The sequence below is a fragment of the Phyllobates terribilis genome, unplaced genomic scaffold (assembly GCF_046119375.1).
Source record: "Phyllobates terribilis strain yellow unplaced genomic scaffold, ASM4611937v1 Scaffold_686__1_contigs__length_820107, whole genome shotgun sequence".
NCBI lineage: Eukaryota > Metazoa > Chordata > Amphibia > Anura > Dendrobatidae > Phyllobates > Phyllobates terribilis.
Window position 1 is genome coordinate 393,126 of NW_027363446.1, and position 72,089 is coordinate 465,214.

At 45.6% G+C, this 72,089-nt stretch overlaps 1 long non-coding RNA gene across 1 annotated transcript; it reads right to left on the minus strand.

The window, feature by feature from the left end:
* Nucleotides 1-7,175: 7,175 nt before the first annotated feature.
* Nucleotides 7,176-17,895, minus strand: LOC141235830 (uncharacterized). The gene is made up of 3 exons (XR_012301562.1): nucleotides 17,811-17,895; nucleotides 10,841-10,947; nucleotides 7,176-7,358 (listed from the first exon to the last, which is right to left on the minus strand). It is a non-coding gene; the product is annotated as an uncharacterized lncRNA (long non-coding RNA).
* Nucleotides 17,896-72,089: the final 54,194 nt, after the last annotated feature.

Genomic DNA, 72,089 nt, shown 5'->3' on the forward strand with positions numbered 1-72,089 from the left:
CCCCCCTGGAAACTCCTATAAGCTGCGTCTCTGGGTATGACAGTCTATTAGCAGGAGAACTCATGAAGTCTGTCTATGAATGTATATATATGTATTTCTCCCAGAAAATTATTACAATTACACGTTTTGTTGTTCACATGTTTATTTCATTTGTGTATATTGGAACAACACAAAAAGAAGATATTAGTCAACAATTTTGGTTCTCAAGTCCTCAGACAGTTCTCTTCTCCTCTTTCTGTTCTCCCTGCTTAGTGTGGCACGTAACAACGCAAAGACTGAGTCAACTTTTCCCCTTTGTATCAGGTTTCAGGTGTGATTTTCATATTGCCCGCACCTTTTACTTGCCACAGGTGACTTTGAACGAGCATCACATGCTTGAAACAAAATTGTTTACCCACAATTTTGGAAAGATGCCAACAATTTTGTCCGACCCATTTATGGGGTTTTGTGTGAAATTATATCCAATTTGCCTTTTTTTGTGTTGTTCCAATACATACAAAGGAAATAAACATGTGTATAACAGAAAATACACATGCAATTTTTTATGGAAAAATACTTCATTTTCTGGAACAACTTCAAGGGTGCCAACACTTCCGGCCATGACTGTTTATAGTGAAGCAACCTTGATCAGTAAAGGAGCTTATGCCGTACCTCCGGGCCACTGCCGATAGCTTCATGCACTTCACTTGTCCAGAACATGAGACACACAGAGCACGACCTGTCCCGGCCATTCCCTCACCCAGTCTTTTCTTGCAGTCGCAGGGTATGCCTTTTAAAAAACAAAGTTAAATTACGTTGACAGAAGCATTTAAGAGAGGGACAACCTTACTAGTATTATCTAGCAAATTCATTTCTACCGATTGCAGGTAGAAGATCTGCTACCTGGCTCTATTGCAAGAGATACATCATCCACAAATCATTCACTGCCGCCAAATAATCTTATACAAATATAAAAGAACTAGATGGTGGCCCGATTCTAATGCATCGGGTATTCTAGAATAGGTATGCGGCCGACCGGGTGCAATCAGCAGAGCTGTGTTTAAATTTGGCGCCAAAATCGCTGATTGGTCGCGTTCGGCAACCGCGACCAATCAGCAAAGCGGTGTTTAAATTTGGCGGCTATATCGATGATTGGTCGCGGGCGGCGGCCGCGACCAATCAGCGAACCGTGTTAGTGAGGACTGGAGAGCGTGTTTAAATTTGGCACCAAAATCGCTGATTAGTCGCGACCAATCAGCCGAACGGTGTTTAAATTTGGCGCCAATACTGCTGACTGGTCATGGCCGCCGACCGCGACCAATCAGCAGAGCGATGCAGAGCGGGGTTTAAATTCGGCGCCAAAATCACAGATTGGTCGCCGGCCGCGACCAAACAGCAGAGCATTCTTTAAATTTGGCGCCAAAATCGCTGATTGGTCGAGGCCGGCGACAGCGAACAATCAGCAGAGCGTTGTTTAAATTTGGCGCCAATCTCGCTGATTGGTCGCGGATGGCGGCCGCGACCAATCAGCAGAGCGGCGTTTAAATTTGGCGCCAATCTCGCTGATTGGTCGCGGCTGGCGGCCGCGACTAATCAGCAGTGCGGTGTTTAAATTTGGCACCAAAATCGCTGATGAGTCTTTGCCGGCGACCGCGACCAATCAGCACAGCGGGGTTTACATTTGGCCCCAATGCTGCTGATTGGTCTCGGCCGGCGACCGTGACCAATCAGCAGAGCGTTGTTTAAATTTGGCACCAAAAACGCAGATTGGTCGCGGCCGGTGGTTGCGACCAATCAGCAGAGTGAGGTTTAAATTTGGCGCCAATACTGCTGACTGGTCATGGCCGATAACCGCGACCAATCAGCAGAGCGTTGTTTAAATTTTGCGCCAATACTGCTGATTGATCTCGGCCAGCGACCGCGATCAATCAGCAGAGCGTTGCTTAAATTTGGCGCCAATCTCGTTGATTGGACGCGTCCGGCGTCCGCGTCCAATCAGCACAGCAGTGTTTAAATGTGGCGGCAAGATCGGTGAATGGTCGCGGCCGCTATTTAAATGTGGCGCCCAAATCGGTGATTGGTTGCGGGCAGCGGACGCGACCAATCAGCAGAGCGGTGTTTAACTTTAGCGCCAAGATCACTGATTGGTCGGGTGTGGAGAGCGCGACCAATCAGCGAATCGTATTGGTGAGGAGCGGGGAGCGGAATCGTATTAGAGAGGACAGGGGAGCGCCCCTGCCTGTGCGGCTACTTCCGCTGCGAGAACCCGGGACATGAGCGGGCGCTCGGAGCAGAAGTATCCTGACCCGCAGCGCCGCTCCCCGGTCCTCCCTTCACACCCTAGCCGCTGATGTCCCCACAGTATCCGCAGGGTGTTACAAAGGTCCGGACATTTGTGTTCAAAATCGCTGATTGGTCGCTGGCGCTGCCCGCGACCAATCACCGATTTGGGCGCCAATTTTAAATATCGGCCGCGACCAATCACCGATCTTGGCTCCACATTTAAACACCGCTGTGCTGATTGGTCGCCGACGCTGGGCGCAACCAATCACCGATTTTGGCGCCACATTTAAATTTAAATAGCGGCCGCGACCAATTGGATGTCAGCGCCGCTCCCCGGTCCTCCCTTCACACCCTAGCCGCATGGATGTCAGCGCCGCTGCCTGTGCGGATAGTTCCGCTGCAAGAACCCGGGACATGAGCGGGCGCTCGCAGCAGAAGTATCCGGACTCGCAGCGCCGCTCCCCGGTCCTCCCTTCACACCCTAGCCACTGATGTCCCCACAGTATCCGCATGGTGTTACAAAGGTCAGGACATCTGTGTTAAAAATCGCTGATTGGTCGCTGGCGCTGGCCGCGACCAATCACCGATCTTGGCGGCAAATTCAAACACCGCTGTGCTGATTGGTCGCCGACGCTGTGCGCGACCAATCACCAATTTTGGAGGCACATTTAAATAGCGTCCGCGACCAATCAGTACAGCGGTGTTTAAATGTTGAGCCAAGATCGGTGATTGGTCGCGGCCGATATTTAAATTTGGCGCCTAAATCGGTGATTGGTCGGCGGCAGCGTCAGCGACCAATCAGCGATTTTTAACACAAATGTCCGGACCTTTGTAACACCATGCGGATACTGTGGGGACATCAGCGGCTAGGGTGTGAAGGGAGGACCGGGGAGCGGCGCTGCGGGTCGGGATACTTCTGCTGCGAGCGCCCGCTCATGTCCCGGGTTCTCGGAGCGGAAGTATCCGCACAGGCAGCGGCGCTGACATCCATGCGGCTAGGGCGTGAAGGGAGCACCGGGGAGCGGCGCTGACATCCAATTGGTCGCAGCCGCTATTTAAATGTGCCGCACAAATCGGTGATTGGTCGCCGACTTGGCCCGCAACCAATCACTGATCTTGCGGCCAAAGTTAAACACTACGGTGCTAATTGGTCGCGGACGCTGACAGCGACCAATCACCGATTTGGGCGCCACATTCAAATATCGGCCGCGACCAATCACCGATCTTGGCTCCACATTTAAACACCGCTGTGCTGATTGGTCGCCGACGCTGGGCGCGACCAATCACCGATTTTGGTGCCACATTTAAATAGCGTCCGCGACCAATCCGCACAGCGGTGTTTAAATGTGGAGCCAAGATCGGTGATTGGTCGCGGCCGATATTTGAATGTGGCGCCCAAATCGGTGATTGGTCGCTGTCAGCGGCCGCGACCAATCAGCACCGTAGTGTTTAACTTTTGCGGCAAGATCCGTGATTGGTTGTGGGCCAAGACCGCGACCAATCACCGATTTGTGCGGCACTTTTAAATAGCGTCCGCGACCAATTGGATGTCAGCGCCGCTCCCCGTTCCTCCCTTCACACCCTAGCCGCATGGATGTCAGCGGCGCTGCCTGTGCGGATACTTCCGCTCCGAGAACCCGGGACATGAGCGGGCGCTCGGAGCAGAAGTATCCCGACCCGCAGCGCCGCTCCCCGGTCCTCCCTTCACACCCTAGCCGCTGATGTCCCCACAGTATCCGCATGGTGTTACAAAGGTCCGGACATTTGTGTTAAAAATCGCTGATTGGTCGCTGGCGCTGCCCGCGACCAATGACCGATTTGGGCGCCAAATTTAAATATCGGCCGCGACCAATCACCGATCTTGGCTCCACATTTAAACACCGCTGTGCTGATTGGTCGCGGCTGATATTTAAATTTGGCGCCCAAATCGGTGATTGGTCGCGGGCAGCGCCCGCGACCAATCAGCGATTTTTAACACAAATGTCCGGACCTTTGTAAGACCATGCGGATACTGTGGGGACATCAGCGGCTAGGGTGTGAAGGGAGGACCGGGGAGCGGCGCTGCGAGTCCAGATACTTCTGCTGCGAGCGCCCGCTCATGTCCCGGGTTTTCGGAGCGGAAGTATCCGCACAGGCAGCGCCGCTGACATCCATGCGGTTAGGGTGTGAAGGGAGGACCGGGGAGCGGCGCTGACATCCATGCGGCTAGGGTGTGAAGGGAGGACCGAGGAGTGGCGCTGACATCCAATTGGTCACGGACGCTATTTAAAAGTGCCGCACAAATCGGTGATTGGTCGCTGTCTTGGCCCGCGACCAATGACTGATCTTGGCGCCAAAGTTAAACACTATTGTGCTGATTGGTCGCGGACGCTGACCGCGACCAATCACCGATTTGGGCGCCAAATTGAAATATCGGCCGCGACCAATCACCGATTTTGGCGCCAAATTTAAATATCGGCCGCGACCAATCACCACAGCGGTGTTTAAATGTGGAGCCAAGATCGGTGATTGGTCGCGGGCAGCGTCGGCGACCAATCAGCACAGCGGTGTTTAAGTTTTGCGCTAAGATCAGTGATTGGTCGGGTCCGAAGACCGCGATCAATCATCGAATCGTCTTGGTGAGGACCGGGGAGCGGCGCTGCCTGTGCGGCTACTTCCGCTGCGAGAACCCGGGACATAGCGGGCGCTCACAGCAGAAGTATCCCGACCCGCAGCGCCGCTCCCCGGTCCTCCCTTCCGCATGGAGGTCAGCGACGCCGGCGGTCCTTCCGCTGCTACCGGCTGCATCTCCATCCCGCAGATGGGTCCGTCGGTCGGGTTCCTTCTGCTGTTGCCGGCCGGGAGATGAGCGCCTTGCGCCGGTCATCTCCCGGCTGCATCGCCGCTCAGCTCCGTCCCGCAGATGAGCCGCTAACGGCCGCCATCTTTTTTTAGAAATCCCCCGGCGCTGATTGGCCGCTGCCGGACCAATGAGCGACGCGGGATTTCCTGGACAGACAGACACACAGACAGACAGACAGACGGGATAAGACGATTATATATATAGACTAGATTAGTTCCAATTAATGCTTTTGGTCTGTAGGTAGATCCGTACCATTCGTAACCGAGCAATAACATCATGCACGCTCCTTAACATGACATCTTCCCCTTGGATGAGCCACTTCTCCACGGCCCCCCGAGCCTCGGAGGTGGAGATGGTCTGGATGAGCTCTACGCGTTCCCCCTCGGTGCTGTACATGGCTTTGATGTCCAGGTTAGGAAGGAACTCCAGCTTTGCGATGCCTTCAAAGCCCTTCTTTAGATGTGGTTGGACCCGCAGAGGGTCTTTAGTCTCAGAGAGAATTTCTAGCATTTCATCGTTGGACAGGAAGAAAAAGCTAAAGCGAAAATGCACAATATGATAAAGATGTCATTAAAGTATTGGGTCAGGCGCCATTTGTATTAGTGTCTATGTGAGAAAATAGAAAAGCAAAGCTTTAAAGTAAAGATTCAGTCCCCATACACATTGGATTAAAATAGTTTAAACCTGACGATTGCAGCAGGACCGGCCTACCCACTGATGTGTATGGGGGTCTCCTGACTCTCCCCCGATAGAGGATGTCAGGGCCAGAAGGATAGGGCAGATGGGATTTCAATACCCGGTCTTTTGGTTCTCAGGGGAGATAACCCGCTGCCGGAGGTGTCCAGTACCGACTTTCTCCTCTCTCCCCATTAAATCAGCAGAATAGGTGGGAGTCAGGAGAAATAGCCAAATAACCATTCAGACCACGGGTATCTCATATGTCATGCGTATGGTTAGCTTAAAGGGGCTATCCAGCTTTGGGAACTTTTTTTTATTTAACTGAAATGTGTATTCCCATCTCCAGGATTCTACCCCAATATGTAGTATGCGTAATAATAATAATATTAGCAAATACCTCCAATTAGAAGTTTAGTATAGTTCTTCTGATTTGTTTTGTCGCTTACCCCATGTGCAGGGCATTGCAGTAGCTTAGGTTACGACCACTAGCAAATAACTGTCACTATATGAGTGGTCGTAACCATGGATACCGAAGCTACTGCAATGCCTTGCACATGGGGAAAGCGACATAGTGAATCAGAAGAACTATACTACACTTCTAATTGGAGGTATTTGCTAATATTATTATTATTACTACGCCTACTACATATTGGGATAGGATCTTGGAGATGGGAATACCCATTTAATTGCGAGTATTTGCGACAATTCAGTTTCATTAAAAATGTTGCACCGTTAGGCTTTTTGTTTCCTGCACATTCAGCTTTGATGTGATCTGTGGTCATAAATCGGCTAAGAGGAGCTGAAAAAAGACAGATTAAAAATAAGTCCAATAGCCAGCGCAACACAGAGCCAATAGAAGGCAAACAGTGCAAAATTATTAATGAAATCCAATTACAAAAATGATTTCAATGCGTTTAAATAAGAAAAAAAAATATTTAAGGAATATATACAATCATTGCAACAAGTGAAAGGACTATACGGTGGGAAAAAAGCCTCTTCTTCTCCAGATAGGCATTCAGCCCTTTCATGATTTTATCCAGAAGCACATTGCTGTCCTGAAGTTTCTCCAGAAGTCCGGTCAGAGAAGTGGCGCTTAAGACCTAAAACAAAGTAGATAGCCCATAAGTAAGATTCCATTATATAGTTATAGAGACTGAAAAAAGGTCACATTCATTGACTATTGTGCCAATAGTTTATATTAAAAGAAAAATTAGAACCTATTTGGATAGAAAATAGAAGATGCGGGAGGCTGGAGTCCAGGCAGTGCGGAGCCCCATAACCCGGGATCCTTGTGATGGAAGCATCAGGACACGGACTCTTGGAAAACATCAATCCTGGATGCAAGATGACCGTGCTTTCTTGTATCAGTCCACCATGAAGCATCCATTTACCTTCGGGTCTTTAACGCAATGTTTCATGATCTCTCTCCAGTTTCTGTCCACAGTCTGGAATAAGCGTCCTTCTTCAGGCATTTGCTGCATGATGTCCTCAGAAGAGAAGATTAAAGCCACTGGGTCGGCACCTTCAGCCATTCATCAATGGTTTCCTGGATCCTTATCAGTCGTTCCTCCCATTGCTTAAAGGAGGAGAGCAAAAAGTTAATTACACATAAAATGAAAAGGATAGAAAAAAAATGCTATCATTTTAGAAGATAAATTATCAATGGATATGAATTCTGAATTGTTGGACATTTGTAGGGAAAGTTTGGCGAGACTCCTTGATACCATCCCCTTTACATGTAAGCTGGAGCCGCATGTAACTTTAGCCTCGGAGATCCTAATGAAACCTTAGCTTCTGCTAATAAGCAAGTGAAGATTTTAAGCTGAGTGACAACATTTACTGTGGGTGGGAACTCCTTAATCCCTTCAGGACCGGATAATTTTTTGTTTTGCATTTTTTCCTTCCCTTCTTCAAAAAGCCATACATTTTTTAATTTTTCCATTGATATAGCTGCAAGAGGCTATGTAATGTGCTGTAGCTTAACCCCTTCCCAACATATGACATACTGTTAAGCCATATGCCATGTTCCTGCAGATGTGCAAAATTTGGACCTGGGCCCCCACCAGCATGTTGGTCAGATGTATGGGCCCTTGTAGCATTCTAGATCCGATAATGATGCGCGTGTTCGTCCCTGCCTTGGATGTTTCCCATTGTAGCCCCATCCTATAATAATGTCTCTCATTCTAGGCCCCTTCCTGGTATAATGTTCCCCATCCTGCGCCCCTTCCTGTTATAATATCCCCGATCCTGGGCCTCTTCCTGTTATAATATCCACCTTCTGTGTATAATACCCCCCATCCTGAGCCCCTTTCAGCAATAACGTCCCAATCCTGGGCTCCTTCCTGGTATAATGTCCTTGGTCCTGGGCCTCTTACTGTAATAATGTCCCCCATCCTGGCCCCTTCCTGTAACAATGTCCCCAATCCTGGTACAATGTCCCCCATCCTATAACAATGTCCTCCATCCTGGTATCCTGTCCCCCATCCTAGGCCCCATTCTGGTATAATGACCTCCATCCTTGTGCCCTTCCTGGTGTAATGTCCTTCATCCTGGCCCATGTCATGGTATAATGACCCCCATTCTGGTATAATGCTCCCTATCCTGGGCCCTTTCCTTGTATAATGTTCCCCATCCTGGGCCCCTTCTTTATATAATGCTCCCCATCCTGGGCCCCTTCCTTGTCTAATTCTCCCCACCCTGAGCCCCTTCCTTGTCTAATGCTCCCCATCCTTGGCCCTTTCCTGGTATAATGTTCTGTCGTTCTTTTCTAATACATTAAATAAACAAAAATAAATGATTCTTCTTACCTTCCTGCGCTCCCACGACATGCGGCGTCTTCTTCTGTAGCTGATTTCAGTGTGCCGGCAAGGGCAGCGCATGACGTCACTTCCATGCGTCGCTCGTGACTGGCACGCCGACATCAGCTACTGGCCTTTGATTGGCTGGCGGCATGCATTGCAGCTCAGGGACCCGGCATGTCCCTGCGCAGCAATATACTTCAGCCGAATGTGCGTCCTCAGACTGTGGAAGTGCCATAAATATATGAGATGGGAATACCACTCTGCCACTGTGCGCTCCTTTATGCACTTTACCCTCCTTTTTGGCACTCTTTGTGGTAAGAGACTACCTTAAAAAATGTTTTATGTGACATGTATCTGATTATTTGTGGGCAGGAGCATTATTTAGATGGATACCTGATGCATATGGCAAGTGTAAATCCAATGACTATGGAATACTTCTGGATTACTTTTTGATATATTATTACACTCATTGGATTGTCTTGATATACTAACCTTATGCTATATTATCTATATTGCTCATGTCCCACTGTGACCATATGCGTGACCATATATGTATACTTTGTAACATATCTTGCTACATTGGTAATCTAATTAGTGTCTTTATACTATCCGTATTATGTCATTTCTCTTTTTACTATGTACGTTTTTTAACTTGATGGAATAAAAATTTATATTTTTTACGCCAATTAACTCTTTCTTCTCCTATGTACCCATGTGTTTCATGAGTTGGCTCAGTTTGGCAAATCTGGGATATATTTCCCCCCGGATATGCCAACTTTACCCCTATAGGGTCTATTTAGTTGTATCACTCTGAGTCTATGTCTGATCCAGAGATACAATAATGAACATGAATCCTTATATATCACGGATCTTGCAGCCGCCTTTACCTGCTTGGACATAAGTGTTACATAGTTACATAGTTTAAAAGGCCGAAAAAAGACAAGCGTCCATCCAGTTCAGCCTATTTCTTGTGCACTGCAGCTATTCCGCAGCGTTGATCCAGGGGAAGGCAAAAAAAAACCATGCGGTATAGGCCAATTTACATCATTGAGGAAAAATTCACTTCCCGACTCCAATCTGGCAGTCAGATTAAATCCCTGGATTAATTAACTATCACTAAGCATAAGATGTAATTTTATTGTTCTCAAGAAAGGCGTCCAGTCCTCTCTTGAACTCATTAAGTGAGTTGGACATCACCACTTCCTCTCCCAGAGAATTCCAGAGTCTCACAGCTCTGACCGTAAAGAATCCCCTTCTATGCTGGTGCAGGAACCTCCTTTCCTCCAGACGCATAGTGTGCCCCCTCGTCTTTGTCACCATCCTTGGTATAAACAGGTCATGGGAGAGATCTCTGTACAGCCCCCTGATGTATTTATACATGTTTATGAGGTCTCCCCTAAGCCTTCTCTTTTCCAACGTAAATAGGCCTAATTTGGACAACCTCTCTGGGTATTCTAGTCCCTCCATTCCCTTTATTACCTTAGTCGCCCTCCTTTGTACCCTCTCTAGCTCCAATATGTCTTTCCTGAGTACCGGAGCCCAGAACTGTGCACAATATTCTAAGTGCGGCCTTACCAGCGCTTTATACAGAGGAAGAACAATGTTCTCATCATATGCCCCTATTCCTCTTCTGATGCATGCCATGACTCTATTTGCCTTCGCAGCTGCTGCCTGACACTGGGCACTCCAATTTAATTTGCTGTTAACCAAGACGCCCAGGTCCTTCTCCATGTCAGATTTCCCCAACGGTTTCCCATTTAATATGTATGGGTGACTGCTGTTTTTCTTTCCCATGTGCATGACCTTACATTTATCGGCATTGAACCCCATTTGCCATTTTTTGGCCCAACTCCCCAATTTATCTAAATCCTCCTGTAGCTGTGCCCTATCCTCATCTGTATTAACTACGTTACAAAGTTTAGTATCATCTGCAAATATTGCTATTTTACTATGCAACCCTTCCACTAGATCATTAATAAGTATATTAAATAATATAGGGCCCAAGACAGACCCTTGAGGCACCCCGCTAGTCGAGACGCAGTTATAAAAGGAATCCAATTTGTCCGCATTAATCAACTGCAGGGCATCTTGATTGGCAAATAGATTGATCACGTTGGGGTACCAAGTGTTCAGCAACTTTTCTTCTGTCTTGGCACAAGCCAAGGATACGCTGTTCCTCAGGGATTCACATTCTACAGGACCCCTGGACCCGACAAAGAATAAAGCACTTTATCATATTAAACCTGACAGGGCACACCTGTGAAGTGAAGACCATTTCCGGTGACTACCTCTAGAAGCTCATCAAGAGAATGCCAAGAGTGTGCAAAGCAGTCATCAAAGCAAAAGGTGGCTACTCTGAAGAACCTAGAATATAAGACATATTTTCAGTTGTTTCACACTTATTTGTTAAGTATATAATTCCACATGTGTTAATTCATAGTTTTGATGCCTTCAGTGTGAATGTACAATTTTCATAGTCATGAAAATACAGAAAAATCTTTAAATGAGAAGGTGTGTCCAAACTTTTGGTCTGTACTGTATATATCCACCCATATACAGTATACATATACACACATATACAGTATACATATATACACACCCATATACAGTATACATATATATACACACATATACAGTATACATATACACACCCATATACAGTATACATATATATACACACATATACAGTATACATATATACACACCCATATACAGTATACATATATACACACCCATATACAGTATACATATATATACACACATATACAGTATACATATATACACACCCATATACAGTATACATATATACACACCCATATACAGTATACATATATATACACACATATACAGTATACATATATACACACATATACAGTATGCATATATACACCCATATACAGTATACATATATACACACATATACCAGTATACATATATATACACCCATATACAGTATACATATATATACACACTTATACAGTATACATATATACACACCCAGTATACAGTATATATATATATATACACACCCATATACTGTATATATATATATATATATATACACACCCATATACAGTATACATATATACACACATATACAGTATACATATATATACACACATATACAGTATACATATATACACATATATACACACATATACACACACATACCAGTATACATATATATATACACACGCCCATATACAGTATACAGTGCTGGCCAAAAGTATTGGCACCCCTGCAATTCTGTCAGATAATGCTCAGTTTCTTCCTGAAAATGATTGCAATCATAAATTCTTTGGTATTATTCTCTTCATTTAATTTGTCTTCAATGAAAAAAACACAAAAAGAATTGTCCTAAAGCCAGATTGGATATAATTCCACACCAAATCTAAAAAAGGGGGTGGACAAAAGTATTGGCACCCTTTGAAAAATCATGTGATGCTTCTCTAATTCGTGTAATTAACAGCACATGTAACTTACCTGTGGCACCTAACAGGTGTTGGCAATAACTAAATCACACTTGCAGCCAGTTAACATGGATTAAAGTTGACTCAGCCTCTGTCCTGTATCCTTGTGTGTACCACATTGAGCATGGAGAAAAGAAAGAAGACCAAAGAACTGTCTGAGGACTTGAGAAACCAAATTGTGAGGAAGCATGAGCAATCTCAAGGCTACAAGTCCATCTCCAAAGACCTGAATGTTCCTGTGTCTTCCGTGCGCAGTGTCATCAAGAAGTGTAAAGCCCATGGCACTGTGGCTAACCTCCCTAGATGTGGACGGAAAAAAAAATTGACGAGAGATTTCAACGCAAGATTGTGCGGATGGTGGATAAAGAACCTCGACTAACATCCAAACAAGTTCAAGCTGCCCTGCAGTCCGAGGGTACAGCAGTGTCAACCCATACTATCCGTTGGCGTCTGAATGAAAAGGGACTGTATGGTAGGATACCCAGGAAGACCCCACTTCTTACCCCGAGACATAAAAAAGCCAGGCTGGAGTTTGCCAAAACTTACCTGAGAAAGCCTAAAACGTTTTGGAAGAATGTTCTCTGGTCAGATGAGACAAAAGTAGAGCTTTTTGGGAAAAAGCATCAACATAGAGTGTACAGGAAAAAAAAAGAGGCATTCAAAGAAAAGAACACGGTCCCTACAGTCAAACATGGCGGAGGTTCCCTGATGTTTTGGGGTTGCTTTGCTGCCTCTGGCACTGGACTGCTTGACCGTGTGCATGGCATTATGAAGTCTGAAGACTACCAACAAATTTTGCAGCATAATGTAGGGCCCAGTGTGAGGAAGCTGGGTTTCCCTCAGAGGTCATGGGTCTTCCAGCAGGACAATGACCCAAAACACACTTCCAAAAGCACTATAAAATGGTTTTAGAGAAAGCACTGGAGACTTCTAAGGTGGCCAGCAATGAGTCCAGACCTGAATCCCATAGAACACCTGTGGAGAGATCGCAAAATGGCAGTTTGGAGAAGGCTCCCTTCAAATATCAGGGACCTGGAGCAGTTTGAAGTGACCGCGGGCAAGGCCGCGCATTGGTATCTATGATCTGGCCCAGCAAGATCCCCACACACAGACTCTATCTTGACAACCGTATCTTTACTCGCATACATTTTTAACACAGCAAAGAAAAAAAAACAATAAATGACAACCGTAAATATGCACAGTAATAACGTGTACTGATAAGCTGACCCTCACTGTCCCTACTCACACGTTACCAGTCCTTTACTCCAGAAGGATGTGTCCCCCGTCGCAGGCCTGTCTGTCTTTGCAGGAAGGCGTCCCAGCCGGAGAAAAAACAGGAACAGCAGAATTCGCGGAAACAAAGGAAGGGATACTTCGGCCTCTCGCCAGAGGTCCCGCTTACAGTCTCTCTGATCCGGATAGAAGCTCTGGTGGGTCCCCTTATGTAGTCCACACTCCAGTAGCAGGGAGTGTAACAGCTGAATCCTTCAGCAGTGCAGGAGCTGGGGAAGGCTCCGAGGATATGGTGTCAGATAGAAGAAATCACGTTGAGAGTCTCTCCTGCGCCACACACGAGGGCCTGCACACCGTCCTGGCTCTTTTCACAGACCACAGCAGACTCTGCGCGCGCTTTTTCCTGCTTCCCACTTTGGTCACGTGACTCTCTAGGGCGGGACACAGGAGGCTCAGTCTTTTTCTCTGTCATCACACCCTGCGCAGGTGCAACCTCTGGCCACAAGGTGGCAACATCATCCTGTGTAATCACTTCTGTAACAGGCTCTATATCAATTATCACAGAACAGCCAGAGACGGCCAGCTCACTACAAGTTTGCCAAAGAAGAATGGTCTACAATTCCAGCAGAGCATTGTAAGAAACTCATTGATGGTTACCGGAAGCGGTTGTTCGCAGTTATTTTGGCTAAAGGTTGTGCAACCAAGTATTAGGCTGAGGGTGCCAATACTTTTGTCCGGCCCATTTTTGGAGTTTTGTGTGAAATGATCAATGATTTTATTTTTGCTTCATTCTCTTTTGTGTTTTTCCTTGCAAGCAAATTAAATGAAGATAATAAGACCAAAGAATTTGTGATTGCAATCATTTTCAGGAAGAAACTGAGTATTATCTGACAGAATTGCAGGGGTGCCAATACTTTTGGCCACCACTGTACATATATATATACACACACATACAGCATACATATATACACCCATATACAGTATACATATACACACATCTACAGTATACATATATATACACCTATATACAGTATACATATATACACACCCATATACAGTATACATATATACACAGTATAGATATACACACACATATACAGTATACATATATATACACACACATACAGTATACATATATACACACCCATATACAGTATACATATACACACCCATATACAGTATACATATATACACACCCATATACAGTATACATATATATATACATACAGTATGCATATACACATATACAGTATACATATATATATATATACATACATATAGAGTATCTATAGTATAACGCTACAAGCGTCCTTCTGTCTGAAGCCTTTATAGTCTGCGCTAGTGCGACACGCCTGCACAGTCTGGCTCCAGACTGAAGAACGCATGGAGCCGTTACAGGTAAGAGGAGTGTATGGTGCTGGAGATCGAGGTATGCGTATACACTGAACACATACCGCGATCTCTGGCGCCATACTTACATACTTACCTGACCGGGATGAGCGCTACCGCGGCGCCTCTGTTCGGTCCAGAGTCCGGGGGAAGAGGGAGGCATTGAAATCGGCACATGCGCATAGCGCTATCCGGCGCCATTTTACTGAAGACACATTTGCAATGTGTCTTCAGCAAAATGGAGCCGGACAGCGTGGTATGAGCACACGCGTACTTCGGCGCCGCACTCCTCCCCCGGCCTCCAGCAGAACGGGAAACAGCGCTGGAGCACAGGGAAGAAAGGTGAGTATAAGTGTTTATTTTCTTGTATGTGTGTGTAGCATGATAGGGATGAGGGGTGCCATACATACCAGGATTGGGGGGTGAGGGGTGCCATACATACCAGGATTGGGGGGTGAGGGGTGCCATACATACCAGGATTGGGGGGTGAGAGGACCATACATACCAGGATTGGCGGGTGAGGGGACTATCCATACCAGGATTGGGGGGTGAGGGGTGCCATGCATACCAGGATTGGGGGGTAAGGGGACCATGCATAACAGGATTGGGGGTGAGGGGACCATGCATAACAGGATTGGGGGTGAGGGGTGCCATGCATAACAGGATTGGGGGTGAGGGGTGCCATGCATATCAGGATAGGGATGAGGGGTACCATGCATACCAGGATTGGGGATGTGAGGGGGTACCATAGATACCAGAATAGGGATGAGGGGGTACCATGCATACCAGGATTGGGGGTGAGGGGTACCATGTATACCAGAATTGGGGGGTGAGGGGACCATGCATACCAGGATTGGGGCTGAGGGGTGCCATGTATACCAGAATTGGGGGGGGGACCATGCATACCAGGATTGGGGATGAGGGGTGCCATGCATACCAGGATTGGGGAATGAGGGGTGCCATGCATACCAGGATTGGGGAATGAGGGGTGCCATGCATACCAGGATTGGGGGTGAGGGGTGCCATGCATACCAGGATTGGGGAATGAGGGGTGCCAAGTATACCAGGATTGGGGGTGAGGGGTGTCATGCATACCAGGATTGGGGGGTGAGGGGTGCCATGTATACCAGGATTGGGAGGTGAGGTGACCATGCATACCAGGATTGGGGAATGAGGGATGCCATGTATACCAGAATTGGGGGGTGAGGGGACCATACATACCAGGATTGGGGGGTGAGGGGACCATGCATACCAGAATTAGGGGGTGAGGGGTGCCATGTATACCAGGATTGGGGAATGAGGGATGCCATGTATACCAGAATTGAGGGGTGAGGGGACCATGTATACCAGGATTGGGGGATGAGGGGTGCCATGTATACCAGGATTGGGGGTGAGGGGTGCCATGCATACCAGGATTGGAGAATGAGGGGTGCCATGTATACCAGGATTGGGGGGTGAGGGGACCATGCATACCAGGATTGGGGGGTGATGGGTGCCATGTATACCAGGATTGGGGAATGAGGGGTGCCATGCATAACAGGATTGGGGGTGAGGGGTGCCATGCATATCAGGATAGGGATGAGGGGTACCATGCATACCAGGATTGGGGATGTGAGGGGGTACCATAGATACCAGAATAGGGATGAGGGGGTACCATGCATACCAGGATTGGGGGTGAGGGGTACCATGTATACCAGAATTGGGGGGTGAGGGGACCATGCATACCAGGATTGGGGCTGAGGGGTGCCATGTATACCAGAATTGGGGGGGGGACCATGCATACCAGGATTGGGGATGAGGGGTGCCATGCATACCAGGATTGGGGAATGAGGGGTGCCATGCATACCAGGATTGGGGAATGAGGGGTGCCATGCATACCAGGATTGGGGGTGAGGGGTGCCATGCATACCAGGATTGGGGAATGAGGGGTGCCAAGTATACCAGGATTGGGGGTGAGGGGTGCCATGCATACCAGGATTGGGGGGTGAGGGGTGCCATGTATACCAGGATTGGGAGGTGAGGTGACCATGCATACCAGGATTGGGGAATGAGGGATGCCATGTATACCAGAATTGGGGGGTGAGGGGACCATACATACCAGGATTGGGGGGTGAGGGGACCATGCATACCAGAATTAGGGGGTGAGGGGTGCCATGTATACCAGGATTGGGGAATGAGGGATGCCATGTATACCAGAATTGAGGGGTGAGGGGACCATGTATACCAGGATTGGGGGATGAGGGGTGCCATGTATACCAGGATTGGGGGTGAGGGGTGCCATGCATACCAGGATTGGAGAATGAGGGGTGCCATGTATACCAGGATTGGGGGGTGAGGGGACCATGCATACCAGGATTGGGGGGTGATGGGTGCCATGTATACCAGGATTGGGGAATGAGGGGTGCCATGCATACCAGGATTGGGGAATGAGGGGTGCCATGCATACCAGGATTGGGGAATGAGGGGTGCCATGCATACCAGGATTGGGGGTGAGGGGTGCCATGCATACCAGGATTGGGGGGTGAGGGGTGCCATGTATACCAGGATTGGGAGGTGAGGGGACCATGCATACCAGGACTGGGGAATGAGGTGTGCCATGCATACTAGGATTGGGGGGTGAGGGGACCATACATACCATGATTGGGGGGTGAGGTGTGTCATGCATACCAGGGTTGGGGGGTGAGGGGACCATACATACCATGATTGGGGAATGAGGTGTGCCATGTATACCAGGATTGGGGGGTGGAGGGACCATGCATACCACAATAGGATGGGGGCAGCACAAATACCAGGATGGGAGACCATATACCAATAAAAATGCTCGCCACCCGGGCGTAGAACGGGTTCAATAGCTAGTACATATATACACGCATATATACAGTAATACAGCATATACATACACATATATATACTGTATATCCCCACACACACACATATATACAGTAATACAGCATATACATACACATATATACTGTATATACACACACACATATATATATATATCTGGCGACAGGGCCCCGCTGCGTCCTCTGTGTCTCTGTACAGATATAAATAACACGTACTGGATCCAGCACAGGTGACAGTCTGCCATAGAGCTGACGTGCAGTACATACACTGTGTTATGGGGGCGCTCACCTGTGCGGACCCCGCGCTCCGGCCGCTACTTCTCTGCTCATATAAGGTCTCTCTTTCTGCCATTAAATAATTCGGTTGTCATGGCAGCGGAGGCGGGGCGTTGGTAGGGGGCGTGTCTGATATAGGACAGATTGGGGCGGGGCTGTCATGCAGTGTTTGTCTCATCGCTGTAATTTCCTGCTGTTGCCACCTGGTGGACAGCATTGGTCAGTACGCGCTGAGAATGCTCACATGGTGGGGGAGGGGCAGCTTATATATGTATATACACAGTCACAATCCAGTTAGGGTTATGTTCACACAGTGTTTATTTAAACGATTTTTTCCACATTATAAAACTCAGTGTTGTCAGGAAAAGCATTGCATGTATTTTTGATGTATGCCTCATACAAAATACATTTTTGAAGATTTTTTTTAATCTTCCATCCTATACTCGGGCACTGGCTGTATATTGTTGTGGCCCCGGGACTTGCTTAGATCCGCTGGGTGGCATTGCCAGCTACATTGCAGTAAATGGGTGACCTGAAATCCCACATTCATCCTGTGACCAGTTAGGGACTGTTTTTTCTTAAAGAAGGGGCTCGAGTTATTAATCCCAGACAATCCATTAATGGAGTTTCCAGTAGTATAATAATGATGATTTATCCTGGGGATGGGTTATCAATATCAGATCGGTGGGGCTCCGACACGCGGCACCGGCTCTACCCATCAGCTGATTGCAGCGCTCAAGTGTAAATAGTGTGAAGATTGAACATCACCGCTCCATTCACTGTACTGTGGGTCCTGCAGATCAGCTAATATTCATGTAATAGGAGCTGATCTGCAGCACCAGGGAGCGGCCACTACACAGTGACCAGAGCTGTGATGTTCAGCTCCTCAACAATGTTTACATCTGATCTCGACCGAAGCTGCAAACAGCTGATTAGTGGAGGTGACACGTGCCGGACCCCCACAAATCTGATATTAATGAGATAACCAGGGGATAGGCCATCAATATGTTTGTCCTGGAAATTCCCTTTAAGGCCCACCTGCACATACTATGTATATATATATATATATATATATATATATATATATATATATATATATATATGGCAAAGAGTGGGAAGGGGTTAATCAAAGGCTCATAAAACGGACAAACAACACAAATATTGGTTTCTATCTTTTACACATTTGGGGTAGCCCTTAAGAGGGCCGGAGAGAGAGAGAGAGAGAAAGAGAGAGAGAGAGAGAGAGAGAAGAGAGAGAGAAGAGAGAAGAGAGAGAGAAGAGAGAGAGAAGAGAGAAGAGAGAGAGAAGAGAGAGAGAAAGAGAGAGAGAGAGAGAGAAGAGAGAGAGAAGAGAGAGAGAGAAGAGAGAGAGAGAAGAGAGAGAGAGGAGAGAGAGAGGAGAGAGAGAAGAGAGAGAGAGAGAGAGAGAGAAGAGAGAGAGAAGAGAGAGAGAGAAGAGAGAGAGAAGAGAGAGAGAAGAGAGAGAGAGAGAGAGAGACCAAGAGAGAGGAAAAAAAAGAGAGACCCAACCAGTGCAAGGCTAAGCCGGGCAGGTGGTAGCGGCTATTTATACCCACTGCTGATCTCTGATTGGTGGAAGATCTGGGTGTGGCTGCTCTCTGATTGGTGGAAAATCTGGGTGTGGCTGCTCTGTGATTGGTCAGCATTATGACCTCACAGTGGCGATGACTCATACCTCCTGGGTGGTTCTTCTGGGCGGTTCTGTTTTCTGACTGGTGGAAATTCTAATCAGCATTATGACCTCACAGTGGCCGTGACTCATGTTTCATGGACTGTTCTATCTGGGTGACCTGAAACATGCTGATCTCTGATTGGTGGAAATTCAAGTCATCTTCATGACATCACAATCAGCATGTTATTACTGCTGAGATGTTCAGTTTTTTCCTAAATTTCCTACGTTTTGTCCTAATTTATTAGCACATATATACCACTCATTCCTACAATCAAAGGATCAGGAAACCACTCTGAAATCAATATCCTACAATTTACCCCAACAGCAAAAAAACAACTATACACAAAATACCAAAATATATATCAGATTATTAATGAGCAAATAAAAGACACTATTACATAAAAATAATCTTTAGAAAGGTGTAGAAAAAATGCTGTAAAGTAAGAACGCTTCAAAAATAGAAATGTTAATGATCTATTTAATCAACAAAATACAAAGTGAATGAACAAACGAAAAATCTAGATCCAATCAATATTTGGTGTGACCAACTTTTCACTTTAAAACAGCATCAATTATTCCAGGTACACCTGCGCAAAGTCAGGGATTTTGTAATAATACAGTCAGGTGTCTGGTCATACACCATGGCAAGACTGAGCAAGAATACACAAGGAAGTTATACTACATCAGCAAGGTCTCTAAGGCACAAATTTCAAAGCAGATTGAGGGTTCAAGATTAGAGATGAGCGTTGTTCTACTCGAACTATTCGCCAATCTCAAATTCGAGCTGTTTTGGGCGGTGTTCGAGCCGGTCGGCGAACACGAACAATTTGAGAAAAATTCGGCTGTTCGAGGTTATGTTCGATAACTGTTCGTGCACCAAAATCATAACTGGATTTTTTCTCAGTAATGATGAAAATTAATGTTAATATGCAGTTTGAGTGTACAGCGGGGCGGGGGGAGGGGCAGGGGATGGATCTCTGCAGGAACAATGAAGATCTCCATTTTTTTTTCTCTTTCCCGCATTTGCAGTGGGGAGGTGCAATCTGTCAGCCTATCAGCAGCGCACACACGGAGCGAAGTGCTTTTTTTCACACAAGCAAGGGCATGTGTGATTGGCAGTGTATGTCACATGTCCTTGCCCTATAAGACCAAGCCATTTTCCCCGTCGCCACCATTTTCTCACTGCTGCAGCTGCGTGTTAGACGGCACCGCTGTTGCTGTGTGCGCTATACCTTGTTAATTTCAAGCCAATTTTCGCACAAATATACAGATAGCTTGGGAGTAGGGAATAGTTGTGATTGCAGTCCTTTTAAGGACTAGGTTACAGCATTTCCTACGACTTTTATCAGGCAGGTCTGTGCTCTTAAATAGATAGATTGTGGGAGTAAAGACTAATTGTAATTGGAGTCCTTTTCAGGACTAGGTTACATCAGTTCCTATCAGTTTTTGCCAGGCAGGTCTGTGCCAGTGCTGTGCAAGTTTTTTTCACAGCATTTGGCTGAATCTAGCAAAGCTAATCCTTTTTGGCCTATTGCAGAGTGTGTTAGTCAGTGGAGTAGCCTATCTGTGTTGCAAGATATACCACCTGTGTATAGAATACCAATTTTTTTACTGCACCTAGTGAAGTAAAATCTTTTGGGCATAGCATCATTCTATTAGTCCATCTATACTGACCTCCATCAGGTTGCAAACTGAATATAATTTTTTTCTGCATCTAGCTCTGAAAAAATATTTGGGCTTCTAGCAGTGTGTGGGACTTGGTCTATTAGTCCATCTATACTGACCTCCATCAGGTTGCAAATTAAAAATAATTTTTTTCTTCATTTAGCTCTGAAAAAATATTTGGGCTTCTAGCAGCGTGTGGGACTTGTTCTATTAGTCCATCTATACTGACCTCCAACAGGTTGCAAATTAAAAATAATTTTTTTCTGCATCTAGCTCTGAAAAAATATTTGGGCTTCTAGCAGTGTGTGGGACTTGGTCTATTAGTCCATCTATACTGACCTCCATCAGGTTGCAAATTAAAAATAATTTTTTTCTGCATCTAGCTCTGAAAAAATATTTGGGCTTCTAGCAGTGTGTGGGACTTGGTCTATTAGTCCATCTATACTGACCTCCATCAGGTTGCAAATTGAATAAAAAAAAATTCTGCATCTAGCTCTGAAAAAATATTTGGGCTTCTAGCGGTGTGTGGGACTTGGTCTATTAGTCCATCTATACTGACCTCCAACAGGTTGCAAATTAAAAATAATTTTTTTCTTCATTTAGCTCTGAAAAAATATTTGGGCTTCTAGCAGTGTGTGGGACTTGTTCTATTAGTCCTTCTATACTGACCTCCAGCAGGGTGCAAATTGAATATAATTTTTTTCTGCATCTAGCTCTGAAAAAATATTTGGGCTTCTAGCGGTGTGTGGGACTTGGTCTATTAGTCCATCTATACTGACCTCCATCAGGTTGCAAATTGAATAAAAAAATTTTCTGCATCTAGCTCTGAAAAAATATTTGGGCTTCTAGCAGTGTGTGGGACTTGGTCTATTAGTCCATCTATACTGACCTCCATCAGGTTGCAAATTGAATAAAAAAATTTTCTGCATCTAGCTCTGAAAAAATATTTGGGCTTCTAGCGGTGTGTGGGACTTGGTCTATTAGTCCATCTATACTGACCTACATCAGGTTGCAAATTGAATAAAAAAATTTTCTGCATCTAGCTCTGAAAAAATATTTGGGCTTCTAGCAGTGTGTGGGACTTGGTCTATTAGTCCATCTATACTGACCTCCATCAGGTTGCAAATTGAATAAAAAAATTTTCTGCATCTAGCTCTGAAAAAATATTTGGGCTTCTAGCGGTGTGTGGGACTTGGTCTATTAGTCCATCTATACTGACCTACATCAGGTTGCAAATTAAAAATAATTTTTTTCTGCATCTAACCCAGCCAATAGTTTTGGCCTAATACCACAGTTTGGCCACTCAGCTCTGCTCGGTTACCATCCATTGTTTTTTTGTGCAAACAACTCCAGAGTTGTGAATTAGTTAACCACCAAAATGAGTGGAAAAAGGCCTGCTGCTGGTGGAAAGGGGAATAGGCGTGTTGGGAAGGGGAAAAAAGGTTGTGTCCGTGGGGTAGGTGCAGAAGAAAGACCATCTTCCAGCCAAACTAAAATGTCTACTTCTTTTAGCGGACAATGTGATAAGATCCCTTTCTTACGGCCACGCCAATCGCTACAAATTCCAGATGAGGCACAAAAACAGCAGGTGCTTCAACGGATATCAAGTGCTCCTTTAAGTGGGCTCTCCTCCACATCAACTTCAACATCACAAATACTCCAGTCCTCAAAGGTGTCACCCAAATCGCACTTGCTTCCTCACAGCTCCCAAATCTCCAGCTGCCCGTCTGAGTATGAGGTAGAACAGATGGTTGAGTCTGCAGAGCTGTTTACTCATACTATAGCCTGGGAATCAGAGGTCGACTCCAGCGCTTCTGTGAATCCAGACGAGGAAATGATCTGCACTGATGCCCAGAATCTTTATGAGTCGGATCCAGGACCAGACGCAGAAGGTTCTGACCATAATGTAGACCCTCATTCCCAAACTGTAACTCCTGTTGGTGGAGACAATGAGGAAGACGATGATAAGACTCAAATACCTGATTGGAGCGACAACTTTAGTTTTTTGTCAGGGCAGGAACAGGTTGGCTCTGAGGACGACGGGTGTGATAACGCACAGGGTGATGATGATGAGGTCGGAGATCCCACTTACTGTCAACCCACAGTCAGCCAAGAGATGAGGTCAGCAGAGGAGGTGGAGGAAGATGCTAGTGACGACGAGGTCAGGTTGCGCCTTCCTGGACAGAGACGTAGTACTGGAAGCACGTCAACAACTGCATCCTCAAACACAACTCTGCCTCTCACCACAAGTCGTGGTGGCTCTTCAGGTCGCATGGGTGCTAAGCCTTGCATAGCCTGGGCATTTTTTCAGATCGATAAAGATGACCCAACTCGTGTTATCTGTAACATTTGTCAGCAAAAGCTAAGTAGAGGCCAAAAAATACATAGTTTGAGTACTTCATGCATGAACCGGCACATGGACATGAAGCATAAGTTGCAGTGGGAAGCTCAGTGTGCTACAATGCGGTCTAGCCGGCCGGGCCAACCACCGTCTGCCATATCTTGTGCATCCGCGGCCTCTTCATCCTCTGTGACTGGGGGGACAGCAGTCACACCTGTTTTGGGGCGCAGACCTGCCACCTCTTTACCCGCAACAGCCAGCGTGATTGGCAGGTCATCATTTTCTTTGGAGGTGGTAACACCAGCTGGTCTTGAGCGCTGTCCGACATCGATAGCACCACCTTTGGATCAAGGCAACCTAACATGTCCGCCTGCATCTTCCTCACAGACCGGCAGTTTGCCGGGGACACCCTTATCAACCCCGTCTAAGCACAATAGCCAGCCCTCGGTCCCTCAGATGTGGACAAGTAAAAGACCATTTCCTCCTAGCCATGAGAAAGCTAAGAGGTTGAATTTCACCATCTGCAAGCTCTTGGCTACAGAAATGCTGCCTTTCCGCCTGGTGGACACAGAGGATTTTCGAGACCTTATGTCCGTCGCAGTGCCCCAGTACCAGATGCCCAGTCGGCACTACTTCTCAAAGAAAGGTGTGCCTGCGCTCCACCAGCATGTCGCACACAACATCACCGCTTCTTTGAGAAACTCTGTGTGTGACAGGGTGCATTTCACCACAGACACTTGGACGAGTAGGCATGGACAGGGGCGTTACATGTCGCTGACTGGGCACTGGGTAACTATGGTGACAGCAGGACAAGGGGCTGCTGTCCAAGTCTTGCCGTCCCCACGAGTTGTGCGTCAATCCTCTTTATGTCATTTTTCCTCCACTGCTTCTGCCTCCTCAACCTCCTCTCGGTCTTCCACCTGCACCCAAAGCCTGTCTGGTCATGCCACAAGCTTTCTAACTGCGCAGAAGGGATCCTGCACACCTCCTTACTATGCTGGCAGTAGGGCTCAACGTCATCAGACGGTTTTTACATTGAAATGTCTGGGAAATGTGAGTCACACAGCTGAGGAGTTGTGGTCAGCTCTGGAGAACCAATTTCATGAATGGTTGTCTCCACTGGACCTGAAACCAGGGAAGGCCGTGTGCGACAATGCTGCAAACCTGGGTGCGGCCCTTCGCCGGGGCAATGTCACACACGTGCCTTGTATGGCTCACGTGTTGAACCTGGTTGTCCAGCAATTTTTAGCCCACTATCCCAGACTAGATGGCCTTCTGCAGAGGGCACGGTCGCTGTGTGCTCACTTCCGCCGTTCGCATCCCGCAGCTCAGCGACTTACATCTCTACAGAAGTCGTTGGGCCTGCCACTTCACCGGCTAAAATGCGATGTGCCTACCCGGTGGAATTCAACTCTGCACATGTTGCAGCGACTGTGGCAGCACCGACAAGCCCTGGTGCAATACGTTCTGACGTATAGCCTGGGCCAACGAGATTCAGAGGTGGGGCAAATCACGCTGGAGGAGTGGTCTCAGATCAGGGACCTATGCACCCTTCTGCACAGTTTTGAAATGGCGACGAAGATGTTTAGTGCTGACGATGCCATTATCAGCATGACTATTCCGGTGATTTACATGCTGGAGCACATGTTAAACAGAATTCGGAGTCAGGTGGTGGCACAAGAGGAGGTGGAGGAAGTAGAGGAGGAGGAGTTGTATGCGGAAGGGCTAACATCTGCAAGGTCCAGACGGTCGGCAGCACCAAGGCGGCAGGCATGTGAGGGTGGGGGAGATGATTTTACCAGGGCGCATGGTAGCAGCCAAACTAGTGAGGAAGGTGCAGGAGCCCAGGAAGAAGTGGAGGACGAACTGATGGAAGACTCATCAGATGAGGGAGACCTTGATCACATTTCTGTTGTGCGAGGTTGGGGGGAGAGGACAGAGGAAGGAAGCATGATTGCTACCTCGCCACCAACACAACAGGGACTTGGTGCTGCTGGATGCGCAACACACATGAGTGCCTTCTTGCTGCACTACCTGCAACATGACCCTCGAATTGTGAGAATTAGAAATAATCCTGACTACTGGGTTGCCACACTGTTAGATCCCCGGTACAAAAGTAAATTTGCAGAAATTATTCCTGCCATAGAAAGGGATGCACGCATGCAGGAGTATCAGCAGAGACTGTTGCAGAATCTTACATGTGCTTTTCCACAAAATACCAGTGGTGCACGTAGTGAATCTCACAGTTCCAACTTGCCAACCGTGAGACCGTCAAGTGTTCAGCACTCAAACCGTAACAGAACCACAGTATCTGCTGGTAACATCAATTTTGCGGAATCATTTCACCACTTTTTTAGCCCATCCTTTGCAAGGCCACAGGAGACAAGAAGTCTGACACATAGTCAACGCCTAGAGACGATGGTACAGGAGTATCTCCAAGTAAACATTGAAGCCACGACTGTGTCACTGGACCCTTGCTCTTTTTGGGCTTCCAATCTGGATAAATGGCCGGAGCTAGCCACTTACGCCTTGGAGATCTTGTCATGCCCCGCAGCCAGCGTTCTGTCTGAACGTGTGTTCAGCGCTGCTGGTGGTGTGCTGACAGATAAGCGCACGCGGCTCTCCACTGATAATGTAGACAGACTCACGTTCATAAAGATGAACAAATCATGGATCCGAAACGACTTTTCTACCCCTGTGTCATCCTGGGGAGAGTAAAAGCTTGATGATTGGTTAAAATCACCCTACCAACCGTTTTAAGCTTTCAAATTACTAATCATGTTTATCTGTATCTTGACTGGAAAATAATTTGGGCTTTGTAGCAGTGTGCAGCACTGATCCTATTAGGCCATCTATAATAAGCTTCACCAGATTTAAAATTAAAAATAATTTTTAGCTGCATCTAGCCCGGAAAATAATTTTGGGGCTCCGAGATGCGCAAGACACATAAGTGCCTTCTTGCTGCACTACCTGCAGCATGACCCTCATATTGTCAGAATTCGAAGTAATCATGACTACTGGGTTGCCACACTCTTAGATCCCCCAAACTTTTCGATCAACCTTTTCATTTTAATAAAGACCAAAAAAATGGTCATTTTTGAAATTATAAGCATTAGCAGGTTGTTAGAAACTGAAATCAAACAGTTTTCAACTCAAAACTTTATTCTAGGTGATGTTACATTTTCACATAGGACCCCTTGTTCGAAAGGAGCTTCTGAACTCTCTCGTCCATTGAATTTGTCAGGTTTTGGATGGTTTCTGCTTCAATTGTTTTGCATGAGTACAGAATACCCTCCCAGAGCTGTTGCTTAGATGTGAACTGCCTCCCGCCATCATAGACACTCCTTTTAATGATGCTCCAAAGGTTCTGAATGGGGTAGAGGTCAGGGGAGCATGGGGGTCACACCATAAGTTTGTCCCCTTTTATGCCCATATCAGCCAGAGATGCAGATGTTTTATGTGCAGCATGAGATGGTGCATTATCATGCAGAAAAATGATCTTGCTGTGAAATACACGGTTCTTCTTCTTGAACCATGGCAGGAAGTGCTGTTTGAGAAAATCCACATACATTATGGAGTTCATCTTTAGCGCCTTCAGGGATCCTAAAGGGGCCGACAATCTCTCTCCCCATGATTCCAGCCCAAAACATTACTCCACCTCCTCCTTGTTGGCGCTGTAGCCGTGTTTGCGTGGGGTGTCCATCAACCAGCCATCCTCCACTCCATTCATCTGGACCATCGAGCGCTGCACGGCACTCATCCGTGAACAAAACAGTTTTGAAATCAGTCTTCATGTAATGTTTGGCCCACTGGAGCCGTTTCTGCTTGTGTGAAGTGGATAGAGGAGGTCGACAGGATGGCATATGCACAGCTGCAAACCTCTGAAGGACCCTGCATCTTGTTGTTCGGGGGACGTTGGAGGCACAAGCAGCTTCAAAAACTTGTCTGCTGCTATGACAAGGCTTTTTTGCCGCTGCTGTTTCAACCTGACGTAATTGCCTGTAGGAAAGAGTCCTCAATTTGCCCTTATCAGCACGCACACGTGTGTACTGTGAATCAGCTACATACTTCTTGATTGCCAAGACACTTCATCCTGATCATCGCACAATGTTGATTGTAGTCATGCCTTGACCTAAACACTCCACAATTTGTTGCTTCTCAGCAGCCGACACATCCTTTTTCTTTCCCATTTTGGCAGAAAATGTAGGCTGCTTAATAATGTGAGAGAGCCTTCTTAAGTAGTCTTGCCTTTCATTGGACACACCTGCCAAACTAATTAGCACAGGTGTCTGCAATTGCTTACAGTGATATAAAGAGCCCTGACACACATCACCATCAATGAGTTTAACTGACAAACAAACAAATTCTTCCCTTATCACTCCTAAACACTTTTTGCATAATAATTTGGAACGCGGTGTACATGTGCTTTTCCACAAAACACCAGTGGTTCACGTAGTGAATCTTACAGTTCTAACTTGCCAACCGTGGTCTGTATGGAGTTGTTCAATAAAGGGCCCAAAATTAAGATAACATAGATGGGAGAGGTCTCTATGAATAGGAATTCCTAAGTATTTGATACCCTCTGAGGGCCAGGCAAAGGGAAAGTTGGACTGGATGGAATCCTATATGGATTTAGGGAGGGAGACATCGAGGGCCTCAGACTTCGCTGCATTGATTTTAAAATTTTACCATGTAACAAAGTGATCTATTTCAGCCATAACAGCAGGGATGGATATATGTGATTGAGTGATATATACTAGGACATCATCAGCAAATAGAGAGCACTTGTACTCGGTGCCTCCCACCTCAATCCACCTAATATTGGGGTTATGGCGAATTGATGAGAGCAGGTGCTCCGTCACTAGGATGTATAAGAGAGGGGACAGAGGACATCCCTGCCTTGTCCCATTGGTGATTGTGAAAGGTGATGAAAATGTTCTGACGCACCCCCTGGGCCTTGGGACACCCGGAGCCGGACCCTTTTTGGTGGATGCTGGTGGTTGTAGTCTTCGTGGCGGCGATCCGGTTCCGTGGCTCAGGGCGGTCAAGGTCAAACCAGTGGCGGAACTATTTATGTGGTTTTGATGTTTAAATGTCCGACTACGCCACCCGTGGATTGCGGTCAGAGTGAACCGCCGCTACAGGGCAGACCGCTAAGGCTGGTGTTGTGGGTGCAGCAGAGCGTAGCATAACTCCCCACGGGAGGAGTATAGCCTCAGGGCAGTGTATGCGGAGGATGGGGGTGATGGTGCAGGGCAGCAGCAGTAACGACACGGAGTCAGTGATGCAGTTCAGGGCCTTTACTCACAGTTCTTATTATCCAGACCACGTCTGCAGGTAACGGCTGCCCACGTCGTACTGTGCTCACCAGGTGAGGGGCTCAGACAACTCCCAGATAACTTTGGAGCACTTCACAGGACCCCCTTTGTGTGTCCTTTGTCTGGCCTTTCTTACCAACACTTCTGTCCGGCTGCCTCGGGCCTCCTCTTGGTAAACTTGGCGCCAGTTTCCCTGACCCTATGTGGTGCCTTCCTAGCGGGTGGAGCAAGGGGCTGCGCCACATAAAATGTCAGAGCCTCCGGTTTCTAGCTGAGGGTCGTTTCCTGCCTCCACTAGTTCGGGGACCGGTCTCCCCCTTTGGCCTGACCCCTCCACGCAGGTGGATTCGGGCGTGCGGTGGCGACTCGCCCGTCCGCACCCCTGGGATCCCTTCATTCCTCGTTCCTGGAGCCTTCTCCGCTCCTCTTCCTTCCTTCTCCCTCTTGCAGGCCTGGGCCTCTGTTACTAGGCCCGCCTCCGGAGCAGAGCTCATGCAGAGCCCCTGCTCCCTGCCACTTCTGCTCAGACTTCTCTGCACTGAACTAAGATGGTGCCCACCTTTTATACTCCCTTCTCAATGCACCCAGGAACTGCTTCCTCCCTGCTCCTGCACTGCAGGGTTCCCCTTCCTCAGTGTTCCCTCCCCCCACTCCAGCCAGGGACAGGGACTGTCGTGCCCATCTCAGGGGCATATTGGTCGCCCTGCCCCACGGCAATGTGGTGTAATGCATGCAGGTGTCGGGTCCTGATCCACACTCCATCCTTATCTGAGAGTGAGATATCACACCTCTGGGTGAGGTGCAATACGTCTGTAGCAACCGAGCCCTCGGTGCTACAGTTCCATTTATCTTCAGCCTAGGTGACGTATTGTGATACAGGGCCGTGATTTTGGCTATAAAAGGGTCCCCTAGACCCCTACCCCAAGCTTTTTAAGAGAATCATATATGGCGTGCCAGGAGACTCTATGGAATGCTTTCTCAGCATCCAACGAGAGTATCTACTTACAAATTTTTAACTGCATCTAGCCCAGGAAATACTTTGTGCCTAGTAGCAGTGTCTGCTAGTCAGCGGATTATCCCGGCTGTTAAGCAAGCTACACCACCTGTAGTTTGGACACTTAATTTTTTCAAAGGAAATGCTTCGGGACCACGGGATACTTAGTGAAGAGCATCAGGAGGCACCCCAAGGCATAGGGGCTGGGACTGGCACTAGGATGCCTTGCGGTGGACAGCCGAGCTCGATCCTTATAAAAGCTTTTTAACTGCAGCAGCTTTAGTGGACGCTACTGGAGCTGGAATTACGCGGCTGCTGGCATGAGACTTGCCCTCCAATAGATCCTTGTAAATGGATTTAAAGTGTATTCATTCAAATTAGAGGGACAATTTAAATTAAAAAGCTTAGAGCTGCCTCCACCACAGGGGGGCTCTCTCGACCCACCAGCGGACAGGCACCAGTATTGGGAGAGGGGGGCTGGCCGTCAGGGTTCACCGCGGCTCTGGCACAAACCCGGCGACACGGAGTTGGCACGGGCAGGAGCGGACTGGCCGTCTCGGCTTCTCACTTTTTGGATTTTAGAAGGGCATGACATGCCTATATCTGTGTCTCCCCCTCCTTTTACTCCTCCACCTCTTTTCTTTTCGCATGACTATATGTACTTGTCACTTTTCCATGTGTTAGTTGTGTCTTCTGAGCAGTTTGTCAGCTTTTGGACACCTTTGAAGGTGTTTTCTATGTGTTTCTATGTGTTTTTGTTTGCCTGCCATTGGTTTTAACGGTGTTCGAAGGTGTTCGACGAACAGTTCGGCGAACACACGGGTGTTCGACGAACCGAACCGAACTCGAACACTACGGGGGTGGCTCAACACTAATAAGGACGTCCTCTGTACGGTAACTTCAATTTAGATGTCTCAGTACAGAGGTGACTAGATCAGAGTTGCTGTAGTGAGATTCATAGTTTGTGTGCACCGTACTGTGTATAAGGACGTCCTCTGTACAGTAACTTCAGTATAGATGTCTCAGTACAGAGGTGACTAGATCAGAGTTGCTGTACTGAGATTCATAGTTTCTGTGCACTGTACTGTGTATAAGGACGTCCTCTGTACAGTAACTTCAGTCTAGATGTCTCAGTACAGAGGTGACTAGTTGGGAGTTGCTGTACTGAGATTCATAGTTTGTGTGCACCGTACTGTGTATAAGGACGTCCTCTGTACAGTAACCTCAATCTAGATGTCTCAGTACAGAGGTGACTAGATCAGAGTTGCTGCACTGAGGTCCATGATTTCTGTGCACTGTACTGTATATAAGGACGTCCTCTATACAGTAACTTCAGTCTAGTTGTCTCAGTACAGAGGTAACTAGATCAGAGTTGCTGCAGTAAGGTTCATGATCTCTGTGCATTGTACTGTGTATAAGAATGTCCTCTGTATGGTAACCTCAATCTAGATGTCTCAGTACAGAGGTGACTAGATGGGAGTTGCTGTACTGAGATTCATAGTTTCTGTGCACTGTACTGTGTATAAGGACGTCCTCTGTACAGTAACTTCAGTCTAGTTGTCTTAGTACAGAGGTAACTAGATCAGAGTTGCTGTACTGAGGTCCATGATTTCTGTGCACTGTACTATGTATAAGGACGTCCTCTATACAGTAACTTCAGTCTAGATGTCTCAGTACAGAGGTGACTAGATCGGAGTTGCTGTACTGAGGTCCATGATTTCTGTGCACTGTACTGTGTATAAGAACGTCCTCTGTACAGTAACCTCATTCTAGATGTCTCAGTACAGAGGTAACTAGATCAGAGTTGCTGTACTGAGATTCATAGTTTGTGTGCACCGTACTGTGTATAAGGACGTCCTCTGTACAGTTACTTCAGTATAGATGTCTCAGTACAGAGGTGACTAGATCGGAGTTGCAGCACTGAGGTCCATGATCTCTGTGCACTGTACTGTGTATAAGGACGTCCTCTGTACAGTAACTCCATTCTAGATGTCTCAGTACAGAGGTAACTAGATCAGAGTTGCTGTACTGAGATACCTAGTTTGTGTGCACCGTACTGTGTATAAGGACGTCCTCTGTACGGTAACTTCAATTTAGATGTCTCAGTACAGAGGTGACTAGATCAGAGTTGCTGTAGTGAGATTCATAGTTTGTGTGCACTGTACTGTGTATAAGGACGTCCTCTGTACAGGTATTTCAGTATAGTTGTCTCAGTACAGAGGTAACTAGATCAGAGTTGCTGTACTGAGATTCATAGTTTGTGTGCACCGTACTGTGTATGAGGACGTCCTCTGTACATTAACCTCATTCTAGATGTCTCAGTACAGAGGTGACTAGATTGGAGTTGCTGTACTGAGGTCCATGATCTCTGTGTACTGTACTGTGTATAAGGACGTCCTCTGTACAGTAACTTCAATCTAGATGTCTCAGTACAAAGGTGATTAGATCAGAGTTGCTGCAGTAAGGTTCATGATCTCTGTGCACCGTACTGTGTATAAGGACGTCCTCTGTACGGTAACTTCAATTTAGATGTCTCAGTACAGAGGTGACTAGATCAGAGTTGCTGTACTGAGATTCATAGTTTGTGTGCACCGTACTGTGTATGAGGACGTCCTCTGTACATTAACCTCATTCTAGATGTCTCAGTACAGAGGTGACTAGATCGGAGTTGCTGTACTGAGGTCCATGATCTCTGTGTACTGTACTGTGTATAAGGACGTCCTCTGTACAGTAACTTCAATCTAGATGTCTCAGTACAAAGGTGATTAGATCAGAGTTGCTGCAGTAAGGTTCATGATCTCTGTGCACTGTACTGTGTATAAGGACGTCCTCTGTACAGTAACTTCAGTCTAGATGTCTCAGTACAGAGGTGACTAGATCAGAGTTGCTGTACTGAGATTCATAGTTTGTGTGCACCGTACTGTGTATAAGGACGTCCTCTGTACAGTAACTTCAGTCTAGTTGTCTTAGTAAAGAGGTGACTAGATCAGAGTTGCTGTACTGAGATTCATAGTTTGTGTGCACTGTACTGTGTATAAGGACGTCCTCTGTACAGTAACCTCAATCTAGATGTCTCAGTACAGAGGTGACTAGATCAGAGTTGCTGCAGTAAGTTTCATGATTTCTGTGCACTGTACTGTGTATAAGGACGTCCTCTGTGCAGTAACTTAAGTCTAGATGTCTCAGTATAGAGGTAACTAGATCAGAGTTGCTGTACTGAGATTCATAGTTTGTGTGCACCGTACTGTGTATAAGGACGTCCTCTATACAGTAACTTCAGTATAGATGTCTCAGTACAGAGGTGACTAGATCAGAGTTGCTGTAGTGAGATTCATAGTTTCTGTGCACCGTACTGTGTATAAGGACGTCCTCTGTACAGTAACCTTAGTCTAGATGTCTCAGTACAGAGGTGACTGGATCGGAGTTGCAGCACTGAGGTCCATGATCTCTGTGCACTGTACTGTGTATAAGGACGTCCTCTGTACAGTAACTTCAATTTAGATGTCTCAGTACAGAGGTGACTAGATCAGAGTTGCTGTAGTGAGATTCATAGTTTGTGTGCACCGTACTGTGTATAAGGACGTCATCTGTACAGTAACTTCAGTATAGATGTCTCAGTACAGAGGTGACTAGATCAGAGTTGCTGTACTGAGATTCATAGTTTCTGTGCACTGTACTGTGTATAAGGACGTCCTCTGTACAGTAACTTCAGTCTAGTTGTCTCAGTACAGAGGTTACTAGATCAGAGTTGCTGTACTGAGATTCATAGTTTGTGTGCACTGTACTGTGTATAAGGACGTCCTCTGTACAGGTATTTCAGTATAGTTGTCTCAGTACAGAGGTAACTAGATCAGAGTTGCTGTACTGAGATTCATAGTTTGTGTGCACCGTACTGTGTATGAGGACGTCCTCTGTACATTAACCTCATTCTAGATGTCTCAGTACAGAGGTGACTAGATCGGAGTTGCTGTACTGAGGTCCATGATCTCTGTGTACTGTACTGTGTATAAGGACGTCCTCTGTACAGTAACTTCAATCTAGATGTCTCAGTACAAAGGTGATTAGATCAGAGTTGCTGCAGTAAGGTTCATGATCTCTGTGCACCGTACTGTGTATAAGGACGTCCTCTGTACGGTAACTTCAATTTAGATGTCTCAGTACAGAGGTGACTAGATCAGAGTTGCTGTACTGAGATTCATAGTTTGTGTGCACCGTACTGTGTATGAGGACGTCCTCTGTACATTAACCTCATTCTAGATGTCTCAGTACAGAGGTGACTAGATCGGAGTTGCTGTACTGAGGTCCATGATCTCTGTGTACTGTACTGTGTATAAGGACGTCCTCTGTACAGTAACTTCAATCTAGATGTCTCAGTACAAAGGTGATTAGATCAGAGTTGCTGCAGTAAGGTTCATGATCTCTGTGCACTGTACTGTGTATAAGGACGTCCTCTGTACAGTAACTTCAGTCTAGATGTCTCAGTACAGAGGTGACTAGATCAGAGTTGCTGTACTGAGATTCATAGTTTGTGTGCACCGTACTGTGTATAAGGACGTCCTCTGTACAGTAACTTCAGTCTAGTTGTCTTAGTAAAGAGGTGACTAGATCAGAGTTGCTGTACTGAGATTCATAGTTTGTGTGCACTGTACTGTGTATAAGGACGTCCTCTGTACAGTAACCTCAATCTAGATGTCTCAGTACAGAGGTGACTAGATCAGAGTTGCTGCAGTAAGTTTCATGATTTCTGTGCACTGTACTGTGTATAAGGACGTCCTCTGTGCAGTAACTTAAGTCTAGATGTCTCAGTACAGAGGTAACTAGATCAGAGTTGCTGTACTGAGATTCATAGTTTGTGTGCACCGTACTGTGTATAAGGACGTCCTCTATACAGTAACTTCAGTATAGATGTCTCAGTACAGAGGTGACTAGATCAGAGTTGCTGTAGTGAGATTCATAGTTTCTGTGCACCGTACTGTGTATAAGGACGTCCTCTGTACAGTAACCTTAGTCTAGATGTCTCAGTACAGAGGTGACTGGATCGGAGTTGCAGCACTGAGGTCCATGATCTCTGTGCACTGTACTGTGTATAAGGACGTCCTCTGTACAGTAACTTCAATTTAGATGTCTCAGTACAGAGGTGACTAGATCAGAGTTGCTGTAGTGAGATTCATAGTTTGTGTGCACCGTACTGTGTATAAGGACGTCATCTGTACAGTAACTTCAGTATAGATGTCTCAGTACAGAGGTGACTAGATCAGAGTTGCTGTACTGAGATTCATAGTTTCTGTGCACTGTACTGTGTATAAGGACGTCCTCTGTACAGTAACTTCAGTCTAGTTGTCTCAGTACAGAGGTTACTAGATCAGAGTTGCTGTACTGAGATTCATAGTTTCTGTGCACTGTACTGTGTATAAGGACGTCATCTGTACAGTAACTTCAGTCTAGATGTCTCAGTACAGAGGTGACTAGTTGGGAGTTGCTGTACTGAGATTCATAGTTTGTGTGCACCGTACTGTGTATAAGGACGTCCTCTGTACAGTAACCTCAATCTAGATGTCTCAGTACAGAGGTGACTAGATCAGAGTTGCTGCACTGAGGTCCATGATTTCTGTGCACTGTACTGTATATAAAGACGTCCTCTATACAGTAACTTCAGTCTAGTTGTCTCAGTACAGAGGTAACTAGATCAGAGTTGCTGCAGTAAGGTTCATGATCTCTGTGCATTGTACTGTGTATAAGAATGTCCTCTGTATGGTAACCTCAATCTAGATGTCTCAGTACAGAGGTGACTAGATGGGAGTTGCTGTACTGAGATTCATAGTTTCTGTGCACTGTACTGTGTATAAGGACGTCCTCTGTACAGTAACTTCAGTCTAGTTGTCTTAGTACAGAGGTAACTAGATCAGAGTTGCTGTACTGAGGTCCATGATTTCTGTGCACTGTACTATGTATAAGGACGTCCTCTATACAGTAACTTCAGTCTAGATGTCTCAGTACAGAGGTGACTAGATCGGAGTTGCTGTACTGAGGTCCATGATTTCTGTGCACTGTACTGTGTATAAGAACGTCCTCTGTACAGTAACCTCATTCTAGATGTCTCAGTACAGAGGTAACTAGATCAGAGTTGCTGTAATGAGATTCATAGTTTGTGTGCACCGTACTGTGTATAAGGACGTCCTCTGTACAGTTACTTCAGTATAGATGTCTCAGTACAGAGGTGACTAGATCGGAGTTGCAGCACTGAGGTCCATGATCTCTGTGCACTGTACTGTGTATAAGGACGTCCTCTGTACAGTAACTCCATTCTAGATGTCTCAGTACAGAGGTAACTAGATCAGAGTTGCTGTACTGAGATACCTAGTTTGTGTGCACCGTACTGTGTATAAGGACGTCCTCTGTACGGTAACTTCAATTTAGATGTCTCAGTACAGAGGTGACTAGATCAGAGTTGCTGTAGTGAGATTCATAGTTTGTGTGCACTGTACTGTGTATAAGGACGTCCTCTGTACAGGTATTTCAGTATAGTTGTCTCAGTACAGAGGTAACTAGATCAGAGTTGCTGTACTGAGATTCATAGTTTGTGTGCACCGTACTGTGTATGAGGACGTCCTCTGTACATTAACCTCATTCTAGATGTCTCAGTACAGAGGTGACTAGATCGGAGTTGCTGTACTGAGGTCCATGATCTCTGTGTACTGTACTGTGTATAAGGACGTCCTCTGTACAGTAACTTCAATCTAGATGTCTCAGTACAAAGGTGATTAGATCAGAGTTGCTGCAGTAAGGTTCATGATCTCTGTGCACCGTACTGTGTATAAGGACGTCCTCTGTACGGTAACTTCAATTTAGATGTCTCAGTACAGAGGTGACTAGATCAGAGTTGCTGTACTGAGATTCATAGTTTGTGTGCACCGTACTGTGTATGAGGACGTCCTCTGTACATTAACCTCATTCTAGATGTCTCAGTACAGAGGTGACTAGATCGGAGTTGCTGTACTGAGGTCCATGATCTCTGTGTACTGTACTGTGTATAAGGACATCCTCTGTACAGTAACTTCAATCTAGATGTCTCAGTACAAAGGTGATTAGATCAGAGTTGCTGCAGTAAGGTTCATGATCTCTGTGCACTGTACTGTGTATAAGGACGTCCTCTGTACAGTAACTTCAGTCTAGATGTCTCAGTACAGAGGTGACTAGATCAGAGTTGCTGTACTGAGATTCATAGTTTGTGTGCACCGTACTGTGTATAAGGACGTCCTCTGTACAGTAACTTCAGTCTAGTTGTCTTAGTAAAGAGGTGACTAGATCAGAGTTGCTGTACTGAGATTCATAGTTTGTGTGCACTGTACTGTGTATAAGGACGTCCTCTGTACAGTAACCTCAATCTAGATGTCTCAGTACAGAGGTGACTAGATCAGAGTTGCTGCAGTAAGTTTCATGATTTCTGTGCACTGTACTGTGTATAAGGACGTCCTCTGTGCAGTAACTTAAGTCTAGATGTCTCAGTATAGAGGTAACTAGATCAGAGTTGCTGTACTGAGATTCATAGTTTGTGTGCACCGTACTGTGTATAAGGACGTCCTCTATACAGTAACTTCAGTATAGATGTCTCAGTACAGAGGTGACTAGATCAGAGTTGCTGTAGTGAGATTCATAGTTTCTGTGCACCGTACTGTGTATAAGGACGTCCTCTGTACAGTAACCTTAGTCTAGATGTCTCAGTACAGAGGTGACTGGATCGGAGTTGCAGCACTGAGGTCCATGATCTCTGTGCACTGTACTGTGTATAAGGACGTCCTCTGTACAGTAACTTCAATTTAGATGTCTCAGTACAGAGGTGACTAGATCAGAGTTGCTGTAGTGAGATTCATAGTTTGTGTGCACCGTACTGTGTATAAGGACGTCATCTGTACAGTAACTTCAGTATAGATGTCTCAGTACAGAGGTGACTAGATCAGAGTTGCTGTACTGAGATTCATAGTTTCTGTGCACTGTACTGTGTATAAGGACGTCCTCTGTACAGTAACTTCAGTCTAGTTGTCTCAGTACAGAGGTTACTAGATCAGAGTTGCTGTACTGAGATTCATAGTTTGTGTGCACTGTACTGTGTATAAGGACGTCCTCTGTACAGGTATTTCAGTATAGTTGTCTCAGTACAGAGGTAACTAGATCAGAGTTGCTGTACTGAGATTCATAGTTTGTGTGCACCGTACTGTGTATGAGGACGTCCTCTGTACATTAACCTCATTCTAGATGTCTCAGTACAGAGGTGACTAGATCGGAGTTGCTGTACTGAGGTCCATGATCTCTGTGTACTGTACTGTGTATAAGGACGTCCTCTGTACAGTAACTTCAATCTAGATGTCTCAGTACAAAGGTGATTAGATCAGAGTTGCTGCAGTAAGGTTCATGATCTCTGTGCACCGTACTGTGTATAAGGACGTCCTCTGTACGGTAACTTCAATTTAGATGTCTCAGTACAGAGGTGACTAGATCAGAGTTGCTGTACTGAGATTCATAGTTTGTGTGCACCATACTGTGTATGAGGACGTCCTCTGTACATTAACCTCATTCTAGATGTCTCAGTACAGAGGTGACTAGATCGGAGTTGCTGTACTGAGGTCCATGATCTCTGTGTACTGTACTGTGTATAAGGACGTCCTCTGTACAGTAACTTCAATCTAGATGTCTCAGTACAAAGGTGATTAGATCAGAGTTGCTGCAGTAAGGTTCATGATCTCTGTGCACTGTACTGTGTATAAGGACGTCCTCTGTACAGTAACTTCAGTCTAGATGTCTCAGTACAGAGGTGACTAGATCAGAGTTGCTGTACTGAGATTCATAGTTTGTGTGCACCGTACTGTGTATAAGGACGTCCTCTGTACAGTAACTTCAGTCTAGTTGTCTTAGTAAAGAGGTGACTAGATCAGAGTTGCTGTACTGAGATTCATAGTTTGTGTGCACTGTACTGTGTATAAGGACGTCCTCTGTACAGTAACCTCAATCTAGATGTCTCAGTACAGAGGTGACTAGATCAGAGTTGCTGCAGTAAGTTTCATGATTTCTGTGCACTGTACTGTGTATAAGGACGTCCTCTGTGCAGTAACTTAAGTCTAGATGTCTCAGTACAGAGGTAACTAGATCAGAGTTGCTGTACTGAGATTCATAGTTTGTGTGCACCGTACTGTGTATAAGGACGTCCTCTATACAGTAACTTCAGTATAGATGTCTCAGTACAGAGGTGACTAGATCAGAGTTGCTGTAGTGAGATTCATAGTTTCTGTGCACCGTACTGTGTATAAGGACGTCCTCTGTACAGTAACCTTAGTCTAGATGTCTCAGTACAGAGGTGACTGGATCGGAGTTGCAGCACTGAGGTCCATGATCTCTGTGCACTGTACTGTGTATAAGGACGTCCTCTGTACAGTAACTATAATTTAGATGTCTCAGTACAGAGGTGACTAGATCAGAGTTGCTGTAGTGAGATTCATAGTTTGTGTGCACCGTACTGTGTATAAGGACGTCATCTGTACAGTAACTTCAGTATAGATGTCTCAGTACAGAGGTGACTAGATCAGAGTTGCTGTACTGAGATTCATAGTTTCTGTGCACTGTACTGTGTATAAGGACGTCCTCTGTACAGTAACTTCAGTCTAGTTGTCTCAGTACAGAGGTTACTAGATCAGAGTTGCTGTACTGAGATTCATAGTTTGTGTGCACTGTACTGTGTATAAGGACGTCCTCTGTACAGTAACTTCAGTTTAGATGTCTCAGTACAGAGGTGACTAGTTGGGAGTTGCTGTACTGAGATTCATAGTTTGTGTGCACCGTACTGTGTATAAGGACGTCCTCTGTACAGTAACCTCAATCTAGATGTCTCAGTACAGAGGTGACTAGATCAGAGTTGCTGCACTGAGGTCCATGATTTCTGTGCACTTTACTGTGTATAAGGACGTCCTCTATACAGTAACTTCAGTCTAGTTGTCTCAGTACAGAGGTAACTAGATCAGAGTTGCTGCAGTAAGGTTCATGATCTCTGTGCATTGTACTGTGTATAAGAATGTCCTCTGTATGGTAACCTCAATCTAGATGTCTCAGTACAGAGGTGACTAGATGGGAGTTGCTGTACTGAGATTCATAGTTTCTGTGCACTGTACTGTGTATAAGGACGTCCTCTGTACAGTAACTTCAGTCTAGTTGTCTTAGTACAGAGGTAACTAGATCAGAGTTGCTGTATTGAGGTCCATGATTTCTGTGCACTGTACTATGTATAAGGACGTCCTCTATACAGTAACTTCAGTCTAGATGTCTCAGTACAGAGGTGACTAGATCGGAGTTGCTGTACTGAGGTCCATGATTTCTGTGCACTGTACTGTGTATAAGAACGTCCTCTGTACAGTAACCTCAATCTAGATGTCTCAGTACAGAGGTGACTAGATCAGAGTTGCTGTACTGAGATTCAAAATTTGTGTGCACCGTACTGTTTATAAGGACGTCCTCTGTACAGTAACTTCAGTATAGATGTCTCAGTACAGAGGTGACTAGATCGGAGTTGCTGTACTGAGGTCCATGATCTCTGTGCACTGTACTGTGTATAAGGACGTCCTCTGTACAGTAACTCCATTCTAGATGTCTCAGTACAGAGGTAACTAGATCAGAGTTGCTGTACTGAGATTCATAGTTTGTGTGCACCGTACTGTGTATAAGGACGTCCTCTGTACGGTAACTTCAATTTAGATGTCTCAGTACAGAGGTGACTAGATCAGAGTTGCTGCAGTAAGGTTCATGATCTCTGTGCACTGTACTGTGTATAAGGACGTCCTCTGTACAGTAACTTCAGTCTAGTTGTCTCAGTACAGAGGTAACTAGATCAGAGTTGCTGTACTGAGATTCCTAGTTTGTGTGCACCGCACTGTGTATAAGGACGTCCTCTGTACAGGTATTTCAGTATAGTTGTCTCAGTACAGAGGTAACTAGATCAGAGTTGCTGTACTGAGATTCCTAGTTTGTGTGCACCGCACTGTGTATAAGGACGTCCTCTGTACAGGTATTTCAGTATAGTTGTCTCAGTACAGAGGTAACTAGATCAGAGTTGCTGTACTGAGATTCATAGTTTGTGTGCACCGTCCTGTGTATGAGGACGTCCTCTGTACAGTAACCTCAATCTAGATGTCTCAGTACAGAGGTGACTAGATCAGAGTTGCTGCAGTAAGGTTCATGATTTCTGTGCACTGTACTGTGTATAAGGACTTCCTCTGTACAGTAACTTCAGTCTAGATGTCTCAGTACAGAGGTGACTAGATCAGAGTTGCTGCAGTAAGGTTCATGATTTCTGTGCACTGTACTGTGTATAAGGACGTCCTCTGTACAGTAACTTCAGTCTTGATGTCTCAGTACAGAGGTGACTAGATCGGAGTTGCTGTACTGAGGTCCATGATCTCTGTGAACTGTACTGTGTATAAGGACATCCTCTGTACAGTAACTTCAGTCTATTTGTCTCAGTACAGAGGTAACTAGATCAGAGTTGCTGTACTGAGATTCATAGTTTGTGTGCACTGTACTGTTTATAAGGACGTCCTCTGTACAGTAACTTCAATGTAGATGTCTCAGTACAGAGGTGACTAGATCAGAGTTGCAGCACTGAGGTCCATGATCTCTGTGCACTGTACTGTGTATAAGGACGTCCTCTGTACGGTAACTTCAATTTAGATGTCTCAGTACAGAGGTGACTAGATCAGAGTTGCTGTAGTGAGATTCATAGTTTGTGTGCACCGTACTGTGTATAAGGACGTCCTCTGTACAGTAACTTCAGTATAGATGTCTCAGTACAGAGGTGACTAGATCAGAGTTGCTGTACTGAGATTCATAGTTTCTGTGCACTGTACTGTGTATAAGGATGTCCTCTGTACAGTAACTTCAGTCTAGTTGTCTCAGTAGACATGTGACTAGATCAGAGTTGCTGTACTGAGATTCATAGTTTGTGTGCACTGTACTGTGTATAAGGACGTCCTCTGTACAGTAACTTCAGTCTAGTTATCTCAGTACAGAGGTTACTAGATCAGAGTTGCTGTACTGAGATTCATAGTTTGTGTGCACTGTACTGTGTATAAGGACGTCCTCTGTACAGTAACTTCAGTCTAGATGTCTCAGTACAGAGGTGACTAGTTGGGAGTTGCTGTACTGAGATTCATAGTTTGTGTGCACCGTACTGTGTATAAGGACGTCCTCTGTACAGTAACCTCAATCTAGATGTCTCAGTACAGAGGTGACTAGATCAGAGTTGCTGCACTGAGGTCCATGATTTCTGTGCACTGTACTGTGTATAAGGACGTCCTCTATACAGTAACTTCAGTCTAGTTGTCTCAGTACAGAGGTAACTAGATCAGAGTTGCTGCAGTAAGGTTCATGATCTCTGTGCATTGTACTGTGTATAAGAACGTCCTCTGTATGGTAACCTCAATCTAGATGTCTCAGTACAGAGGTGACTAGATGGGAGTTGCTGTACTGAGATTCATAGTTTCTGTGCACTGTACTGTGTATAAGGACGTCCTCTGTACAGTAACTTCAGTCTAGTTGTCTTAGTACAGAGGTAACTAGATCAGAGTTGCTGTACTGAGGTCCATGATTTCTGTGCACTGTACTATGTATAAGGACGTCCTCTATACAGTAACTTCAGTCTAGATGTCTCAGTACAGAGGTAACTAGTTCAGAGTTGCTGTACTGAGATTCATAGTTTGTGTGCACCGTACTGTGTATGAGGACGTCCTCTGTACAGTAACCTCAATCTAGATGTCTCAGTACAGAGGTGACTAGATCAGAGTTGCTGCAGTAAGGTTCATGATTTCTGTGCACTGTACTGTGTATAAGGACGTCCTCTGTACAGTAACTTCAGTCTAGATGTCTCAGTACAGAGGTGACTAGATCAGAGTTGCTGCAGTAAGGTTCATGATTTCTGTGCACTGTACTGTGTATAAGGACGTCCTCTGTACAGTAACTTCAGTCTAGATGTCTCAGTACAGAGGTGACTAGATCGGAGTTGCTGTACTGAGGTCCATGATCTCTGTGTACTGTACTGTGTATAAGGACATCCTCTGTACAGTAACTTCAGTCTATTTGTCTCAGTACATAGGTAAGTAGATCAGAGTTGTTGTACTGAGATTCATAGTTTGTGTGCACTGTACTGTGTATAAGGACGTCCTCTGTACAGTAACTTCAATCTAGATGTCTCAGTACAGAGGTGACTAGATCGGAGTTGCTGTACTGAGGTCTATGATATCTGTGCACTGTACTGTGTATAAGGACGTCCTCTGTACAGTAACTTCAGTATATTTGTCTCAGTACAGAGGTAACTAGATCAGAGTTGCTGTACTGAGATTCATAGTTTGTGTGCACCCTACTGTGTATAAGGACGTCCTCTGTACAGTAACTTCAGTCTAGATGTCTCAGTACAGAGGTGACTAGATCGGAGTTGCTGTACTGAGGTCCATGATCTCTGTGCACCGTACTGTGTATAAGGACGTCCTCTGTACAGTAACTTCAGTCTAGATGTCTCAGTACAGAGGTGACAAGATCAGAGTTGCTGTACTGAGATTCATAGTTTGTGTGCACCCTACTGTGTATAAGGACGTCCTCTGTACATTAACCTCATTCTAGATGTCTCAGTACAGAGGTGACTAGATCGGAGTTGCTGTACTGAGGTCCATGATCTCTGTGCACCGTACTGTGTATAAGGACGTCCTCTGTACAGTAACCTCAATTTAGATGTCTCAGTACAGAGGTGACTAGATCAGATTTGCTGCAGAAAGGTCCATGATCTCTGTGCACTGTACTGTGTATAAGGACGTCCTCTGTACAGTAACTTCAGTCTAGATGTCTCAGTACAGAGGTGACTAGATCAGAGTTGCTGTATTGAGATTCATAGTTTGTGTGCACTGTACTGTGTATAAGGACGTCCTCTGTACAGTAACTTCAATTTAGATGTCTCAGTACAGAGGTGACTAGATCAGAGTTGCAGCACTGAGGTCCATGATCTCTGTGCACTGTACTTTGTATAAGGACGTCCTCTGTACGGTAACTTCAATTTAGATGTCTCAGTACAGAGGTGACTAGATCAGAGTTGCTGTAGTGAGATTCATAGTTTGTGGGCACCGTACTGTGTATAAGGACGTCCTCTGTACAGTAACTTTAGTATAGATGTCTCAGTACAGAGGTGACTAGATCAGAGTTGCTGTACTGAGATTCATAGTTTCTGTGCACTGTACTGTGTATAAGGACGTCCTCTGTACAGTAACTTCAGTCTAGTTGTCTCAGTACACATGTGACTAGATCAGAGTTGCTGTACTGAGATTCATAGTTTGTGTGCACTGTACTGTGTATAAGGACGTCCTCTGTACAGTAACTTCAGTCTAGTTGTCTCAGTACAGAGGTTACTAGATCAGAGTTGCTGTACTGAGATTCATAGTTTGTGTGCACTGTACTGTGTATAAGGACGTCCTCTGTACAGTAACTTCAGTCTAGATGTCTCAGTACAGAGGTGACTAGATCAGAGTTGCTGCACTGAGGTCCATGATTTCTGTGCACTGTTCTGTGTATAAGGACGTCCTCTATACAGTACCTTCAGTCTAGTTGTCTCAGTACAGAGGTAACTAGATCAGAGTTGCTGCAGTAGGGTTCATGATCTCTGTGCATTGTACTGTGTATAAGAACGTACTCTGTATGGTAACCTCAATCTAGATGTCTCAGTACAGAGGTGACTAGATGGGAGTTGCTGTACTGAGATTCATAGTTTCTGTGCACTGTACTGTGTATAAGGACGTCCTCTGTACAGTAACTTCAGTCTAGTTGTCTTAGTACAGAGGTAACTAGATCAGAGTTGCTGTACTGAGGTCCATGATTTCTGTGCACTGTACTATGTACAAGGACGTCCTCTATACAGTAACTTCAGTCTAGATGTCTCAGTACAGAGGTGACTAGATTGGAGTTGCTATACTGAGGTCCATGATTTCTGTGCACTCTACTGTGTATAAGGACGTCCTCTGTACAGTAACCTCAATCTAGATGTCTCACTACAGAGGTAACTAGATCAGAGTTGCTGTACTGAGATTCATAGTTTGTGTGCACCGTACTGTGTATAAGGACGTCCTCTGTACAGTAACTCCATTCTAGATGTCTCAGTACAGAGGTAACTAGATCAGAGTTGCTGTACTGAGATTCCTAGTTTGTGTGCACCGTACTGTGCATAAGGACGTCCTCTGTACGGTAACTTCAATTTAGATATCTCAGTACAGAGGTGACTAGATCAGAGTTGCTGTAGTGAGATTCATAGTTTGTGTGCACCGTACTGTGTATAAGGACGTCCTCTGTACAGTAACTTCAGTCTAGTTGTCTCATTACAGAGGTGACTAGATCAGAGTTGCTGCAGTAAGGTTCATGATCTCTGTGCACTGTACTGTGTATAAGGACGTCCTCTGTACAGTAACTTCAGTCTAGATGTCTCAGTACAGAGGTGACTAGATCAGAGTTGCTGTACTGAGATTTATAGTTTGTGTGCACCGTACTGTGTATAAGGACGTCCTTTGTACAGTAACTTCAGTCTAGTTGTCTCAGTACAGAAGTGACTAGATCAGAGTTGCTGTACTGATATTCATAGTTTGTGTGCACTGTACTGTGTATAAGGAGGTCCTCTGTACAGTAACTTCAGTCTAGTTGTCTCAGTACGGAGGTAACTAGATCAGAGTTGCTGTACTGATATTCATAGTTTGTGTGCACTGTACTGTGTATAAGGACGTCCTCTGTACAGTAACTTCAATCTAGATATCTCAGTACAGAGGTGACTAGATCAGAGTTGCAGCTGTAAGGTTCATGATCTCTGTGCACTGTACTGTGTATAAGGACGTCCTCTGTACAGTAACTTCAGTCTAGTTGTCTCAGTACAGAGGTAACTAGATCAGAGTTGCTGTACTGAGATTCCTAGTTTGTGTGTACCGTACTGTGTATAAGGACGTCCTCTGTATAGGTATTTCAGTATAGTTGTCTCAGTACAGAGGTAACTAGATCGGAGTTGCTGTACTGAGGTCCATGATCTCTGTGTACTGTACTGTGTATAAGGACGTCCTCTGTACAGTAACTTCAGTCTATTTGTCTCAGTACAGAGGTAACTAGATCAGAGTTGCTGTACTGAGATTCATAGTTTGTGTGCACTGTACTGTGTATAAGGACGTCCTCTGTACAGTAACTTCAATCTAGATGTCTCAGTACAGAGGTGACTAGATCGGAGTTGCTGTACTGAGGTCCATGATCTCTGTGCACTGTACTGTGTATAAGGACGTCCTCTGTACAGTAACTTCAGTCTATTTGTCTCAGTACAGAGGTAACTAGATCAGAGTTGCTGTACTGAGATTCATAGTTTGTGTGCACCCTACTGTGTATAAGGACGTCCTCTGTACAGTAACTTCAGTCTAGATGTCTCAGTACAGAGGTGACTAGATCGGAGTTGCTGTACTGAGGTCCATGATCTCTGTGCACCGTACTGTGTATAAGGACGTCCTCTGTACAGTAACTTCAGTCTAGATGTCTCAGTACAGAGGTGACTAGATCAGAGTTGCTGTACTGAGATTCATAGTTTGTGTGCACCCTACTGTGTATAAGGACGTCCTCTGTACATTAACCTCATTCTAGATGTCTCAGTACAGAGGTGACTAGATCGGAGTTGCTGTACTGAGGTCCATGATCTCTGTGCACCGTACTGTGTATAAGGACGTCCTCTGTACAGTAACCTCAATTTAGATGTCTCAGTACAGAGGTGACTAGATCAGATTTGCTGCAGAAAGGTCCATGATCTCTGTGCACTGTACTGTGTATAAGGACGTCCTCTGTACAGTAACTTCAGTCTAGATGTCTCAGTACAGAGGTGACTAGATCAGAGTTGCTGTACTGAGATTCATAGTTTGTGTGCACTGTACTGTGTATAAGGACGTCCTCTGTACAGTAACTTCAGTATAGATGTCTCAGTACAGAGGTGACTAGATCAGAGTTGCTGTACTGAGATTCATAGTTTCTGTGCACTGTACTGTGTATAAGGACGTCCTCTGTACAGTAACTTCAGTCTAGTTGTCTCAGTACAGAGGTGACTAGATCAGAGTTGCTGTACTGAGATTCATAGTTTGTGTGTACTTTACTGTGTATAAGGACGTCCTCTGTACAGTAACTTCAGTCTAGATGTCTCAGTACAGAGGTGACTAGTTGGGAGTTGCTGTACTGAGATTCATAGTTTGTGTGCACCGTACTGTGTATAAGGACGTCCTCTGTACAGTAACCTCAATCTAGATGTCTCAGTACAGAGGTGACTAGATCAGAGTTGCTGTACTGAGATTCATAGTTTGTGTGCACTGTTCTGTGTATAAGGACGTCCTCTGTACAGTAACTTCAGTATAGATGTCTCAGTACAGAGGTGACTAGATCAGAGTTGAAGCACTGAGGTCCATGATCTCTGTGTACTGTACTGTGTATAAGGACGTCCTCTGTACGGTAACTTCAATTTAGATGTCTCAGTACAGAGGTGACTAGATCAGAGTTGCTGTAGTGAGATTCATAGTTTGTGTGCACCTTACTGTGTATAAGGACGTCCTCTGTACGGTAACTTCAGTCTAGTTGTCTCAGTACAGAGCTAAGTAGATAAGAGTTGCTGTATTGAGATTCATAGTTTGTGTGCACCGTACTGTGTATAAGGACGTCCTCTGTACGGTAACTTCAGTCTAGTTGTCTCAGTACAGAGGTAACTAGATCAGAGTTGCTGTACTGAGATTCATAGTTTGTGTGCACTGTACTGTGTATAAGGACGTCCTCTGTACAGTAACTTCAGTCTAGTTGTCTCATTACAGAGGTGACTAGATCAGAGTTGCTGCAGTAAGGTTCATGATCTCTGTGCACTGTACTGTGTATAAGGAAGTCCTCTGTACAGTAACTTCAGTCTAGATGTCTCAGTACAGAGGTGACTAGATCAGAGTTGCTGTACTGAGATTCATAGTTTGTGTGCACTGTACTGTGTATAAGGACGTCCTCTGTACAGTAACTTCAGTCTAGATGTCTCAGTACAGAGGTGACTAGATGGGAGTTGCTGTACTGAGATTCATAGTTTGTGTGCACCGTACTGTGTATAAGGACGTCCTCTGTACAGTAACTTCAGTCTAGTTGTCTCAGTACAGAGGTGACTAGATCGGAGTTGCTGTACTGATATTCATAGTTTGTGTGCACTGTACTGTGTATAAGGACGTCCTCTGTACAGTAACTTCAATCTAGATGTCTCAGTACAGAGGTGACTAGATCAGAGTTGCTGCAGTAAGGTCCATGATTTCTGTGCACTGTACTGTGTATAAGGATGTCCTCTGTACAGTAACTTCAGTCTAGTTGTCTCAGTACAGAGGTAAGTAGATCGGAGTTGCTGTACTGATATTCATAGTTTGTGTGCACTGTACTGTGTATAAGGAGGTCCTCTGTACAGTAACCACAATCTAGATGTCTCAGTACAGAGGTGACTAGATCGGAGTTGCTGTACTGAGGTCCATGATCTCTGTGTACTGTACTGTGTATAAGGACGTCCTCTGTGCAGTAACCTCAATCTAGATGTCTCAGTACAGAGGTGACTAGATCGGAGTTGCTGTACTGAGGTCCATGATCTCTGTGTACTGTACTGTGTATAAGGACGTCCTCTGTACAGTAACTTCAGTCTATTTGTCTCAGTACAGAGGTGACTAGATCAGAGTTGCTGTACTGAGATTCATAGTTTGTGTGCACTGCAGGATAGGATTAGATACACAGCTCAGTAGACAGTATCACACAGGATAGGATTAGATACACAGCTCAGCAGACAGTATCACACAGTTGAGGATTAGATACATCGCTCAGCAGACATTATCACACAGGAGAGGATTAGATACACAGCATAGGATTAGATACACAGCTCAGCAGACAGTATCACACAGGAGAGGATTAGATACACAGCTCAGCAGACAGTATCACACAGGAGAGGATTAGATACACAGCTCAGCAGACGGTATCACACATGAGAGGATTAGATACACAGCTCAGCACACAGTATCTCACAGGAGAAGATTAGATACACGGCTCAGCAGACAGTATCTCACAGGAGAGAATTAGATACATGACTCAGCAGACAGTATCACACAGGAGAGGATTAGATACACGGCTCAGCAGACAGTATCACACAGGAGAGGATTAGATACACAGCTCAGCAGACAGTATTGCAGAGGATAGGATTAGATACACAGCTCAGCAGACGGTATCACACAGGACAGGATTAGATACACTGCTCAGCAGACGGTATCACACAGAATAGGATTAGATACACAGCTCAGCAGACAGTATCACACAGGAGAGGATTAGATACACGGTTCAGCAGACAGTATCACACAGGGTAGGATTAGATACATTGCTCAGCAGACAGTATCACACAGTAAAGGATTAGATACACAGCTCAGCAGACAGTATCACACAGGACAGGATTAGATACACAGCTCAGCAGACAGTATCACACAGGATAGGTTTAGATACACAGCTCAGAAGACAGTATCACACAGGAGAGGATTAGATACACTGCTCAGCAGACGGTATCACACAGAATAGGATTAGATACACAGCTCAGCAGACAGTATCACACAGGAGAGGATTAGATACACGGCTCAGCAGACAGTATCACACGGGATAGGATTAGATACACAGCTCAGCAGACAGTATCACACAGGACAGCATTAGATACACAGCTCAGCAGACGGTATCACACAGGACAGGATTAGATACACAGCTCAGCAGACTATCACACAGGATAGGATTCTAAACACTATTCAGCAGACAGTATCACACAGAAGAGGATTAGATACACAGCTCAGCACACAGTATCTCACAGGATTGGATTAGATACACTGCTCAACAGACAGTATGACACAGGACAGGATTTGATGCATAGCTCAGCAGACGGTATCACACATGAGAGGATTAGATACACAGCTCAGCAGACAGTATCACACATGGGAGGATTAGATATACAGCTCAGCAGACAATATCACACAGGAGAGGATTAGAAACACAGCTCAGCAGACAGTATCACACAGGATATTATTAGATACACAGCTCAGCAGATGGCATCACACAGGAGAAGATTAGATACACAGCTCAGCAGACAGTATCACACAGGGTAGGATTAGAGATACAGCTCAGCAGACACTATCACACGAGAGGATTAGATACACAGCTCAACAGACAGTATCACACAGGAGAGGATTAGATACACAGCTCAGCAGACAGTATCACACAGGAGAAGATTAGATACACAGCTCAGCAGACAGTATCACACAGGGAAGGATTAGAGATACAGCTCAGCTGACAGTATCTCAAAGGATAGGATTAGATACACAGCTCAGCAGACAGTATCACACAGGAGAGGATAAGATACACTGGTCAGCAGACAGTATCACACAGGAGAGGATTAGATACACAGCTCAGCAGACAGTATCACACAGCATAGGATTAGTTACACGGCTCAGCAGACAGTATCACACAGTAAAAGATTAGATACACTGCTCAGCAGACAGTATCAAACAGCATAGGATTAGATACACAGCTCAGCAGACAGTATCGCACAGGAGACGATTAGATACACGGCTCTGCAGACAGTATCGCACAGGAGAGGATTAGATACACGGCTCTGCAGACAGTATCACACTGGGGAGGATTAGATACACAGCTCAGCAGACAGTATCACACAGGAGAGGATTAGATACACAGCTCAGCAGACAGCATCACACAGGAGAGGATTAGATACATGACTCAGCAGACGGTATCACACAGGAGAGGATTAGATACACAGCTCAGCTGACAGTATCACACAGGAGAAGATTAGATACATGACTCAGCAGACAGTATCACACAGGAGAGGATTAGATACACAGCTCAGCAGACAGTATCACACAGGAGAGGATTAGATACACAGCTCAGCAGACAGTATCACACAGGAAAGGATTAGATAAACAGCTCAGCAGACAGTATCACACAGGAGGGGATTAGATACACGGCTCAGCAGACAGTATCACACGGGAGTGGATTAGATACACGGCTCAGCAGACAGTATCACACGGGAGTGGATTAGATACACGACTCAGCAGACAGTATCACGCAAGATAGGATTAGATACACAGTTCATCAGACAGTATCACTCAGGAGATGATTAGATACACAGCTCAGCAGACAGTATCACACATTAGAGGATTAGATACACAGCTCAGCAGACAGTATCACACAGGAGAGGATTGGATACACAGCTCAGCAGACAGTATCACACAGGATGGGATTAGATAAACAGCTCAGCAGACAGTATCACACAGGATGGGATTAGATACACAGCTCAGCAGACAGTATCACACAGGAGAGAATTGGATACACAGCTCAGCAGACGGTATCACACAGGAGAGGATTAGATACACGGCTCAGCAGACAGTATCACACAGGAGAGGATTAGATACACAGCTCAGCAGACAGTATCACACAGGAGAGGATTGGATACACAGCTCAGCAGACAGTATCACACAGGAGAGGATTAGATACACAGCTCAGCAGACAGTATCACACAGGAGAGGATTAGATACACAGCTCAGCAGACAGTATCGCACAGGAGAGGATTAGATACACAGCTCAGCAGACAGTATCACACAGGAGAGGATTAGATACACAGCTCAGCAGACAGTACCACACAGGAGAAGATTAGATACACGGCTCAGCAGACGGTATCACACAGGAGAGGATTAGATACACAGCTCAGCAGACAGTATCACACAGGAGAGGATTAGATACATAGCTCAGCAGACTGTATCACACAGGAGAGGATTAGATACACAGCTCAGCAGACAGTATTACACTGGAGAGGATTAGATAAACAGCATAGGATTAGATACACAGCTCAGCAGACAGTATCACACAGGAGAGGATTAGATACACAGCTCAGCAGACAGTATCACACAGGACAGGATTAGATACATAGCTCAGCAGACAGTATCACACAGGAGAGGATTAGATACACTGCTCAACAGACAGTATCACACAGGACAGGATTAGATACATAGCTCAGCAGACAGTATCACACAGAATTGGATTAGATACACTGCTCAACAGACAGTATCACACAGGACAGGATTAGATACATAGCTCAGCAGACGGTATCACACATGAGAGGATTAGATACACTGCTCTGCAGACAGTATCACACAGGAGAGGATTAGATACACAGCTCAGCAGACAGTATCACACAGGAGAGGATTAGATACACGGCTCTGCAGACAGTATCGCACAGGAGAGGATTAGATACACGGCTCAGCAGATAGTATCACACTGGGGAGGATTAGATACACGGCTCAGCAGATAGTATCACACTGGGGAGGATTAGATACACGGCTCAGCAGATAGTATCACACTGGGGAGGATTAGATACACGGCTCAGTAGATAGTATCACACTGGGGAGGATTAGATACACAGCTCAGCAGACAGTATCACACAGTAGAGGATTAGATACTTGGCTCAGCAGACAGTATCACACAGGAGAGGATTAGATACACAGCTCAGCAGACAGTATCGCACAGGAGAGGATTAGATACACCGCTCAGCAGACAGTATCACACAGGATAGGATTAGATACACGGCTCAGCAGACAGTATCACACAGGAGAGGATTAGATACACCGCTCAGCAGACAGTATCACACAGGATAGGATTAGATACACATCTCAGCAGACAGTATCACACAGGATAGGATTAGATACACATCTCAGCAGACAGTATTACACAGGAGAGGATTAGATACACAGCATAGGATTAGATACACAGCTCAGCAGACAGTATCACACAGCATAGGATTAGATACACAGCTCAGCAGACAGTATCACACAGGAGAGGATTAGATACACAGCTCAGCAGACAGTATCACACAGGAGAGGATTAGATACATGGCTCAGCAGACATTATCACACAGGAGAGGATTAGATACACAGCATAGGATTAGATACACAGCTCAGCAGACAGTATCACACAGGAGAGGATTAGATACACAGCTCAGCAGACAGTGTCACACAGGAGAGGATTAGATACACAGCTCAGCAGACAGTGTCACACAGGAGAGGATTAGATACACAGCTCAGCAGACAGTATCACACAGGAGGGGATTAGATACACAGCTCAGCAGACAGTATCACACAGGAGAGGATTAGATACACAGCTCAGCAGACAGTGTCACACAGGAGAGGATTAGATACACAGCTCAGCAGACAGTATCACACAGGAGGGGATTAGATACACAGCTCAGCAGACAGTATCACACAGGAGGGGATTAGATACACAGCTCAGCAGACAGTATCACACAGGATAAGATTAGATACACTGCTCAGCAGACGGTATCACACAGCATAGGATTAGATACACAGCTCAGCACACAGTATCTCACAGGAGAAGATTAGATACACAGCTCAGCAGACAGTATCACACAGGAGAAGATTAGATACACAGCTCAGCAGACAGTATCACACAGGAGAGGATTAGATACACAGCTCAGCAGACAGTATCACACAGGATAAGATTAGATACACTGCTCAGCAGACGGTATCACACAGCATAGGATTAGATACACAGCTCAGCACACAGTATCTCACAGGAGAAGATTAGATACACGGCTCAGCAGACAGTATCACACAGGAGAAGATTAGATACACAGCTCAGCAGACAGTATCACACAGGAGAGGATTAGATACACAGCTCAGCAGACAGTATCACACAGGAGAGGATTAGATACACAGCTCAGCAGACAGTATTGCAGAGGATAGGATTAGATACACAGCTCAGCAGACGGTATCACACAAGACAGGATTAGATACACTGCTCAGCAGACGGTATCACACAGAATAGGATTAGATACACAGTTCAGCAGACAGTATCACACAGGAGAGGATTAGATACACGGTTCAGCAGACAGTATCACACAGGGTAGGATTAGATACATTGCTCAGCAGACAGTATCACACAGTAAAGGATTAGATACACAGCTCAGCAGACAGTATCACACAGGACAGGATTAGATACACAGCTCAGCAGACAGTATCACACAGGATAGGTTTAGATACACAGCTCAGAAGACAGTATCACACAGGAGAGGATTAGATACACTGCTCAGCAGACGGTATCACACAGAATAGGATTAGATACACAGCTCAGCAGACAGTATCACACAGGAGAGGATTAGATACACGGCTCAGCAGACAGTATCACACAGGATAGGATTAGATACACAGCTCAGCAGACAGTATCACACAGGACAGCATTAGATACACAGCTCAGCAGACGGTATCACACAGGACAGGATTAGATACACAGCTCAGCAGACTATCACACAGGATAGGATTCTAAACACTATTCAGCAGACAGTATCACACAGAAGAGGATTAGATACACAGCTCAGCACACAGTATCTCACAGGATTGGATTAGATACACTGCTCAACAGACAGTATCACACAGGACAGGATTTGATGCATAGCTCAGCAGACGGTATCACACATGAGAGGATTAGATACACAGCTCAGCAGACAGTATCACACATGGGAGGATTAGATATACAGCTCAGCAGACAATATCACACAGGAGAGGATTAGATACACAGCTCAGCAGACAGTATCACACAGGAGAGGATTAGAAACACAGCTCAGCAGACAGTATCACACAGGATATTATTAGATACACAGCTCAGCAGATGGCATCACACAGGAGAAGATTAGATACACAGCTCAGCAGACAGTATCACACAGGGTAGGATTAGAGATACAGCTCAGCAGACACTATCACACGAGAGGATTAGATACACAGCTCAACAGACAGTATCACACAGGAGAGGATTAGATACACAGCTCAGCAGACAGTATCACACAGGATAGGATTAGATACACAGCTCAGCAGACAGTATCACACAGGAGAAGATTAGATACACAGCTCAGCAGACAGTATCACACAGGGAAGGATTAGAGATACAGCTCAGCTGACAGTATCTCACAGGATAGGATTAGATACACAGCTCAGCAGACAGTATCACACAGGAGAGGATAAGATACACTGGTCAGCAGACAGTATCACACAGGAGAGGATTAGATACACAGCTCAGCAGACAGTATCACACAGCATAGGATTAGTTACACGGCTCAGCAGACAGTATCACACAGTAAAAGATTAGATACACTGCTCAGCAGACAGTATCACACAGCATAGGATTAGATACACAGCTCAGCAGACAGTATCGCACAGGAGACGATTAGATACACGGCTCTGCAGACAGTATCGCACAGGAGAGGATTAGATACACGGCTCTGCAGACAGTATCACACTGGGGAGGATTAGATACACAGCTCAGCAGACAGTATCACACAGGAGAGGATTAGATACACAGCTCAGCAGACAGCATCACACAGGAGAGGATTAGATACACAGCTCAGCAGACAGTATCACACAGGAGAGGATTAGATACATGACTCAGCAGACAGTATCACACGGGAGAGGATTAGATACACAGCTCAGCAGACAGTATCACACAGGAGAGGATTAGATACACAGCTCAGCAGACAGTATCACACAGGAGAGGATTAGATAAACAGCTCAGCAGACAGTATCACACAGGAGGGGATTAGATACACGGCTCAGCAGACAGTATCACACGGGAGTGGATTAGATACACGGCTCAGCAGACAGTATCACACGGGAGTGGATTAGATACACGACTCGGCAGACAGTATCACGCAAGATAGGATTAGATACACAGTTCATCAGACAGTATCACTCAGGAGATGATTAGATACACAGCTCAGCAGACAGTATCACACATTAGAGGATTAGATACACAGCTCAGCACACAGTATCTCACAGGAGAAGATTAGATACACAGCTCAGCAGACAGTATCACACAGGAGAAGATTAGATACACAGCTCAGCAGACAGTATCACACAGGAGAGGATTAGATACACAGCTCAGCAGACAGTATCACACAGGATAAGATTAGATACACTGCTCAGCAGACGGTATCACACAGCATAGGATTAGATACACAGCTCAGCACACAGTATCTCACAGGAGAAGATTAGATACACGGCTCAGCAGACAGCATCACACAGGAGAAGATTAGATACAAAGCTCAGCAGACAGTATCACACAGGAGAGGATTAGATACACAGCTCAGCAGACAGTATCACACAGGAGAAGATTAGATACACAGCTCAGCAGACAGTATCACACAGGAGAGGATTAGATACACAGCTCAGCAGACAGTATCACACAGGATAAGATTAGATACACTGCTCAGCAGACGGTATCACACAGCATAGGATTAGATACACAGCTCAGCACACAGTATCTCACAGGAGAAGATTAGATACACGGCTCAGCAGACAGTATCACACAGGAGAAGATTAGATACACAGCTCAGCAGACAGTATCACACAGGAGAGGATTAGATACACAGCTCAGCAGACAGTATCACACAGGAGAGGATTAGATACACAGCTCAGCAAACAGTATCACACAGGAGAAGATTAGATACACAGCTCAGCAGACAGTATCACACAGGAGAGGATTAGATACACAGCTCAGCAGACAGTATCACACAGGAGGGGATTAGATACACAGCTCAGCAGACAGTATCACACAGGATAAGATTAGATACATAGCTCAGCAGACGGTATCACACATGAGAGGATTAGATACACAGCTCAGCACACAGTATCTCACAGGAGAAGATTAGATACACGGCTCAGCAGACAGTATCTCACAGGAGAGAATTAGATACATGACTCAGAAGACAGTATCACACAGGAGAGGATTAGATACACAGCTCAGCAGACAGTATTGCAGAGGATAGGATTAGATACACAGCTCAGCAGACGGTATCACACAGGACAGGATTAGATACACTGCTCAGCAGACGGTATCACACAGAATAGGATTAGATACACAGCTCAGCAGACAGTATCACACAGGATAGGATTAGATAAACTGCTCATCAGACAGTATCACACAGTTGAGGATTAGATACATCGCTCAGCAGACATTATCACACAGGAGAGGATTAGATACACAGCTCAGCAGACAGTATCACACAGGATAGGATTAGATACACAGCTCAGCAGACAGTATCACACAGTTGAGGATTAGATACATCGCTCAGCAGACATTATCACACAGGAGAGGATTAGATACACAGCATAGGATTAGATACACAGCTCAGCAGACAGTATCACACAGGAGAGGATTAGATACACAGCTCAGCAGACAGTATCACACAGGAGAGGATTAGATACACAGCTCAGCAGACGGTATCACACATGAGAGGATTAGATACACAGCTCAGCACACAGTATCTCACAGGAGAAGATTAGATACACGGCTCAGCAGACAGTATCTCACAGGAGAGAATTAGATACATGACTCAGCAGACAGTATCACACAGGAGAGGATTAGATACATAGCTCAGCAGACAGTATCACACAGGAGAGGATTAGATACACAGCTCAGCAGACAGTATTGCAGAGGATAGGATTAGATACACAGCTCAGCAGACGGTATCACACAGGACAGGATTAGATACACTGCTCAGCAGACGGTATCACACAGAATAGGATTAGATACACAGCTCAGCAGACAGTATCACACAGGAGAGGATTAGATACACGGTTCAGCAGACAGTATCACACAGGGTAGGATTAGATACATTGCTCAGCAGACAGTATCACACAGTAAAGGATTAGATACACAGCTCAGCAGACAGTATCACACAGGACAGGATTAGATACACAGCTCAGCAGACAGTATCACACAGGATAGGTTTAGATACACAGCTCAGAAGACAGTATCACACAGGAGAGGATTAGATACACTGCTCAGCAGACGGTATCACACAGAATAGGATTAGATACACAGCTCAGCAGACAGTATCACACAGGAGAGGATTAGATACACGGCTCAGCAGACAGTATCACACAGGATAGGATTAGATACACAGCTCAGCAGACAGTATCACACAGGACAGCATTAGATACACAGCTCAGCAGACGGTATCACACAGGGCAGGATTAGATACACAGCTCAGCAGACTATCACACAGGATAGGATTCTAAACACTATTCAGCAGACAGTATCACACAGAAGAGGATTAGATACACAGCTCAGCACACAGTATCTCACAGGATTGGATTAGATACACAGCTCAACAGACAGTATCACACAGGACAGGATTTGATGCATAGCTCAGCAGACGGTATCACACATGAGAGGATTAGATACACAGCTCAGCAGACAGTATGACACAGGAGAGGATTAGAAACACAGCTCAGCAGACAGTATCACACAGGATATTATTAGATACACAGCTCAGCAGACGGTATCACACATGGGAGGATTAGATATACAGCTCAGCAGACAATATCACACAGGAGAGGATTAGATACACAGCTCAGCAGACAGTATCACACAGGAGAGGATTAGAAACACAGCTCAGCAGACAGTATCACACAGGATATTATTAGATACACAGCTCAGCAGATGGCATCACACAGGAGAAGATTAGATACACAGCTCAGCAGACAGTATCACACAGGGTAGGATTAGAGATACAGCTCAGCAGACACTATCACACGAGAGGATTAGATACACAGCTCAACAGACAGTATCACACAGGAGAGGATTAGATACACAGCTCAGCAGACAGTATCACACAGGATAGGATTAGATACACAGCTCAGCAGACAGTATCACACAGGAGAAGATTAGATACACAGCTCAGCAGACAGTATCACACAGGGAAGGATTAGAGATACAGCTCAGCTGACAGTATCTCACAGGATAGGATTAGATACACAGCTCAGCAGACAGTATCACACAGGAGAGGATAAGATACACTGGTCAGCAGACAGTATCACACAGGAGAGTATTAGATACACAGCTCAGCAGACAGTATCACACAGCATAGGATTAGTTACACGGCTCAGCAGACAGTATCACACAGTAAAAGATTAGATACACTGCTCAGCAGACAGTATCACACAGCATAGGATTAGATACACAGCTCAGCAGACAGTATCGCACAGGAGACGATTAGATACACGGCTCTGCAGACAGTATCGCACAGGAGAGGATTAGATACACGGCTCTGCAGACAGTATCACACTGGGGAGGATTAGATACACAGCTCAGCAGACAGTATCACACAGGAGAGGATTAGATACACAGCTCAGCAGACAGCATCACACAGGAGAGGATTAGATACATGACTCAGCAGACGGTATCACACAGGAGAGGATTAGATACACAGCTCAGCAGACAGTATCACACAGGAGAGGATTAGATACATGACTCAGCAGACAGTATTACACAGGAGACGATTAGATACACAGCTCAGCAGACAGTATCACACAGGAGAGGATTAGATACACAGCTCAGCAGACAGTATCACACAGGAGAGGATTAGATAAACAGCTCAGCAGACAGTATCACACAGGAGGGGATTAGATACACGGCTCAGCAGACAGTATCACACGGGAGTGGATTAGATACACGGCTCAGCAGACAGTATCACACGGGAGTGGATTAGATACACGACTCAGCAGACAGTATCACGCAAGATAGGATTAGATACACAGTTCATCAGACAGTATCACTCAGGAGATGATTAGATACGCAGCTCAGCAGACAGTATCACACATTAGAGGATTAGATACACAGCTCAGCAGACAGTATCACACAGGAGAGGATTGGATACACAGCTCAGCAGACAGTATCACACAGGATGGGATTAGATAAACAGCTCAGCAGACAGTATCACACAGGATGGGATTAGATACACAGCTCAGCAGACAGTATCACACAGGAGAGAATTGGATACACAGCTCAGCAGACGGTATCACACAGGAGAGGATTAGATACACGGCTCAGCAGACAGTATCACACAGTAGAGGATTAGATACACAGCTCAGCAGACAGTATCACACAGGAGAGGATTGGATACACAGCTCAGCAGACAGTATCACACAGGAGAGGATTAGATACACAGCTCAGCAGACAGTATCACACAGGAGAGGATTAGATACACAGCTCAGCAGACAGTATCGCACAGGAGAGGATTAGATACACGGCTCAGCAGACAGTATCACACAGGAAAGGATTAGATACACAGCTCAGCAGACAGTATCACACAGGAGAGGATTAGATACACAGCTCAGCAGACAGTACCACACAGGAGAAGATTAGATACACGGCTCAGCAGACGGTATCACACAGGAGAGGATTAGATACACAGCTCAGCAGACAGTATCACACAGGAGAGGATTAGATACATAGCTCAGCAGACTGTATCACACAGGAGAGGATTAGATACACAGCTCAGCAGACAGTATTACACTGGAGAGGATTAGATAAACAGCATAGGATTAGATACACAGCTCAGCAGACAGTATCACACAGGAGAGGATTAGATACACAGCTCAGCAGACAGTATCACACAGGACAGGATTAGATACATAGCTCAGCAGACAGTATCACACAGGAGAGGATTAGATACACTGCTCAACAGACAGTATCACACAGGACAGGATTAGATACATAGCTCAGCAGACAGTATCACACAGAATTGGATTAGATACACAGCTCAGCAGACAGTATCACACAGGAGAAGATTAGATACACAGCTCAGCAGACAGTATCACACATTAGAGGATTAGATACACAGCTCAGCAGACAGTATCACACAGGAGAGGATTGGATACACAGCTCAGCAGACAGTATCACACAGGATGGGATTAGATAAACAGCTCAGCAGACAGTATCACACAGGATGGGATTAGATACACAGCTCAGCAGACAGTATCACACAGGAGAGAATTGGATACACAGCTCAGCAGACGGTATCACACAGGAGAGGATTAGATACACGGCTCAGCAGACAGTATCACACAGGAGAGGATTAGATACACAGCTCAGCAGACAGTATCACACAGGAGAGGATTGGATACACAGCTCAGCAGACAGTATCACACAGGAGAGGATTAGATACACAGCTCAGCAGACAGTATCACACAGGAGAGGATTAGATACACAGCTCAGCAGACAGTATCGCACAGGAGAGGATTAGATACACGGCTCAGCAGACAGTATCACACAGGAGAGGATTAGATACACAGCTCAGCAGACAGTATCACACAGGAGAGGATTAGATACACAGCTCAGCAGACAGTACCACACAGGAGAAGATTAGATACACGGCTCAGCAGACGGTATCACACAGGAGAGGATTAGATACACAGCTCAGCAGACAGTATCACACAGGAGAGGATTAGATACATAGCTCAGCAGACTGTATCACACAGGAGAGGATTAGATACACAGCTCAGCAGACAGTATTACACTGGAGAGGATTAGATAAACAGCATAGGATTAGATACACAGCTCAGCAGACAGTATCACACAGGAGAGGATTAGATACACAGCTCAGCAGACAGTATCACACAGGACAGGATTAGATACATAGCTCAGCAGACAGTATCACACAGGAGAGGATTAGATACACTGCTCAACAGACAGTATCACACAGGACAGGATTAGATACATAGCTCAGCAGACAGTATCACACAGAATTGGATTAGATACACTGCTCAACAGACAGTATCACACAGGACAGGATTAGATACATAGCTCAGCAGACGGTATCACACATGAGAGGATTAGATACACTGCTCTGCAGACAGTATCACACAGGAGAGGATTAGATACACAGCTCAGCACACAGTATCACACAGGAGAGGATTAGATACACGGCTCTGCAGACAGTATCACACAGGAGAGGATTAGATACACGGCTCAGCAGATAGTATCACACTGGGAAGGATTAGATACACGGTTCAGCAGATAGTATCACACTGGGGAGGATTAGATACACGGCTCAGCAGATAGTATCACACTGGGGAGGATTAGATACACGGCTCAGTAGATAGTATCACACTGGGGAGGATTAGATACACAGCTCAGCAGACAGTATCGCACAGTAGAGGATTAGATACTTGGCTCAGCAGACAGTATCACACAGGAGAGGATTAGATACACAGCTCAGCAGACAGTATCGCACAGGAGAGGATTAGATACACCGCTCAGCAGACAGTATCACACAGGATAGGATTAGATACACGGCTCAGCAGACAGTATCACACAGGAGAGGATTAGATACACAGCTCAGCAGACAGTATCACACAGGATAGGATTAGATACACGGCTCAGCAGACAGTATCACACAGGAGAGGATTAGATACACGGTTCAGCAGACAGTATCGCACAGGAGAGGATTAGATACACCGCTCAGCAGACAGTATCACACAGGATAGGATTAGATACACGGTTCAGCAGACAGTATCGCACAGGAGAGGATTAGATACACCGCTCAGCAGACAGTATCACACAGGATAGGATTAGATACACGGCTCAGCAGACAGTATCACACAGGAGAGGATTAGATACACCGCTCAGCAGACAGTATCACACAGGATAGGATTAGATACACATCTCAGCAGACAGTATCACACAGGATAGGATTAGATACACATCTCAGCAGACAGTATTACACAGGAGAGGATTAGATACACAGCATAGGATTAGATACACAGCTCAGCAGACAGTATCACACAGCATAGGATTAGATACACAGCTCAGCAGACAGTATCACACAGGAGAGGATTAGATACACAGCTCAGCAGACAGTATCACACAGGAGAGGATTAGATACATGGCTCAGCAGACATTATCACACAGGAGAGGATTAGATACACAGCATAGGATTAGATACACAGCTCAGCAGACAGTATCACACAGGAGAGGATTAGATACACAGCTCAGCAGACAGTGTCACACAGGAGAGGATTAGATACACAGCTCAGCAGACAGTATCACACAGGAGGGGATTAGATACACAGCTCAGCAGACAGTATCACACAGGAGGGGATTAGATACACAGCTCAGCAGACAGTATCACACAGGATAAGATTAGATACACTGCTCAGCAGACGGTATCACACAGCATAGGATTAGATACACAGCTCAGCACACAGTATCTCACAGGAGAAGATTAGATACACAGCTCAGCAGACAGTATCACACAGGAGAAGATTAGATACACAGCTCAGCAGACAGTATCACACAGGAGAGGATTAGATACACAGCTCAGCAGACAGTATCACACAGGATAAGATTAGATACACTGCTCAGCAGACGGTATCACACAGCATAGGATTAGATACACAGCTCAGCACACAGTATCTCACAGGAGAAGATTAGATACACGGCTCAGCAGACAGTATCACACAGGAGAAGATTAGATACACAGCTCAGCAGACAGTATCACACAGGAGAGGATTAGATACACAGCTCAGCAGACAGTATCACACAGGAGAGGATTAGATACACAGCTCAGCAGACAGTATCACACAGGAGAAGATTAGATACACAGCTCAGCAGACAGTATCACACAGGAGATGATTAGATACACAGCTCAGCAGACAGTATCACACAGGATAAGATTAGATACATAGCTCAGCAGACAGTATCACACATGAGAGGATTAGATACACAGCTCAGCACACAGTATCTCACAGGAGAGAATTAGATACATGACTCAGAAGACAGTATCACACAGGAGAGGATTAGATACACGGCTCAGCAGACAGTATCACACAGGAGAGGATTAGATACACAGCTCAGCAGACAGTATTGCAGAGGATAGGATTAGATACACAGCTCAGCAGACGGTATCACACAGGACAGGATTAGATACACTGCTCAGCAGACGGTATCACACAGAATAGGATTAGATACACAGCTCAGCAGACAGTATCACACAGGATAGGATTAGATAAACTGCTCATCAGACAGTATCACACAGGAGAGGATTAGATACACAGCTCAGCAGACAGTATCACACAGGAGAGGATGAGATACACGGTTCAGCAGACAGTATCACACAGGGTAGGATTAGATACATTGCTCAGCAGACAGTATCACACAGTAGAGGATTAGATACACAGCTCAGCAGACAGTATCACACAGGAGAAGATTAGATACACGGCTCAGCAGATGGTATCACACAGGAGAGGATTAGATACACAGCTCAGCAGACAGTATCACACAGGAGAGGATTAGATACATAGCTCAGCAGACTGTATAACACAGGAGAGGATTAGATACACAGCTCAGTAGACAGTATTACACTGGAGAGGATTAGATAAACAGCATAGGATTAGATACACAGCTCAGCAGACAGTATCACACAGGAGAGGATTAGATACACAGCTCAGCAGACAGTATCACACAGGACAGGATTAGATACATAGCTCAGCAGACAGTATCACACAGGAGAGGATTAGATACACTGCTCAACAGACAGTATCACACAGGACAGGATTAGATACATAGCTCAGCAGACAGTATCACACAGAATTGGATTACATACACTGCTCAACAGACAGTATCACACAGGACAGGATTAGATACATAGCTCAGCAGACGGTATCACACATGAGAGGATTAGATACACTGCTCTGCAGACAGTATCACACAGGAGAGGATTAGATACACAGCTCAGCACACAGTATCACACAGGAGAGGATTAGATACACGGCTCTGCAGACAGTATCACACAGGAGAGGATTAGATACACGGCTCAGCAGATAGTATCACACTGGGGAGGATTAGATACACGGCTCAGCAGATAGTATCACACTGGGGAGGATTAGATACACGGCTCAGCAGATAGTATCACACTGGGGAGGATTAGATACACGGCTCAGTAGATAGTATCACACTGGGGAGGATTAGATACACAGCTCAGCAGACAGTATCGCACAGGAGAGGATTAGATACACGGCTCTGCAGACAGTATCACACAGGATAGGATTAGATACACGGCTCAGCAGATAGTATCACACTGGGGAGGATTAGATACACAGCTCAGCAGACAGTATCACACAGGAGAGGATTAGATACACAGCATAGGATTAGATACACAGCTCAGCAGACAGTATCACACAGGAGAGGATTAGATACACAGCTCAGCAGACAGTGTCACACAGGAGAGGATTAGATACACAGCTCAGCAGACAGTATCACACAGGAGGGGATTAGATACACAGCTCAGCAGACAGTATCACACAGGAGGGGATTAGATACACAGCTCAGCAGACAGTATCACACAGGATAAGATTAGATACACTGCTCAGCAGACGGTATCACACAGCATAGGATTAGATACACAGCTCAGCACACAGTATCTCACAGGAGAAGATTAGATACACAGCTCAGCAGACAGTATCACACAGGAGAAGATTAGATACACAGCTCAGCAGACAGTATCACACAGGAGAGGATTAGATACACAGCTCAGCAGACAGTATCACACAGGATAAGATTAGATACACTGCTCAGCAGACGGTATCACACAGCATAGGATTAGATACACAGCTCAGCACACAGTATCTCACAGGAGAAGATTAGATACACGGCTCAGCAGACAGTATCACACAGGAGAAGATTAGATACACAGCTCAGCAGACAGTATCACACAGGAGAGGATTAGATACACAGCTCAGCAGACAGTATCACACAGGAGAGGATTAGATACACAGCTCAGCAGACAGTATCACACAGGAGAAGATTAGATACACAGCTCAGCAGACAGTATCACACAGGAGATGATTAGATACACAGCTCAGCAGACAGTATCACACAGGAGGGGATTAGATACACAGCTCAGCAGACAGTATCACACAGGATAAGATTAGATACATAGCTCAGCAGACAGTATCACACATGAGAGGATTAGATACACGGCTCAGCACACAGTATCTCACAGGAGAGAATTAGATACATGACTCAGAAGACAGTATCACACAGGAGAGGATTAGATACACGGCTCAGCAGACAGTATCACACAGGAGAGGATTAGATACACAGCTCAGCAGACAGTATTGCAGAGGATAGGATTAGATACACAGCTCAGCAGACGGTATCACACAGGACAGGATTAGATACACTGCTCAGCAGACGGTATCACACAGAATAGGATTAGATACACAGCTCAGCAGACAGTATCACACAGGATAGGATTAGATAAACTGCTCATCAGACAGTATCACACAGGAGAGGATTAGATACACAGCTCAGCAGACAGTATCACACAGTAGAGGATGAGATACACGGTTCAGCAGACAGTATCACACAGGGTAGGATTAGATACATTGCTCAGCAGACAGTATCACACAGTAGAGGATTAGATACACAGCTCAGCAGACAGTATCACACAGGAGAAGATTAGATACACGGCTCAGCAGACGGTATCACACAGGAGAGGATTAGATACACAGCTCAGCAGACAGTACCACACAGGAGAAGATTAGATACACGGCTCAGCAGACGGTATCACACAGGAGAGGATTAGATACACAGCTCAGCAGACAGTATCACACAGGAGAGGATTAGATACATAGCTCAGCAGACTGTATCACACAGGAGAGGATTAGATACACAGCTCAGCAGACAGTATTACACTGGAGAGGATTAGATAAACAGCATAGGATTAGATACACAGCTCAGCAGACAGTATCACACAGGAGAGGATTAGATACACAGCTCAGCAGACAGTATCACACAGGACAGGATTAGATACATAGCTCAGCAGACAGTATCACACAGGAGAGGATTAGATACACTGCTCAACAGACAGTATCACACAGGACAGGATTAGATACATAGCTCAGCAGACAGTATCACACAGAATTGGATTACATACACTGCTCAACAGACAGTATCACACAGGACAGGATTAGATACATAGCTCAGCAGTCGGTATCACACATGAGAGGATTAGATACACTGCTCTGCAGACAGTATCACACAGGAGAGGATTAGATACACAGCTCAGCACACAGTATCACACAGGAGAGGATTAGATACACGGCTCTGCAGACAGTATCACACAGGAGAGGATTAGATACACGGCTCAGCAGATAGTATCACACTGGGGAGGATTAGATACACGGCTCAGCAGATAGTATCACACTGGGGAGGATTAGATACACGGCTCAGCAGATAGTATCACACTGGGGAGGATTAGATACACGGCTCAGTAGATAGTATCACACTGGGGAGGATTAGATACACAGCTCAGCAGACAGTATCGCACAGGAGAGGATTAGATACACAGCTCAGCAGACAGTATCACACAGGATAGGATTAGATACACAGCTCAGCAGACAGTATCACACAGGAGAAGATTAGATACACAGCTCAGCAGACAGTATCACACAGGGAAGGATTAGAGATACAGCTCAGCTGACAGTATCTCACAGGATAGGATTAGATACACAGCTCAGCAGACAGTATCACACAGGAGAGGATAAGATACACTGGTCAGCAGACAGTATCACACAGGAGAGGATTAGATACACAGCTCAGCAGACAGTATCACACAGTAAAAGATTAGATACACTGCTCAGCAGACAGTATCACACAGCATAGGATTAGTTACACGGCTCAGCAGACAGTATCGCACAGTAAAAGATTAGATACACTGCTCAGCAGACAGTATCACACAGCATAGGATTAGATACACAGCTCAGCAGACAGTATCGCACAGGAGACGATTAGATACACGGCTCTGCAGACAGTATCGCACAGGAGAGGATTAGATACACGGCTCTGCAGACAGTATCACACTGGGGAGGATTAGAGACACAGCTCAGCAGACAGTATCACACAGGAGAGGATTAGATACACAGCTCAGCAGACAGCATCACACAGGAGAGGATTAGATACATGACTCAGCAGACGGTATCACACAGGAGAGGATTAGATACACAGCTCAGCAGACAGTATCACACAGGAGAGGATTAGATACATGACTCAGCAGACAGTATCACACAGGAGAGGATTAGATACACAGCTCAGCAGACAGTATCACACAGGAGAGGATTAGATACACAGCTCAGCAGACAGTATCACACAGGAGAGGATTAGATACACTGCTCAGCAGACAGTATCACACGGGAGTGGATTAGATACACGGCTCAGCAGACAGTATCACACGGGAGTGGATTAGATACACGACTCAGCAGACAGTATCACGCAAGATAGGATTAGATACACAGTTCATCAGACAGTATCACTCAGGAGATGATTAGATACACAGCTCAGCAGACAGTATCACACATTAGAGGATTAGATACACAGCTCAGCAGACAGTATCACACAGGAGAGGATTGGATACACAGCTCAGCAGACAGTATCACACAGGATGGGATTAGATAAACAGCTCAGCAGACAGTATCACACAGGATGGGATTAGATACACAGCTCAGCAGACAGTATCACACAGGAGAGAATTGGATACACAGCTCAGCAGACGGTATCACACAGGAGAGGATTAGATACACGGCTCAGCAGACAGTATCACACAGGAGAGGATTAGATACACAGCTCAGCAGACAGTATCACACAGGAGAGGATTGGATACACAGCTCAGCAGACAGTATCACACAGGAGAGGATTAGATACACAGCTCAGCAGACAGTATCACACAGGAGAGGATTAGATACACAGCTCAGCAGACAGTATCGCACAGGAGAGGATTAGATACACGGCTCAGCAGACAGTATCACACAGGAGAGGATTAGATACACAGCTCAGCAGACGGTATCACACAGAATAGGATTAGATACACAGCTCAGCAGACAGTATCACACAGGATAGGATTAGATAAACTGCTCATCAGACAGTATCACACAGGAGAGGATTAGATACACAGCTCAGCAGACAGTATCACACAGTAGAGGATGAGATACACGGTTCAGCAGACAGTATCACACAGGGTAGGATTAGATACATTGCTCAGCAGACAGTATCACACAGTAGAGGATTAGATACACAGCTCAGCAGACAGTATCACACAGGAGAAGATTAGATACACGGCTCAGCAGACGGTATCACACAGGAGAGGATTAGATACACAGCTCAGCAGACAGTACCACACAGGAGAAGATTAGATACACGGCTCAGCAGACGGTATCACACAGGAGAGGATTAGATACACAGCTCAGCAGACAGTATCACACAGGAGAGGATTAGATACATAGCTCAGCAGACTGTATCACACAGGAGAGGATTAGATACACAGCTCAGCAGACAGTATTACACTGGAGAGGATTAGATAAACAGCATAGGATTAGATACACAGCTCAGCAGACAGTATCACACAGGAGAGGATTAGATACACAGCTCAGCAGACAGTATCACACAGGACAGGATTAGATACATAGCTCAGCAGACAGTATCACACAGGAGAGGATTAGATACACTGCTCAACAGACAGTATCACACAGGACAGGATTAGATACATAGCTCAGCAGACAGTATCACACAGAATTGGATTACATACACTGCTCAACAGACAGTATCACACAGGACAGGATTAGATACATAGCTCAGCAGTCGGTATCACACATGAGAGGATTAGATACACTGCTCTGCAGACAGTATCACACAGGAGAGGATTAGATACACAGCTCAGCACACAGTATCACACAGGAGAGGATTAGATACACGGCTCTGCAGACAGTATCACACAGGAGAGGATTAGATACACGGCTCAGCAGATAGTATCACACTGGGGAGGATTAGATACACGGCTCAGCAGATAGTATCACACTGGGGAGGATTAGATACACGGCTCAGCAGATAGTATCACACTGGGGAGGATTAGATACACGGCTCAGTAGATAGTATCACACTGGGGAGGATTAGATACACAGCTCAGCAGACAGTATCGCACAGGAGAGGATTAGATACACAGCTCAGCAGACAGTATCACACAGGATAGGATTAGATACACAGCTCAGCAGACAGTATCACACAGGAGAAGATTAGATACACAGCTCAGCAGACAGTATCACACAGGGAAGGATTAGAGATACAGCTCAGCTGACAGTATCTCACAGGATAGGATTAGATACACAGCTCAGCAGACAGTATCACACAGGAGAGGATAAGATACACTGGTCAGCAGACAGTATCACACAGGAGAGGATTAGATACACAGCTCAGCAGACAGTATCACACAGTAAAAGATTAGATACACTGCTCAGCAGACAGTATCACACAGCATAGGATTAGTTACACGGCTCAGCAGACAGTATCGCACAGTAAAAGATTAGATACACTGCTCAGCAGACAGTATCACACAGCATAGGATTAGATACACAGCTCAGCAGACAGTATCGCACAGGAGACGATTAGATACATGGCTCTGCAGACAGTATCGCACAGGAGAGGATTAGATACACGGCTCTGCAGACAGTATCACACTGGGGAGGATTAGAGACACAGCTCAGCAGACAGTATCACACAGGAGAGGATTAGATACACAGCTCAGCAGACAGCATCACACAGGAGAGGATTAGATACATGACTCAGCAGACGGTATCACACAGGAGAGGATTAGATACACAGCTCAGCAGACAGTATCACACAGGAGAGGATTAGATACATGACTCAGCAGACAGTATCACACAGGAGAGGATTAGATACACAGCTCAGCAGACAGTATCACACAGGAGAGGATTAGATACACAGCTCAGCAGACAGTATCACACAGGAGAGGATTAGATACACTGCTCAGCAGACAGTATCACACGGGAGTGGATTAGATACACGGCTCAGCAGACAGTATCACACGGGAGTGGATTAGATACACGACTCAGCAGACAGTATCACACAAGATAGGATTAGATACACAGTTCATCAGACAGTATCACTCAGGAGATGATTAGATACACAGCTCAGCAGACAGTATCACACATTAGAGGATTAGATACACAGCTCAGCAGACAGTATCACACAGGAGAGGATTGGATACACAGCTCAGCAGACAGTATCACACAGGATGGGATTAGATAAACAGCTCAGCAGACAGTATCACACAGGATGGGATTAGATACACAGCTCAGCAGACAGTATCACACAGGAGAGAATTGGATACACAGCTCAGCAGACGGTATCACACAGGAGAGGATTAGATACACGGCTCAGCAGACAGTATCACACAGGAGAGGATTAGATACACAGCTCAGCAGACAGTATCACACAGGAGAGGATTGGATACACAGCTCAGCAGACAGTATCACACAGGAGAGGATTAGATACACAGCTCAGCAGACAGTATCACACAGGAGAGGATTAGATACACAGCTCAGCAGACAGTATCGCACAGGAGAGGATTAGATACACGGCTCAGCAGACAGTATCACACAGGAGAGGATTAGATACACAGCTCAGCAGACAGTATCACACAGGAGAGGATTAGATACACAGCTCAGCAGACAGTACCACACAGGAGAAGATTAGATACACGGCTCAGCAGACGGTATCACACAGGAGAGGATTAGATACACAGCTCAGCAGACAGTATCACACAGGAGAGGATTAGATACATAGCTCAGCAGACTGTATCACACAGGAGAGGATTAGATACACAGCTCAGCAGACAGTATCACACAGGAGAGGATTAGATACACAGCTCAGCAGACAGTATCACACAGGACAGGATTAGATACATAGCTCAGCAGACAGTATCACACAGGAGAGGATTAGATACACTGCTCAACAGACAGTATCACACAGGACAGGATTAGATACATAGCTCAGCAGACAGTATCACACAGAATTGGATTAGATACACTGCTCAACAGACAGTATCACACAGGACAGGATTAGATACATAGCTCAGCAGACGGTATCACACATGAGAGGATTAGATACACTGCTCTGCAGACAGTATCACACAGGAGAGGATTAGATACACAGCTCAGCACACAGTATCACACAGGAGAGGATTAGATACACGGCTCTGCAGACAGTATCACACAGGAGAGGATTAGATACACGGCTCAGCAGATAGTATCACACTGGGGAGGATTAGATACACGGTTCAGCAGATAGTATCACACTGGGGAGGATTAGATACACGGCTCAGCAGATAGTATCACACTGGGGAGGATTAGATACACGGCTCAGTAGATAGTATCACACTGGGGAGGATTAGATACACAGCTCAGCAGACAGTATCACACAGTAGAGGATTAGATACTTGGCTCAGCAGACAGTATCACACAGGA